The following is a 71855-nucleotide window of genomic DNA, read 5'->3' as shown; positions in this document are numbered from 1 at the left end:
CCAGCTGGTCATACATATCCTTGGGAAGTGGCAGAAGTACACAGGTACAAGCAGAAACACATATGCACACTCGTGCCTGCTGCATCAAGTGGGCTAACAACCCCCTTGGCCAAAGCAAATCACAGGGTTCAGCCCATCATAAAGATGTGGGGAAGTTTCCCTGCCCATTGTGGGTGAGCACTGAGAAGCTACATGGTAAAGGGAGCAGATACTGGGAAGAACACCACATTCCCATTTGTTCTTACCTGTTTCCCAGCTGGTCAGAGGCTCTCATACCTTCGGTGCCTGGCACCAGTTCCCCTGAAGGTCCCTGCCAACCCTCATCCTGCCCTTATTCTGTGCTGCAATTGGCCACTTCTACTCATGCTCATGTCTCCCCTTGCTCCCCTTGCTCCTCATGCTCAGCTCCCCTCTCAGAGCTGCTGACTTCCATGGCCCCCAAATAAGTAGGGTCCCCCATTTCCTTCTTTCACACTGCTCTGAAGTTTTCCTTCCTAACACTTACTTCTGGGGCGAAAGGAAGTAAATTCTAGAATCAGAGGACCTCCACAGGCCTCTAAGGACCTGGGGATTCTCAGGTCTACATTTCTCGCTTTAGTGATGCATAGTCTGAGGCTCTGGGTGGATGGAACTCATGCTTACTTGGCTGGTGAGGAGTGGTCGAGAAAAAAATTTAATTCTGCTAACAAAGGCCGCAGGAGAAAAATGGACAGAGATCCTGACTAGCCAACTCATACAAGAAACACAAGCACTCAATGAGCACATAAAGAAAATAATATTTTACTTGCATTCATAACCAAATAAATAAAAGCAAATCATGTATATGTATATATGTAATTTTACTGGCTATAAATTTTCCGAACACTGAAATAACAAGCACATTTGGAGTTTATATAAAACATTAAATAGTACTGATGAATACTATGAATATTCAACTGGAATAGGACAACTAGAATAGTCCCTCAATGTGTTCCTTTGGTTAGTTTTTTTAGTTTATTTTGGAGGGGGGAGCATGTTAGTTTCAGCTCATCAGCAATATTTATGCCCAATGATCAGTTTGAAAAAAATGGAGCTGAGAGCCGCAGACAGAGACAATCGATCCACAGAAAACAAAGCAGGCAATCCATTGTTGCTAAGAAACGTCATCCTTAAAGGAACAGCAACTTAACTCATGCCCATCTGAAAACTTGGTCCAGATATTCCAAAGAGGAAGGGGAACCTACTCCAGGGTGAACCTGCTCCAGGGTGAACCTAACTCATGCCCATCTTCAAACTTGGTCCAGATATCCTGAAGGGGAAGGGGAACCTGCTTCAGAGTGAAGAAACCAGTTTGAAGTGGTAAGCAGGGACATGGATCCAGGTAGACACAGGCAGGAAAGATTCTGCAGGAAAGGCTTACATGCAGAATAAAATAACAAGAACTGACTTTGGAAACCTGTTGCATAAAATCAGTACAAATTCATAGACTATCTAAAGATAAACCTACCTGTCATCTTTAAGCCATGGCAACTAGAAACACTGCATTTTATAAAGTAACTGTGCAGCTTCGACTAAGACATAATTAAGCAGTAATTATCTGTTAGCCTTGGAGGACAGGGCTGGCTGGACAGATAGGTAATGGCATTATGCAGGGAGTGTAGTGGCTATCGTCATTTTCTTTTTTTTTCTTTTTTCTTTTTTTTTTTTTTTTTGAGACGGAGTCTCGCTCTGTCGCCCAGGCTGGAGTGCAGTGGCACAACCTCGGCTCACTGCAAGCTCCGCCTCCCAGGCTCACATCATTCTCCTGCCTCAGCCTCCCGAGCAGCTGGGACCACAGGCGCCTGCCACCACGCCCGGCTAATTTTTTGTATTTTTTTAGTAGAGACGGGGTTTCACCATGTTAGCCAGGATGGTCTCGATCTCCTGACCTCGTGATCCGCCCACCTTGGCCTCCCAAAATGTTGGGAGTGAGCCAACAAGCCCAAAGTGGCATGAGCCATGGTGCCCAGCCAGCTATCGTCATTTTCATTAGACACCTGGCAGAAGGCAATGGAAACCTTCCACAGAAAGGCTCCTCCTTCCCCCCAGGGAGACGAGGGTGTGAGATGCTGCAGATACAGGGCTTCCAGTTAGAAGCACAAGATTATCTGCCCTGTGGTTTGGTCCACTAAGACAAACTGGAATTTGTGACTCTTTCATATATACGAACTGATGAAGAGTCAGACCTCAAAGCTTGAGCTCTGGACAAGTGTGTAGAAAGAAACCAAGACTTAGCCAAAAGAAATCAGACCTCCTTGCACTGATAGAATGGACCAAAGCAGGATGGACCGCACAGGAGAGAATTGCAGAGCCTAGAGCTGAGGAACACAGGTCAACTGAACTGTGCTCTCAACCACACTGGCCCAGGAAGACCACCACTTCCTCAGGATGGTGGAGCTGCAGAAAGACACGTACGCGGGCTACAGGTCCTTGATGCACCCTTGCGTATGTATAGGCGTGATGAATTCTAGGTGGCTGTCTCATCAGCGTGGCTTCCATTATTCTTAAAAAAGCATTTTCTTACTTTCATAAAGATGTCCAGAATTTTCTTTTTAATTCCTTAGTGGTGTTATCTATATATAGCTGGATTAGATAGACCCTACTTGCTAATGATTATCACCATTTCCTGATGCCCAAATGTGTGAACCTAGAAAATTGCCTATAGGTGCTCTGTAAGTTTTCTGTCGGTAAGGAAGGAAGGAAAGAAGAAGAAGAGGAAGGAAAGAAGGAGAGAAGGAAAGAAGGCAAGGGAAGGGAAGGGAAAGGAAGGGAAGGGAAGGGAATGAAGGATGCAGGAAAAAGAAGGAAGGAAAGAAAGAAAGAGAGAGAGAGAAGGAAGGAAGGAAGGAAACTGCTTAAATTGCTGATTAACTTTCTCTCTCTCTCTCTCTCTCTCTCTCTCTCTGTGTGTGTGTGTGTGTGTGTGTGTGTGTGTGTGTGTGTGTGTTTGGATGTTATTTTTATAAGTGTCACTGGAGTTCCATCCCAACCATTGAACAAATTCATCCTAGGAAACACCTTTATGGCAGAGTAGGTTTGGAGAAGTACAGAAAAACTCTATTATCCTCTTTGTCTATGGAATGCTTTTGCTGTAATAAATTTCCTTCAGAAAAAATATTTCCAAAGGATTTTTGAGTGCTTTTAACTGCTCTTGACATTTGAGTGGATATATCTTTAAGAATCATCACCAAAACACTAACTTTATAAATTTAGAAAGTTAAATTCTCTAATGTGAAATCATGGCTATAGAAACACTGTGTGTGTGTGTGTGTGTCTGTGTGTCTGTGTGTGTGTATGTGTGGTCTGTGGCTTGTGTTTCTAGCCCAGAATATTCCGTGTACTCCACCTCCCCATGGTTTTTGGTCCAAGAAGCAGCCTGCTGCCATGTTCCTGTCTCCTGTCCTCCTACTCCATTCTCATCTCTCTTCCTGGTCTCCCACTGCTCCTTCTCCTGTGGGCTGCACATGTTCAGATCTCCGAGCTTCCATTGTATTTCTTTTGAAAATTCTGTACACCCTGGGCACATCCCTATGTCCAAAACACTCATGACTCTCAAATCTGTATTTTTAACCTCCTGTTTTCCTCCTGTCTCCCAACCGTGGAAGCCAAACATCCACTCCAGCATCCCAGCCTCAAGTCCCTTCCTCTTCAATCCATCCTTTTCTTCAGTGCATCCTCCTCACTGATCTCCATGTACATTTTTAAAGACTGATGTTTTGATTTAACCTGTTGCTTAAAGTCCTCCTCATCACCTAGAATATGGTTTGGCTCTGTGTCCCCACCTAAATCTCATGTTTATTTGTATTCCTCAATGTTGGAGGTGGGGACTATTGGGAGGTGATTGGATCATGGGGGTGAATCCTTCATGAATGGTCTAGCCCCAGCCCTTTGGTGTGCTCTTCTCAGGATGGAGAGTGAGTTCTTGTGAGATCTAGTTGTTTAAAAGTGTGCAGCACCTCCCGTCTCTCTCTTGCTCCTGCTCCAGCCATGTAAGAAGGCTTCCCCTGCATCTTCCACCATGATAAGTTTCCTGAGGCCTCCCCAGAAGCTAGCAGAAGCCAGTATCATGCTTCCTGTATAGCCTGAAGAACTGTGAGCCAATTAAAACTCTTTTCTTTATAAATAACCCAGTCACAGGTATTTCTCTTTTTTTGGAGACGGAGTCTCACTGTGTCACCGAGACTGGAGTGCTGTGGTGCAATCTCAGCTCACTGCAACCTCCACCTCCTGTGTTCAAGCAATTCTCCTGCCTCAGCCTCCCTGGGACTACAGGTGCATGCTGCCACACCTGGCTAATTTTTTGTATTTTAGTTGAGATGAGGTTTCACCGTGTTGCCCAGGCTGGTCTCGAACTCCTAAGCTCAGGCACTCTGCCCACCTCGGCCTCCCAAAGTGCTAGGATTACAGGCGTGAGCCACTGTGCCTGGCCTTCAGGTATTTCTTTATATCAGTGTGAGAATAAACTAATACAACCTACAAGCTGAAGTTCCTACTCCCATCTCTCCTCTTGTCTGCGATGATCTTTCCCAACTCTTCTCTTGCTGCTCCCAGACACTGTCGACTCTTCAGTCAACAGGAATGTGTGTAGGTCCTCCAATTCCAATGTTTTTCATGTCTGTGTGCCTTTACATGTGCTGACCTGGCCCTACTGCCCCTAATCCCTTCCCTTCCTGATTCCCCTCTATATTCCATCTCCTCCTCAGAGCCTCACTCAGCGCAGTCATTTCTGTTTTGGCCAGGCTTCCTCCTCTGTGCCCCTCCTATTAGCATTATTTAAATTTATTTGCTTATGTGTTTGTTCCTCTCCTGGAAGGTGAACCCCTCCATTGACTTCCTCATTAGCATAGTCCCTGGCATGTGGTATCTGCCTAATAAATGTTTACAGAGTGGATGCATGCGTGAATATCTGTGGATTTGGTTTCTTGACCATGGTTTCATGGGGAAAGCAACTGAGGGATATACGAAGTAGGTGCATTCCTAATAATTTAGGTAAGGCCAAAGGTCAATCTAATATAAAACTAAGCCAACCAAGGATACCTGTACTGAGTTGAATAGTTTTCCCCAAAATTAATGTTCTTCTTGGAACCTTGGAATGTGACCTTATTTGGAAATAGGGTGTTGTAAATGTAAGGTTCTATTGGAGTAGGGTGGGTCTTTAACTCAGTATGACCCATGTCATTATAAGAAGAGGAAAAGAGATGCAGAGACAGAGACATGTGGGGTGAACACCATGTGCCAACCAATAGAAGCAGAGATTGGAGCAACACATCTACAAGCCAAGAAATGCCAAGGGTTGCCAGAAACAGCAGAATCTAAGAGAAAGGCATGGAATAGATTCTCCACTGGAGCCTACAGAGAAAGTTTGGCCCTACTAAGAATTTTGACTTCAAACGTCTAGCCTCCAGAGTTGTAAGAGAAAAAATTCCCATTATTTCAAGCCACCCAGCTTGTGGCACTTTGCTTCAGCATTCCTGGGAAACTAATACACCACCTTTGCCTGAGTTCAGTAATCCCTAAGGAGGAGTAAGGGCATAGGATGCTGATGAATTACTGCATCTCTTTGCAAATAGGAAACAGGGTACTACACAAACCAGTTTATCAACGTGAAATGTGATATGCTGACTAACTAAAACTCTCTTCCACCTTTCTACAAATGCCTTCAATATAAGGATGATTATTGAGAACACATCTAACAGAAAAGTCACTGGTGATTGAATGAGAGGCAAAGATTGTGGGCCAAGGTCAGAGTTATTTTCTGTCTTCTCTTTCGATTGATCCCTTGAGCAATTTGGTCCTTCAAACAACCATGAGATTATGAGTGATCTGTGGAGCCACTTTAGCTTCAAATTCAGTGATTCTCAGAAAAGGGATAAGTCAGAGGACCAGAAAATGGCAAGGGGAAGGGGAAGAGCCTTAGGTCAGGGGGCAGCTGGGGGAAGGCAGGGTCTGGGGAGGGAAAGGAAGTGAATCCTGGAGTCTGGGAATGCCAGGCTTCCAGGGATCCAGAGCCCCCTTACCTCACTAGTAAGGAAATGCCCAGGAGAACGACTCCCTGCCCCCGACCAGACTTGGCCCACAATCCCGGCCGCCATGCTGGTTTTGTGTTTGTCTTTCTGAGATGCTGAGTTCTACCATTGCGTTTTCAGCCTGACTCCCTTCAATAGCCTCCCTCCATTATCTCTCCTCTTTCTTTCTAGCTCTTTCTTCATTTTACCACCAGCATTTTCCACCTCAAAAACAAATCCTATGGGGCCATTTCCTTTCTTTGAGGTGTTAGGGCTCACCTCTGTCCACAGAGGCAGCTCACACCCCTGCGTACCTCTCCAGACTCCTGTCCTACCTTTCCCTCCATCTCTACCCAGTCACGCTAAACTTCTAGTTTCCAGAATGCTTTTATAATGACCCCAGGCTTTTACCCTTTTGCAGTTATTTATCCTTTAAAATCTAGATCAAATATATGATATTTCAGTTAGTTGTGTTCACTTGTCCCCACAAAACTCCCTGAATAATGCACTCATTCATGCTTAGGGGCTTTTGAACTATTCTGTCACAAAAATTGTAAAAGTATTAATAAAAGTTTTTGTTTTAAATAATATCATTTGTTTCAATATCAGGAACTCTTATCATTATAATGGCTCTGAAATGCCTAGATTCTGTAATAAAATCTTAGCCCCATTGGGCTTGCAGATTCTTGGGAAGCTGTAATGTAGGGAGTAGGTAATAAAATATCTCAAACCCAGCTTGAAGAAGTAAATGTTGGCACATTTAAATTGTAGACAATGTCCCTTTTTACGATGTGGGATCTTTCACAGTCTTCTCTCAGATTAGCTCTCCCTGCCCCTACCATCACTATGACAATGCACACCCCGTAATGAGCAATGGACACTTTCTCAAGAGAGCTTGCAGGAGTGAGCTTGCCAGTCTAAAAGCAAAGAACGATACGTCATTACAGTGTTAACTTTCAGTTATCTGATTACTAATGATTCTGAGCCTGTCTTTGCACTCTTTGAAGTTTCTTGGGCTTTTTCTCTAACGTGCTTATTCATTATTGTCCTTTGCCCATTTTTTTTTCTACTGGGATGCTATCATTTCCTTATCGTTTTGCAGGAGTTCTGTGTGCTCTAGATAGCAATCTCCTGTTTATCATAGGTACAGCAAGAATCATCTCCTATTCTGTGATTTCTCAATGATTTCGTTTACATTGTTCTTTGATGAATGGAAATTATCAATGCTAATGTAATCAAATTAATCACATTTCACCTTCTGGCTTTGCTTTTGAAGTTTTACTGATTCAACTGGTGATGACAAAATGAGCCACTTTTATATTTGGACAGTTGATTACTTACAGATGGAAAGAAAAAGTGTTTAAGTCAAAGGTGCCGGCATCCCTCAGTCCTTGTCCCATACACCAAAAGGGTGACAAGAAAACAGAAAAGGTCCCATAAATATCTTCTTTTGAGAAGTGTCTGTTCATATCCTTTGCCCACTTTTTGATGGGATTGTTTGTTTTTTTCTTGTAAATTTGTTTGAGTTCATTGTAGATTCTGGATATTAGCCCTTTGTCAGATGAGTAGGTTGCGAAAATTTTCTCCCATTTTGTAGGTTGCCTGTTCACTCTGATGGTAGTTTCTTTTGCTGTGCAGAAGCTCTTTAGTTTAATTAGATCCCATTTGTCAATTTTGTCTTTTGTTGCCATTGCTTTTGGTGTTTTAGACATGAAGTCCTTGCCCATGCCTATGTCCTGAATCATAATGCCTAGGTTTTCTTCTAGGGTTTTTATGGTTTTAGGTCTAACGTTTAAGTCTTTAATCCATCTTGAATTAATTTTTGTATAAGGTGTAAGGAAGGGATCCAGTTTCAGCTTTCTACATATGGCCAGCCAGTTTTCCCAGCACCATTTATTAAATAGGGAATCCTCTCCCCATTGCTTGTTTTTCTCAGGTTTGTCAAAGATCAGATAGTTGTAGATATGCGGCGTTATTTCTGAGGGCTCTGTTCTGTTCCATTGATCTATATCTCTGTTTTGGTACCAGTACCATGCTGTTTTGGTTACTGTAGCCTTGTAGTATAGTTTGAAGTCAGGTAGCGTGATGCCTCCAGCTTTGCTCTTTTGGCTTAGGATTGACTTGGCGATGCGGGCTCTTTTTTGGTTCCATATGAACTTTAAAGTGGTTTTTTCCAATTCTGTGAAGAAAGATGAAAAAAATGCTCATCATCACTGGCCATCAGAGAAATGCAAATCAAAACCACAATGAGATACCATCTCACATCAGTTAGAATGGCAATCGTTAAAAAGTCAGGAAACAACAGCTGCTGGAGAGGATGTGGAGAAATAGGAACACTTTTACACTGTTGGTGGGACTGTAAACTAGTTCAACCATTGTGGAAGTCAGTGTGGCGATTCCTCAGGGATCTAGAACTTGAAATACCATTTGACCCAGCCATCCCATTACTGGGTATATACCCAAAGGACTATAAATCATGCTGCTATAAAGACACATGCACACATATGTTTATTGCGGCACTATTCACAATAGCAAAGACTTGGAACCAATCCAAATGTCCAACAATGATAGACTGGATTAAGAAAATGTGGCACATATACACCATGGAATACTATGCAGCCATAAAAAATGATGAGTTCATGTCCTTTGTAGGGACATGGATGAAATTGGAAATCATCATTCTCAGTAAACTATCGCAAGGACAAAAAACCAAACACCGCATGTTCCCACTCATAGATGAGAATTGAACAATGAGAACACATGGACACAGGAAGGGGAACATCACACTCTGGGGACTGTTGTGGGGTGGGGGGAGGGGGGAGGGATAGCATCAGGAGATATACCTAATGCTAAATGACGAGCTAATGGGTGCAGCACACCAGCATGGCACATGTATACATATGTAACTAACCTGCACATTGTGCACATGTACCCTAAAACTTAAAGTATAATAAAAAAAAAAAAAAAAGAAAACAGAAAAGGTCAATGACTGCAATGAAGTTATGGTATACCTCATTGGTGAGGAGCAAAGCCTAGACCACAGCTGAGTGGTTTATCATCTGCAGTTCTGTAGGAGGCATGGGAGGGGCAGGGGGTGAGACCAGAAGCCCCAGACCTCATTAGGACCCAGAGACCCCAGGAAACCATGAGACACTGTCTCTTGACAGCCTCCCAGGGGAGACAGGGCAGTGGGAGGGCAATGGCCTTATAGCAGCTCCTCACCAGCCTCTCATCCTCTTGTGTTCTGGGAGGAATACAAGGCATTTTGCCAAGACTCAGATTCAGCTGCAGTTCAAGCCTTTGCCTGCGTGGCCAAGTGGCTACGTGCAAGGTTGCCAGTAACGATGTTCCTTGCTCTTCCAGGTTTGCTAGAGTTGCATCTTAACAAAGGCTTTTTCAGCACATTAGAGATAATTGTGTGATTTTCCTCTTTGAATGTATGAATGTGGTGAGTTACACGGATTCATTTTCTGATTTGAAGTGTCCTTGTATCAGAGCAACCCTCTTTATCACAATGAATGAGATGTGCTGTTGGATTTGGGTAGCTGACAATTTATTTGGGCGGTTTTCTCCTACATTCAAATATATAACGGGCCTATGGTTTTCATTTCGGGAGCTATCCTTATCTAATTTTAGAATCAAGATTGTAGATGATTTACACAATGAGCAGTAGCCTATTCCTTCTACTTTCTAAAACAACTTGTGTGAAACAGAAATTAACTATTCTCTGAAAGTTTGTCAGGATTCCCGTGTGAAACCATCTAGATTTGAGTTCTGGGGAAGAGGGAAGGTCTTCACTGACAATTTCAACTTTTTAAATATTACCAGTCTATTCATGTTGTATTTTTTCTTTTTCCAGTTTGGCATTTTAATTTTTTCTGGGATTGACTCCTGCAGCTTTTCACATTAAATGTACACATGCCCACAATAAAAAGCTTATTGTTAGACTGTAGTTACTTATTTTTATTATTTATTTTGGTTATTTACCTCCTCTCCCTCCCTCTCCTTTCTCTTTCACTCTCTCTTTCTCTTTCTGTATCAGCCTTGCCAGCAACTTATTTATTTTTAATAATCATTCCAAAGAACGAGCTTTTGGTTCTATTAATTTCTCTGTTATTTTTCTGTTGTTGTTTCTCTGCTGGATTTCTGCCCTTGTCTGTATTCTACCTTTCTATCTTGTTTATTTGGATTTGCTCTATTGGTCTTTTATTAACGTGTTGAGATTAAAACTTCATCAATTTATTTTTAACGTTCTTATTTTCTGATAAATATAAATTGATGAGTGTCATCTTTGGACACAACTTTAGATATGTCTCAAAATTTTGACATGAAATGTTTTCATTATCATTCAGTTTTAAATATGTCTTAATTTACTATTTACTTCTTAACCCATAGGCTGTTTAGTAATATGTTATTTAGTTTCCAAAGATATGGGATTTAAAAACCAGCCTTTTGATGTTAATTTCTAACTTTGTTGTGTTGTAGTTGGAGAACAGAGTATGTAAATGTTCATCCCTTAGAACTCCCTTTATGCTGGACTGTGTGTAGTTTTCTGATAAGTTTTTCAGATTTAGTTGAAAAGCACATGCAGTTCTTTTGTTTATTTGATACTGAGTTCTATACATATCTAGCATCTCCAGTTTATCAATGGTATTGTGAAAGTCTTTGTATTTCTGCTTATCAGGGTTATTTCTGAAAATGTTGCTTGATTAATCTGTTTCAGGGAAAGATGAGTTAAACTGTCTCATACAGTTGATTTGCCTATTTCTCTGCCATTTCATCAATTTTTGCATCTTAGATTTTGAGGTTGTGTTGTTTGATGCCTATAAGTTTGTGAGAGAGATATACTTTTCATTCTTTTGAACCTGTTACAAACATACAAATGAAAAACATCCTTCTTTGCTCCTTATAATGTTTTTAACTTAAATCCATTTTATCAGATATTGAAGTTTTTACTTCAGCTTTGTTCTGGCTTGTAATGAACTGCTTAATTTTTTATAATTCTTTCATTTTCAAGCATTATGTATCCTTTTCACTTAAGGGTCTTTTGTAGACAACATATTGTTGCAAATACCAAAGGCCAAGCCTTCATGACCCAATCAACTTACGGAGAGATAAGGACTGACTTCAGAGTGGACAGTCCTGAGCTGCCCAGGCAGTGGCATCCTGCCTGTTGCCACCACAACGTTCGTTTTCTCTTCTGGTCAGGAAGAAGCAGCGGAAGGGGCAGTCCCTGGGGTTAAAATTGATCAAATTTGTTGACTTGGAGGAGGGTATGAAGACGGGACTGACCAAGAGAGGCTGGGCAGCTGCCACCTGTTCCAATCAGTCTCCTCAGCACCCACCCAGCAGGAATTTTGCCTTGCCCCATGGTATCCTATCCTTATACAAAATCAGCCAAAGATGGCCTCTGTGTGTTGGCCTCAAGTTTGTTTATTTCTTCACTGCAGGCTGAGACCCGTTAGCTCAAAAACTTGTTGGTGCCAAACTCAGATTTGTACACATCCAATTACTTTAAAAATAGCCCAGGCAAGCAAATTTTTAGCCATGTAGAACCTGCCTGCATGCATATCCTGTGGAACCTCACCAGAACTTGTTCTTTATTGATAGAGTTACAAGGCCATGAGCCTATACTGCTTTTCAGACGAGATCAGGCACGTTCAGGGTGTTATGGCTGTAGACCCATACTGCTTTTCAGAGTTCTCTGACCCAGAGGATCTGCTGTGCTGCTGAGCAGCATCACCTAGACATGGAGGCCCCCTCTTCCGTCCCCCTCTGGGCTAGGAGTCCCTTGCTTCCCTCCCCTTGCAAGTAGTGACTCTGCAAAATCCTGCTGTGAGGGGCATTCTCCACATGCAAAGTTGTCAAAGTATCCCCAGACAAAGCTTGTGTGTGCTACTGCCCCATGTGGTTATATCTTTTTCCTTGGTTAGCCCCTAAATCCCTCGAACCTTTATTCCGGTCAACGCTGGAAGCAATGGCCCAGGCAGTGGTTACAATGTCTGCAGTAAAGTGGCAGATAGTGACTGTGCCAAGGGTATGCTAGCAGGATTTGAGAAGCTGTTCTCTAAGCCATCCTCTTGCTGCTGCCTCTTCCTATCTTCCATGCCAGGCTAAGACTTCCACCTGCCCCAGACGTAGTTTAAGGAAGCATCTGCCCTCCTCCCCAGGGGCTTCTCTTCGTTTCACTGGTAGTGTTAAAAACATGATTTATTTCTTTGCTTGCTCTCTGGCTTTTACCAGTTAAAAGAACATTTTTTTTTCTGTTATCAAAGTAATACTCAGGTTTTTTTTAAAGTAGAGAAACTTTAAAAAGTGGAAGAAAATGCAAATATTTTTATCATCCGAGACATGCACAGTTAACAGTTGGGTGCATTTTCTTCAAATCTTTTTTCTATTCATTTTTTGTTTTAAAGTTATTATGATCATGTGGTACATTCAAAATTGTGCATAATGACATTCAAGTCTATTTTTCCCTGCTTATAAAGAAATTGCAGGCTCATCACAGAAAAGCTGCTTCTTGGTGATGTATTGACTGTTCTCATCAAAAAAATATCCAAAGATTCAGTCCCATCATTATGAGTTTTGAAGATGCAGAATCTCACCACCCTAGTTTCTGGCAGTGAAAATGGCTATTATGTTGTTCTATGCACTCATGCTTTTTTTAGAGTGAAAAGAAACAGTCTTTTTGTTTAGCTGTTCTCATGGCACAACCACATATAGCTTGGGCATTATTAGCAATGATTAGAACAGAATGGTCATTTTTTAAAATAGTCATCAAGACTGACAAGAGAGTCCATGTGAGTTGAGAAAACAAATGGAAGATGTGGAGTTTTTGTATGTTTCCTTAGACCAAGGATCAGAAGTATCCCTTCCCTCACTATGCCTTGGTAAGACCCTGTAATAGCCTTGACAAGACCCTGAGAAGGGGGATGAAGGACCCAAGTTAATGCTTCCACCAGCCAGGAAGAATGACTGTTCCATCAGAAACTGACAAAACTACAGAACACACCTGTGTGCCTGAAAGGAGAGTCACAACCACACAACACACAAGCCACCTGGAATCCTGAGTTTGTGAGACCCCAGAGGGCCTTTGCTTTTTCAGTGATGTGCTGGAGGCAACTTGTACAAGTTTATGAGACCTGATTTTGTGCAAATCTGCCTGGCTCCATGTGCAGTGAATTGGTACCTTGAAATTAGCTATGGTAGTAGTAGTAACACTACAGAAATTGGCAAATACTACAAGTCAGGTGTTTTTTCCCACTCCCAAAGCCAATTGTTAATCATTTATGAGCACAACACTACCTTTGATGTTCCGAGACAACAGAATGTAGGAAAAACAAGTCTCATATGATGCAGGACTGGCAGAGTCCTTTGCTATACTCATGTGAACTGCAACTCCCCAGGTGCAATCCACCACCAAGAAAGAGCCCACCTCCGTGTCTGCTCTGTGGTTTCCTGAATCTGGTAGAAGTGGGAAGAGAGAAGGAGATGGAGGTGGGAGGTTAGGAGTGGAACATGCTCACTGCCTTAAACAGTCACTCCCATGTACTAAAGGAAATGCTGCCAAATTATTTTGTTTGTAAAGAAAGTGGCATTTTCTTTTTTCTTTGCTCTATGTCTGAAATCTATTTTATCAATTCATATCTTAAATATTTTTGATACCTACCAGGTACCAAGCACTGTTCTCTATACCTGGGATGCAGCAATGGACCAGACAGACAAATCCCTGCCTTTACACAGCTTATGTCCCAGGGATAGAAACCGTCAATAAACATACAAATAAAAAAAACCACGAAAACAAAAGGCAGCATAAGTGCTCTGCTAAAAATAAAACCAAGTCAGGTAACTGACAGTGAGTGGAAGGGCAGCTTGGCTCAGTCAGGATGGTGGCCATGGAGATGGAGAGATGGCAACAAGTTGAGAGTAAGTGCCAAAGACACCTGCCACTCCTGTAATCAGAAAAATGTAAAAGTCAGTGTATTAGTCCATTTTCATGCTGCTGATAAAGACATATCTGAGACTGGGTAATTTAGAAAGGAAAGGGGTTTAATTGACTTACAGTTCTACATGACTGGGGAGGCCTCACAATCATGGCGGAAGGCAAGGAGGAGCCAGTCATGTCTTACATGGATGGTGGCAGGCAAAGAGAGAGAACTTGTGCAGGGGAACTCCTTTTTACAGAACCATCAGATCTCATGAGACTTATTCACTATCACGAGAACAGCATGGGAAAGACCCACCCCCATGATTCAATTACCTCCGACTGGGTCCCTCCCATGACATGTGGGAATTGTGGGAGCCACAATTCAAGATGAGACTTGGGTGGGGACACAGCCAAACCATATCAGTCAGCTTAACAAAAATATGTAGAAGAATCATCTACTTAAAATATGGAGCATGAAGAAGTAAGGAGCACTTAGATGAGCTATCAAAAAATAATAGAGATTTGTAAATCTCCTAGAAATATTACTAAAAATACAAAAAAGAGATGCTTTTAGAAAAGCCACATTTATTAATTAATAATATTATACTGTATTCTTATTTATCTTATTATATTATGTTATAAATGCCAACTTATATTATCCAGACAACCTGTGTGTGGCTGAAATTATTTAACCACAACCCATCAGCTCACTCTGGGATCACCCCGTCTGTGTTCCTTTCATGCACTCAGTTCTGGAACTCAGTTTACGCTCCAGATGGCAGTGGTGGCAAAGGTGATGTAGCCCTCTGGGGAGCCTTCCAGACCTCTCTGATCAGGTCATAGCCCTGCCGTGGACATCTGTGGCATTGCGTATCGCTCCTTAGTAGTTAATTTCACATCGTTTGTGTAATGAGATAATTGATGCCTGTCTCCTCCCTCAGTCTGCAAGCCCCATGAGGACAGGACATGTGTTTATGGAGCCTGCCCTTACAATAGGGACTCCACCAAGATATCTTGATTGAATGGCAACTATAGAAATTCTGAAGCCATGTGTATAATTTCAATTTCCTGCCAGGCAGTCTCTTAGATACAATAAATAATGGACTTTTTAAAAAGTTGTGTTAATTTATTGATTGAGCAACTATATACTGAGCATCCACTGTGCACCAGGGACAATGCTAGGGGTATACGGCTGTGACCACCATAGTCACTGTCCCTTTCTCATAGAACAAATAATCATTTTGTCATTGTATACAATTTTCTTTTCGGCAATATCTCAAGTGTCAGTTAATAATATGCCCATGCCTTCATAAACAGAGCATATTTAAAAACTCGTTAGAATTCCTTTGCCCAACTGATTATGAATTTTATGTATGTAACAACATATCTCATTTCCTCCTTCATTGGAAAGGCTAGTCACTGCATGATGTCGCCTCTGCAATTAAAATGAAACAGAAACCTTTGTTTAATTAATGTAATCTTTAATTTGGATCAACTCTTTATTATAACTCTTCCCCCCCAATATGACCATCAAGAGTTTCCTATGGTCCTTGCTTTGCCATATTGGTAAAATCTTATAGAAACCTAGGTGAACCCTGTTGTGTTTATAGTCCAGGAAAATCTATTGAAAAATATCTATATTCCTTTGTAAAAACTATATGCCTGAAATTTACATCCTGCTATTGTGAATTCCTTTGGAAGGTTGATAAACTTCATATTAGCTTAAATCTAAAACTCCCTATTTGTCAAGAACTTTGAAGAATGACTTTCCGTATGACTAGCTAAAAGAAAAACAGAGCACATGTTTCTGTATATTGTTTCTCTGGATATAAATTAGGTTTACGTGAGAGAAGGATATCTAAATTTGTATTCTAAGTAATATAGCAAAGAATTCCAAAGCTGTTGCACAGATTGGAGCAATATCCACAGCCATTTTTATTATCAATACATAAATTCCTTCAGATAAAATGTGTCTCTATTTCTTTTCTCTCTCTTTATCAGTATATCTCCTTTCCATTCCTTCCACTGCCAACCTCTCCCTTTCTCACACCTTCACATAACCACACATGCATGGACACAGGCACAGAAACATGTCACAACTTCAAGGGAAAGGAAGCCATCCTGTGAGCATTGCAATCAACATTTTCCATCTTTGTTTTCTTTGAATGCATTTTTCCAGAGCAAAAGACTCACAGAAATAAAGGACAATAGGTTCCAAATCTGCTTCCAGCTCTACAGTTCCCAATTCTAAAAATGTCCATCAAAGCACATAAATGGGACAAATCTGCATACTTATTAGAAATCAAGAATAGGTTCCTTTTCATGTTGGAAAACAGAGGGTTTCCAGACCTGTGCAGGACTCAGTCTCCCGGTTGTAGCACATGTTCATTTCCGACAGCTGCCATAACTAAGCACCACAAACTGGACTGCTGAAAACATCCAAAATGTATCCTTTCACAGTCTGGAGGCTCCAAGGGAGAATTCATTCTGTGCTTCTCTCCTGGCCTCTGGTGTTGCCGGCAGTCCTTGCTGCTCCTTGGCTTGTAGATGCATCACTCAAATCTCTGCCTCCATCGTCACATGGCATTCTCTCTGTGTGTCTGTCTCCAATTTCCTTCTTCTTGTAAGGACACCAGTCATTGGGTTAGGGCCCATCCTAATCCATTATAACCTCATTTTAACTTGATTATATGTACAAAGACCCTATTTCCAAATAAGATCATATTTATAGACATGTGATTTTTGGGGGGATGCTATACGATGTAGTACCCAACACATGGAATGAGAATTTGAGAGGTGATCCTCATGGTTGCCTCCCAAACATCCAGCCCACCACTGGGGAGGAGCCCTCTGGTTTGGGTGGTACCATTCCCACACACACCTGGTTATTTTTATTAAGACAGTTGATACAGTTTCATCCTCTTTGTCACAGTGATTGATACAGAAATCAATGTGTCATGAATCATTAATTAGTGATTAGTAACACTGATTAGTTTAGGAGTAGATGAATGACTCCAGCTGGTCTCTTAAAAGGGAAGCCAAGACTTGTATTGATGGTCCAGGAGAGAGAAGTCTTTTTCCATCTCAACTGCTAAGGCGCAATGATGCAAAGCATAGTGCTGCGGAAACTGTTCAGCCAACACCGGGGACATCAGCCTGACAGTGAACCTGATGCAAGGAGGGAAAAGTGAAGCATCAGGGAAATGCATCTGGAGCTCTGATCACACCAGGCTGAATTACCTGTATTGCTGGGCTTCGTGGTTACAGGAGGCAAGACTTTTGCCTTTGATTGTTTGTCAGTTTGAGTGGATTTTCTTTTTCTTTCTTTTTTCTTTCTTTCTTTCTTTCCTTTTTCTTTCTTTCTTTCCTTCTCTTTCTCTTTCTTTCTCTCTCTCTCCTTCCTTCCTTGCTCCCCTCCCTCCCTCTCTCCTTTCTTTCTTTTCTTTCTTTCTTTTTTCTTTTCTTTCTTTCTTTCTTTCTTTCTTTCTTTCTTTCTTTCTTTCTTTCTTTCTCTTTCTTTCTTTCTTTCTTTCCTTCTCTCTCTGTTTCTTTCCCTCTCTTTCTTCCTTCCTTTCTTTTTTCTTTCTTTCTTTCCTTTTTTTGGACAGAGTCTTGTTCTGTCACCCAGGCTGGAGTGTGGTGACACAATCTCGGCTCACTGCAACATCCGCCTCCCAGGTTCAAAGGATTCTACTGCCTAAGCCTCCCAAGTAGCTGAGATTACAGGCATGCGCCATCAAGCCTGGCTAACTTTTGTATTTTTAGTGAAGACAGGGTGTTACCCTGTTGGCCAGGCTGATCTTGAAATCCTGACCTCAAGTCATCCATCCTCCTCGGCTCCCCAAAGTGCTGAGATTACAGGCGTGAGCCACCGCACCCAGCTGATTTTATTTATAGATGAAAGCATCCTCTTTGGTAAATTCCTTCTAAGAAAGATGGAATATTCCAGTAGAAAGGAGAAGGGGCCTCCAACAGACATCCATCAACACCCTGGGGATATAGGACTGGAGGGAGGCTGGGATGAGGTCATTAGGAGTCTGCCCTGAACCCACGCTTTGTTGTTTTGTTTTGTTTTGTTTTGTTTTGTTTTGTTTTGTTTTGTTTGAGACAGAGTCTCACTCTGTCTCCCAGGCTGGAGTGCAGTGGCACAATCTCGGCTCACTGCAACCTCCACTTTTCCAGTGAACTCCCTTTTGCTTCTGCCAGCAGCATCAGAGACCATGACAGTACAGGCAAGGATTGAAATCTTATTCACATGCCAGTGGCCACACCAAGCAGATAATTGGTCAAAAAATGAGGAGAACATGGCTTCCTTCAGTAGGAAATCCTTTCAGGCAGAGACCTGGGCATGATCTTTGGGAGATCCCCAAGATTTGATTCCTCTTATCAAAGAGCAATGAGCAAAACCCAGACACATCTGGTGGTGCTAGGCTGCGGAGGTTAAGCTTACTCATTGCACATAGTGAGCACTCAATAAATGCTAGCAATTGTTAGTACTGCATGAGAAATCTCTTCAAGACATATTGTTAAATTAAAACTGCACATTATTGAACAATAAATGCACCATGATTAGTTTTATGAGGAAAAAAATGAAACCCACAATACATTTTGTATGTACAAGCATGCTATAAATTTATAAATTCCCCTAGACCAAGGGCAAGAGGAATACACAGCAAAGTCATAATAGTTGTTATCGCTCGGAAGTGAAGGTGGGATGGGGGCTGGAAAGATGAAGAAAAACTCACATTTTACTACTGTTCTATTTTAATACACACAACTATAATATTTTACAATAAAATATGTACTCGTGTACTTCCTTTGGTAATTAAAAATTATTTTAAAATGCTCAGACTCACTAAGAATAAAAAAATGCATATTGGAAAGACAGAAAGATGTTATTTTTGTCCATCAGAGTGGCTAAAGTTGCAGAGATTTGTAATCTCCAGGGTTGGTAAGCATCTGAAAAAAATGAGCATTCCAATATTCTCTGAGTAATATAATTGTTACACGGTTTTAGGAGGAAATTTGACATTATCTTTCCAAATTTAGATGTGTTTACATTGTAACTCTAAAGTGTCTATTCTGGAAATTTATTCTCCAGAAACCCTCCCCCGTGTACACAAAAGATGGATGTTCAAGGATGTTCATTGTAGCATCTATGATAGTGGAAAGTAAGGAAGAGTCTAAATGTTCTTCAGTAAAGAATGGTTGAGGAAATGTTGGCTCATGTGTAGTGCAGAGCGGTGCTGGGCAGCAGAGCTTCCACAGGTGACAGAAATGCTCCCAGTCTGCTCCGTCCCGTACAGTAGCCACTACCCACAGGTGGCTGCCTAGAACTTGAAATGTGGTCATTGCAATGGAGAAACTGAATTTTAAGCTTTATTTCATTTTAATTATTTTAAATGGAAATAGATCCACCTAGTTAAGGAATACTATATGGGGCAGCGTGGGTCTGCAGACTACAACTCAGCCAATAAAAAGGAGATAGTTATATAAAAACCGACATGCAAAGGGATTTTAAAAATTGTTAAATTTTTAAGAAGCAAGTGCTGAGCCGTTTTATACATCAGGTATGTTTTTTTGTTTTCAAATATTTGTGCAAGTACAAATATATGTAAGTAAATGCATAGAGAATGTTTTGAAATCATACACAGCTGCTAATCTCTGGGAAAAGAGTAGAAATGGGAAGTGTAGGCAAAGGAACTTTTATATTTGACTTTGCATTTTATGACGATGTAATAATGTGCTATTGATTGATTTTTAAAATAATTTTAGAAAAGCAAGAGATAAGCTACATTGAATAAATCACTGTGATGCATATGTAATATTTTGAATGTATTCACACAGTCCCTTTCAAATGCCCCAACTTCTTGACATCTTTCTTGACTCTCCAACCAAATCTACTCTCTCCCTCCTTCAAAATCACAAGCTAGGACTCTCCCCAAGGCCCTTGTCATATTCTGCCTTAGTTGATCTCAAGTCTGTTTCTCCCCCACGAGACTGTCAGTTCCTTGAGGGAAAGACAGTTTCTTCCCTGTCTTATTCATTGCACAATATCCCCTAAGCACATTGCCCTGCATGTAATGGATACTCTACTTACTTATGCATGGAACTGGATTTTGAAAGTCTTTTATGGAATCCAGTAATCATTATTCATTCTCTCCTTTTTAGCAAACATCCTTTTCTTTCCATGATTATAATCAATACCACTTTCCAGGGCAAATGTGTATTCTCTGGCTGATGAGCTCAGCTAGTTAGAATTCTGCGTTCACAAGACCATAATCCTGGTGAATATCTGTCCTCTGTTCCGTGGCCACAAATGGTACCCCTAATTCCAGCCGTTACTAAAATGCCAGTTGTATACAATAATAAATATTAGATAGGAAAGCTGGTGGAATCTGCCTAAAACTGTCATGATTATTCTGGGTAAGGAGATATATTTACATAAACATACTTTATGAGGGTGATCTCTGCTCTCATCTGCCCTTCTCACTGACTGCAGACCTCATAAGGAAAGGAGACATGACTTGTTCATCTTTGTATCTGCTTCAATGCCTTGCATTACTTGGTGCATATGTTTAATAAGGGCTTTTTGAATTGAATTTTACTAAAAATGAATTACCTTGCTGGTAGTTATTGCAATACATGATAGTTATTGCAATACATGACAGTTAGGTGGAAAAGCAGCCAGAAAACCAATGTTTTTACATGCCTTCTATGTTATAGGTCCTACAGTGGGCTTTGAATCCATACTATTTTTAACCTAATAATAGCCTGGTAAATTATTCCATCACTGCTATAAATTTTAAAAATGAGGCAAACAAAGTGTAAGTGCAGGGACACCTAGATAATAAAAGGCTGAATGATATTTAAACTCATTTAGGATCTAAGCTCATAAAAGTTATTGCTATGACATGAAAACACTTGGTTTTGTAAACCCAGATAATCCTAGTCTATAATGAGGCATCTCCATGGCCCGATATACCAAGATTGAGTCCACATAGTGTGTGCAAGTCTTAGAAGCAAGCGCATCAATCACATATGAGGTAACTGGATTTCAATTGTAGTATAATTCAGTTTGGGTTTGTTTAACCATTGCCTGAAATTGTAAGACTATAACATTGAGAGGGTTGGTATCCATAAGATAGAAAAGGCAAGTGTAAGGAGAACAGAACTATCCTTCAACAGACTTTTTTTTTTTTTTTTTTTTTTTTTTTTTTTTTTTTTTCAGAGAGAGTCTTGCTCTGTAGCTCAGGCTGGAGTGAAGTAATGTGGCCATAGCTCACTGCAGCCTTGAAATCCTGAGCTCAAACGATTCCCCTGCCTCAGCCTCCCAAGTACCTGGGACTACTGACGTGCACCACCTCATCTGGCTTGCTCTTTCTTTCTTTCTTCTTTCTTTCTTTCTTGTTTTTCTTTCTTTCTTTCTTTTTGAGACAGGATCTTGCTATGTTGCCCTGGCTGGTCTTGAACTTGTGGCTTCAAGTGATCCTCCCACTTCAGCCTTCCAAGTAGCTCACAAGACTATTTTAATGAAGTGGTATTGAAATATGGATGGCTTCCTTTATAGGATTTAGCAAAACTCAATATGGGAAGGTGAGTTATGTTTTTATTTTCCACTAGTTCCAGTGTGAGAATGTTGCATGATGTATATACAGGGAAGACCTTAAAAACCAAATTAAACATCCAGACCCAGATAACCAACAGCCCATGCCATATCTCCTCCAACTCCTGCAGACATATGGATGTGAAAATCAAACTTGCTATTTTTCCTGAAGAATCTGTTATGGGAGGCAGAATAATGGCACCCAAAGGATGTCCACATCCTAATTCCCAGAACCTGGAACCTGTGAATATGTTATGTTCCATGGCAAAAGGGACTTTGCATATGAGACTAAGTGAAAGATCATGAGATGGAGAGATTATCCTGCATTATTGGGAGGGGAGTGCAATATACTCACAAGGACCCTCATAGGAGGAAAGCAGGAGTCAGAGTAGGAGATGGTGACATGGCTGCGGAAGCAGAGATTAGAATTTTGTAAGGCCATGAGCCAGGGAATGTGGGCAGCCCAGAGGAGATGGAAACAGCAAAGAAATGGATTCTCCCCGAGCGCCTCCAGAAAGAACGCAGCCCTGCTGACCCACTGGAGGCTTCTGACCTCCAGAACTGTAAGAGAATAAATTCGTGTTGCTTTAAGCCACTGAGTTTGTGATAGTTTATTACAGCAGCGGTAGAAAACAAACACATTTGTCATCCTTCTTACAATAGTCAGAAAAGCTGTAGGAAACAAGTAGCTCATTCAAAAAGGGTACTTGAGGACAATTTTATGAGTCATTTTCAAGGTGTGGGCAAAGTTGAAGAAAATCAGCAAGGGACAGCGATGCGCCTTGGCATCAGCCACACTGGGGAGCCATTCAGGCTGGACAGTTCCTGGCGCCCAGAGTGCAGCAGGAGAGCCTGTGGCCGCTGTTTGCCTGCAGCCTGGCACAGAGGCAGCCACGGATAAGTGGCCTCATCTCTCCCTCCTCCTACTCTTTGATCCCCTGCTGGTGCTGCTGCTTGGCCAAACCCAGCCAGAAGCCACAGCATTAGGGGCCCAGTTGAAATAGTCCATAAAGATAAGCCCCGCAGGGCACAGAGTGTAAAGGGAAAGAACAGAGGACATATCTGGTCTTTCCCTATATTTGAGATCGTGCTGAATGGTTCCATCATCACCCAGCCGCTCGTCTGGCAGCCTGGAGTCGGCTTTGCCTCCTCCTTTTCCTCCTGGCTTCAACAGGAAGATTCAGCTCACACAGTGACATAGCTTCACACTGTTTCTCTTATCTCTCTGTGCCCCTATTCAATCACAATGCCTGCACTACCCCCTCTCAGAACTAACCACTGGCATGAATGGACAGTTATCATTCTTCTCACACAGTTCTTTATATCATGACTAGATTATCCCTAAACAATACAGAGCACTATTTTACATGCTTTAAACTTAACATAAAAATGATAAAAGAATAAAAATGATACATTACTGGAGATCTGGACATGATATTCAGTAATTTGTGGATTTTTTTTTTTTTTTTTTGAGACAGAGTCTCGCTCTGTTGCCGTCTGGAATGCAGTGGTGTGATCTCGACTCACTGCAACCTCCGCCTCCCGGGTTCAAGCGATTCTCCTGCCTCAGCCTCTCCAGTAGCTGGGATTACAGGCACATGCTGCCACACACAGCTAATTTTTTTTTTTTCAATTTTTAGTAGAGACCATGTTGGCCAGGATGTTCTCCATCTCCTGACCTCGTGATCTGCCCACCTCGCCCTCCCAAAGTGCTGGAATTGCAGGAGTGAGCCACCTCGCCTGGCCAATTTGTGGAATTTTTGCATACACTTTTGTTTTACGTAATTGCATAAATTATATTTATGAACCCCATCATAAATATATGGACATATATGAACATATTCCTAGGTGGCAGATCTAATTAGTCTATTGTCACTGCTGTATAGAACCTGGCTGTGAATTTTAAGAAGTGATACTTATCATGATGCCCTGAGAGGAAAGTGGCTCAACTTTTCAAAGCGAAAAAAAAAAAAAAAAAAAAAAGCCAAGGTATTTCCAAAACCTGTTGTAACCAGAAGCCAAAGAAAAAAACCAACAAACAGCAGGAGGGTGAGTTGAGTGTCGTGGCCACAAATCTCCATTTATCTCACTTTGCACAACTCAAGAGCGTTCCTAGGTTTTTACTTTTTTCACTAAAGATGTGCTGTAATTCTCCGCTTAAGAAAACTTGCACTTAGCATCACTGCTTGGCAAGTTTATGCGGTGGTGACTTTGAGATACAGAAGCATTATAAAGCAGGACATTTGCTAGTACTGTTGTCAGAATTGGGAGAACTTTCGACAACAGAGCTAAGGCCAGAAAACAATCCTATGAGGAAAATAAGTTGAATTGATAGGCTTCTCTGCTTACGTCACTCAAAAACATAGTGGTTTAAAATGACATATGTGATGCGGTTTTCCCGATTATAAAGCAATAGCATACATTGCAGAATTTTAGAAAACACGTAAAAGTATTTAAAGAAAAATACTCTTCAAAAAACAGCATGATAGAATTCTTTCCAGAATTTTTCTGTAAATACACTTACTTGAGACTGGGGCTCATTCTCTCTGTTACAATTTTGTTTCAATCAGTTCTTTTCATAAGGCATCATGATAAGTATGCCCCATGCCATCAAAACCCAAAAATCTCACCATAATTTCAAATCAATAGGGATTTTTTTTTTGAGATGGAGTCTTGCTCTGTTGCCCAGGCTGGGGTGGAGTAGCATGATCTTGGCTCACTGAAACCTCTGCCTCCTGAGTTCAAGTGATTCTCCTGCCTCAGCCTCCCAAGTAGCTGGGACTACAGTTGTGTGCCACCACGCTCAGCTAATTTTTTGTATTTTTAGTGGAGATGGGTTTTCACCATGTTGGCCAGGTTGGTCTTGACCTCCTGACCTCAGGTGATCCACCTGCCTCGGCCTCCCAAAGTGCTGGGATTACAGTCATGAGCCACGGCACTTGGCCCAATGGGGATTTTTTTAAATGGCTTAATAGGTGGTGGCAGCACAATTTATTAACCAGTAGATAGAAAAGAAAAGGCCGGGAGCAGTGGCTCACGCCTGTAATCCCAGCATTTTGGGAGGCCGAGGCGGGTGGATCACAAGCTCAGGAGATTGAGACCACCCTGGCCAACATGGTGAAACCCCGTCTCTACTAAAAATACAAAAAATTAGCCAGGCATGGTGGCACGTGCTTGTAGTCCCAGCTACTTGGGAGGCTGAGGCAGGAGAATTGCTTGAACCTGGGAGGCAGAGGTTGCAGTGAGCCAATATCATGCCACTGCACTCCAGCCTGAGTGACAGAGCGAGACTCTGTCTCAACAGCAACAACAACAAAAACTGCAATACTACCACTATTTCTCTCCTTACTCTAAAATAAACTCTAGATTATAAAAAATTTAAGTATTAAAAAATGAAACATAAAAGTACTAGAATCCAGCTTTAAATGAATATTAATGATTTTGAAGTGAGGAAGTATTTTCTAAACATGCCACAAGACCAAAACTCATAAAGGTTAAAGTTGGACCATAAAATATTAACTTCTTTGTGAAAAAAATATGAGCCAAGCTGAAAGAAAAATGACAAAAGAGGGATACAGATTTGCTGGCAATGGGTTAATATGCAAAGAATACTTACAGTCAAAATTAGTTAAACGACTTAAGGGGTCTGTTCCCAAAAGGTTAGCTACATGTTCAGTATGACCTGGTTCAGCTTTATCAAAAAAAAGAAAGCGAGCAAGAGAGAGAGAGACAACTAAAGAAATCAAAGAAAGACAAACAAGGAAATGCAAATTTGTGTTTGCTATCAGATTGCCAGATTGTCAATGGTTGGTAATATTGATCGGACCCAGTGTTGATGCGTGTGTTGGAAAATGGGCACAGTCATGGCTGCTCACATTTCACTGGCCAAAGCAAGTCACATGACCACATTGAAGTTTAAGTGGGAGGGAAAGTTCCATTTTATTATGTCCAGTGAGAGGGTCGGTGAGTTCATCAACAGCCCTAATGACTACCGTACTGAGTGCTGGAATACTTAACACGATGTTTTACTTTCACCTTTGTACCTTTCAGTACCATTAATTTAGTTCTACAATTAACACATGCCTTAAAACAAAAAAGTGAGTGGTATGGTTTGGATATGCGACCCTGCTCAAATCTCATGTTGAATTGAAATCCCCAGTATTGAAGGTGGGGCCTGGCGGAAGGTGATTAGATCATGGGGGTGGTTTTCTTAGGAATGGCTTAGCAACATCCCCTTGGTGCTGTCCTTGTCATAGTGAGTGGGTGACTTCTCAAAGGATCTGGTCATTTAAAAGTGCGTGGCACCTCCTGCTCTTTCTCTTGCTCCTTCTTTCACCATGTGATGTGCTGGGTCCCTCTTTGCATTCTGCCGTGATTGGAAGCTTCCTGGGGTCTCCCCAGAAGCTGATCCTGCCATGCTTCCTGTACAGCCTGCAGAACTGAGAGCCAATTAAACCTCTTTTCTTTATAAATTACCCAGTCTCAGATATTTCTTTATAGCAACACAAGAATGGCCTAATGCAGTTAGTAAAATAGCATTATAAAAACAATTTACCAGTTATTTGGGAGGCTGAGACAGGAGAATCGCTTGAACCCAGGAGGTAGAGGTTGCAGCGAGCTGAGATCATGCCATTGCACTCCAGCCTGAGCGACAGAGCGAGACTTCATTGCAAAAATAATAATAAATTAAAATATTTCTATAATAACTCATTGTGTGACCGAATCATAATTTAGTAACCCAGTATCCTATCTTGGGCATTTGACCTTTTCCAAAGGTTTTGCCATTATAAATAACATTATGACAAATATTTTATTGCAAAATAGCTTTACTTGCATTTCATGAAGATAGATTGCTATCAGCGGAATTAGCAGATGAAATGGCATCTGTATTTTCTGACTCTCCTTTTCTTACCTTTCATACAACAAAACATAAATTTCATGAAATAAAATGAAAGACAAGGGGAATAAGGAAACTCTGATATCTGGAAAAAATGCCTTATATTCTTCAGCAATCTGTTGATTTTTTTTTTTATTTTGCAGAGCATCGCAGTTTTACAAACTTTATGGGCAATTTTGCAAGCAGTGGGGAAAGAGACAAATGAGACACAGTTAAGTGCCCTTCATCTTAACCAAGAAATCAGAGCATACATCCGGAAGTCAGGCTACCTGACCCCCTTTTATCAGCTCCTCTACCTTGGAAACACATCCATAACTTTGGGCCCTTGCTTAAACTCCCCAAGCCTCAATTTATTGACTGCAAAAGAGAGATTAAAATGCTCACTACTCAATGATATAAAATAAATACTTTGGAGAGGTCTATTAAGGGCTCTCTGGCAGGAATTGTTCCAGCTTCTTTTTTTTTTTTTTTTTTTTTGGTAATTTAATAATGTTGGTTTCAGAAACTGTTGCCAAGAATGGAGAGGTTTGTGAGTTCCTCTGGACTGAAAAGAAAGAGAATCAATGCATCGATTAGAGCACATTACTGTGTACGTTTCAGTACAACCTCCTTCCTACTTCACACTCCCCTCCAAAGCCCATGGAGCCAACCAGTGCTGGAAAAAAGATTCTGAAAGGGACAAAGATAGATTTAAGATTTGCAAGTTTCCAAATTCATCTTTGAGCAAGGATAGACCTCCCTCTTTCTAAATCACTGGTTTTTACTCAAGGCAATTTGGACTCCCAGGAAACAGTTTTGGTTGTCACAACATGGGATGTAATGGAGGGCATGACACTAGCATCTCTTGGTGGAGACCACAGCTGCTGCTAAGTGTTCTATGATGCCCGGAACCATCCTCCCCCACACACCATGCCCAGAATCATCCAGTCCAAATTGTCGATAGTGTCGTGTTTGAGAAATCCTGTTCTACATTGATGTATTCTAAAATTTGATTCCGTTTTTCTCTATTTAGCAATCTATTTTATCTCCAAATTTATACATCCATACTAATAACTTTATAGTTTTGTTTAGATGTCAAGGTTGACCAAGGTTTTTCTTCTTTTTTTAAATTTTATGTTTTATATGTATGTATTTTTTGAGACAGAGTCTCATTCTATCGCCTAGGCTGGAGGGTAGTGGCGTGATCTCGGCTCACTGCAACCTCCACCTCATGGGTTCAAGTGATTCTCCTGCCTAAGCCCCCTGAGTAGCTGGGATTATAGGCATGCACTACCATGCCCAGCTAATTTTTGTATTTTTAGTAGAGATGGGGTTTCACCATGTTGGCCAGGCTGGTCTTGAACTCCTGACCTCAGGTGATCCACTCCCCTTGGCCTCCCAAAGTGCTGGGATTACAGGCATGAGCCACCACGCCTGGACCATAGTTTTTATTCTAATTTCTAATTGGTTCTAGCACTTAAGGCCTTTACCGGCACCGGCATTTTAAACAAAATTTTAGAAGTAAAACAAAAACCAGGTGAAAAAATTTTTAAGTGATGCTTTGATTAATGAAAGGAATTATCTTGTAGTTACAACCTATTTAGAAAACAATATCCATGGAAATTTTGCTTATACAAAACCGTAGAATTTGAACAAAGCTATCCCCAGATGAAAATTCTATTTTAAAAGCTTTTATTATGTGGCAAAAAAGAGAGAAAAATATCAATAAGCCAAGGATTTCTCTTCAGATTTAAAAAAGGAGGAAAAAGAAAAAATAGCAAAATCCCGAAGGAAAAAATAACGATGACAAAATCAGAAATTATTAATTACAAAAATTAAATAAAATTGTTAAATACATCCAAATTAATTATTCAAAAAGGCAATGATGATATGCAAGTTTCCCAAACTGAGAGTATCATAAGACAACCTCAGATGCTTGGTAAAATTAAAGTTCCAGGTCTTCCTACCACCCCAAATTAAAATCCAGAACATTTGGGGAGAGGCCCTGAAATCCGTATTCTTAGCCAACACTCCAGGTGATACTTAAAAATGGATATCCTTAGGAAACTCTGAATGTAGTCACTCTTTAGCAAGGCTAATTAAGAAAACAGGAGAGAAAGTCCAAATATGGAGCTTTACACATGCAAGGTGATTCAGAACTGCATTTATGGAACAGATTTTTAAAGTATGAGAGAATAAAATGTCATCTATTACCGGAAAACCCTTCTACGCCTGCTCTGAGCTTTGCTGCCGTTTACATTCTGATAATGGATATACTGAATCTCCTAAATTTGTTCTTCTTGTCACTTATTATCTCTACATGCCTGTCACTTGTTTATCTCTTCAGTTTTGCTTTCTTCATTAATCTCGGCAGACTTTTCCTCTGAGAATTTCAGGGCATCTCATCTAACCTTCTCTGCCTCCGCTGACTTTTCTTCTTTTAATTCACTAGTTGTACTTTTTAACAGAAGACCCTTTTTTTCTGCTCTCGTGTCATTCTCTACTCACAGATACAGTATCCATTGAAAACAGATTGAGAGCACTCCAAAGCTCTCTTCCTGCTTCCCGGAATAAGCCTATGTCACGCCCAGGAATTAGGGAGTTATGATACGGATGGTATTTGCTCTGAGTTCCTAGCCCAGTTTCTCCCAGAGCCATCATCACGGGGCTTTTCAGATGTCCTGTTGCTTTTCTTAGCTTGCTTAGCATGCAGAGGGGTTCTGATCTGTATCCAGGGAGCACCGGCGGTGAAGGTGGCTTCTGTAAGAGACGGGGCGAGATTGTGTAGGATCCTGCTGAAAGTGTCTCAACCCAGATTTACCATGCTTTTCACTTTGGCAGGTCAGAAGTTGCATTCTCTGCAAAAGACTTCATAGCTGTACTGAGGCAGGCTGGGTCACTGGCCACTTCTCTAGCGGCCGTGGAGCCTCTGGTTAGCAGCCGGTGGTGGCAGAGCCCACAGTGTCAGCGCGCCCCTGCCTGTACCTGGAGACGCTGGGATGAGGGCCTCCGTGGACCCCCTGCTCCTGCTGCCGGATCCAGGACCCTTACTGGGAGGGAGAGTGGCTCCTCCTCCCTGGCATGTCATCGGGGGCCCACATCACAACATCTCCAAGGACAGGCAGGGGCACCGTAAGGCTGTGGGCGCCGCTACCCCTGGCTGCTAACCAGGGGCCCCACAACGGCTGGAGAAGTGTCCGGTGACCCAGCCTTCCTCGGCACAGCCATGAAGCCCTGAGCAGAGAACGTGACCTTGCCTCTTATCTCTGTAGCATGGACCACAAGGTACAGATGGAGGTTGCGATTGCCTCCCCAGGTAGAGGGGGACACACACACCTCAACATGTCCCCATTCCTTTCTCTCCCTCTAATTTCCCTTACATGAAACATTTTGCAAAACTCCCTTGAAGTTCCTGGCGTGCTGTTGAAATGCACCCTCCCGGGTCTCCAGCGCTCACGTATGTTCTTCTCTTTTGGGTTACTTTCTGGATTTGACATTGGGATGGGGGAGGCATGTTAGAGGCATATGCTCCCTTCGCTATTTTAACCGAAAAGCCTATAGTGTTCTACTGAAAGGGAGTTTTCTTTTTCTTGCTGAAAGTGGAACCAGACAAGATAGACACGGCACAAACGAGTATCTAAGGTGAGAAACAGCAGATGGCAAGGAAGCCAGCTTCCAAAGGTCTTGTGGCGCCACCGCAAGGGACGGCAGAAGGAGCCCAGGACAACTCAGCCCTATCCCCTTTAAGATGGCGACCTCCCTTCTCTCCACTCCTCCAGGCGACTGCCCGCCTTTCTGAGAACAGCGCAGTGGGAGGACCACCTTTCCACAATTTGAGTCTTTAAAGCAGAAGCCTCCCTACTACGATTTCACTTTGCACGGTCGAGGTCTCATTTTCACAGGAAACTCATTTCACAGAGGCTTTCCTTTCAACCCACATCCAGTTGTTGGAAACAAAGATGTACATGTCACCTAAAAAAAAAAAAAAAAAAAAAAGGCTGGGCGCGTGGCTCACGCCTGTAATCCCAGCACTTCCGGAGGCCGAGGCGGGCGGATCACCAGGTCAGGAGATGGAGACCATCCTGGCTAACACGGTGAAACCCTGTCTCTACTAAAAATACCAAAAAATTAGCCAGGCACGGTGGCTCACGCCTGTAATCCCAGCACTTTGGGAGGCCGAGGAGGGCAGATCACCAGGTCAGGAGATGGAGACCATCCTGGCTAACACGGTGAAACCCCGTCTCTACTAAAAAATACAACAACAAAAAAAAGTTAGCCAGGCGTGGTGGCGGGTGCCTGTAGTCCCAGGTACTTGGGAGGCTGAGGCAGGAGAATGGCGTGAACCCGGGAGGGGGAGCTTGCAGTGAGCCGAGATCGCGCCACTGCCCCTCTAGCCTGGGCGACAGACCGAGACTCCGTTTCAAAAAAAAAAAAAAAAAAAAAAACAGAAAATAGTTCAAACAAAGGGACAGTAGAAAATGAAAATCTCTACCATTTGTCAAAGGGCCCATTAAGCTCATTATTTTCTGAAAAGCAATCTTTCGGCCGCCTTTTGTCAGTTCCAAGTTTAGAACTGCACATTCAGGTTGTGAACGTGGAAATTAAGCTAAGAGGGGCTTGACTGATGCTATTTTTAAGGCAGTCCACGTGTTCTCATGGGATGGGAGGAGAGACGCAAATATTCATTAGGAAAGGAGCACCTCATTGGCTGTAAGCTCCACTTCTGCTGCCTCTAGCATTGGCACAGCTTGGAACCATCCCACAGCCCTTCCAGCCCCAGAACACCTCAGTGTCCCATGGCTGGCTTCCTACTGTGGCTGCAGCTAGTTCTGAACACCTGGCAGGGCTTCCCTGGCCTTACTACCTACAGTTCCAAGGGTCCCTGTTCAATCCTCCCCTCTTCATTCTTCAGCTTTTCCAAGGTTTCCACTTTCATGACAGAGAAAAACGAAAAGTGAGCTCATTGTAACCCACAGGGCTGGGGATTCATGATCCCCTTGACTGGGCAAGCAAATCACTTTTGTTGGTTTTTCTAACCTGTTGGCCTCTGATACAAACAGCCCCTCTAGCAGTAGAGCTGGTGTTTGCAAGTGGGACCTTGGAGCTGGAGCTTCTGGCTTTGAACACCTGCCCCACAGTTTCCTGGTTGTATGACCCTAGAAAAGATAATTGGCTTCTCTAAGCCCCAGGATGATCAACATACTTACCCCAAGAGAGTAATTGTGAGGATCAGAAAATATTATTCATGGAATGCTGCCTAGAATGAATACTGTCCTCCAAAAATGCATGTGCACCTGAAATCTGTGAAGGTGACCTTATTCGGAAATAAGATATTTGCAGCTGTAATCAAGTTAAGATGAGGTCACATTGGATTAGGGTAAGAAGAGGGAAATTAGGACACAGAGGCACACAGAGGGAAGATGGCTATATGGTAACAGAGACACAGAGTGGAATGACCCTATCATAAGTAGCTATTACTTAGGACCAAGTGAAAGAATGTCAAGAATTGCTGGCAACTACCAGAAGCTGGAAAGAGGCCAGGAAGCGTATTTTCTTAGAGTCCTCAGAAGGAGCACAGCCCTACTTCCAGCCTCCAGAGCTGTGAGACAATGTCTGTCTCACCACCATGTTTGTGGAATTTGTTACAAAAGCCTTAGCAAACTAATTGTAGATCCTTTAATATAGTACCTGATGCATAGTAAGTGAACAATCAATATATAGGTGTTTTTTATTAGCCTATCAATGTGTCTAGACATAGTAGGTGTTCAATAAATGTTTACGGAATAAAATATGTAATGTTAATACATCTCTTTGAAGTGTATTTTAAAATATATTTCTGCGGGGAAAAGAAAGAGAGATCAGATTGTTACTGTGTCTGTGTAGAAAGAAGTAGACATAAGAGACTCCATTTTGCTCTGTACTAAGAGAAATTATTCTGCCTTGAGATGCTGTTAATCTATAACCTTACCCCCAACCCTATGCTCCCTGAAAACATGTGCTGTGTCAACTCAGGGTTAAATGGATTAAGGGCTGTGCAGGGTGTGCTTTGTTAAACAAATGCTTGAAGGCAGCATGCTTGTTAAGAGTCATCACCACTCCCTAATCTCAAGTACCCAGGGACACAAACACTGCGGAAGGCCGCAGGGACTTTTGCCTAGGAAAGCCAGGTATTGTCCAAGGTTTCTCCCCATGTGATAGTCTGAAATATGGCCTCGTGGGAAGGGAAAGACCTGACCGTCCCCCAGCCCCACACCTGTAAAGGGTCTGTACTGAGGAGGATTCGTATAAGAGGAAGGAATGCCTCTTTGCAGTTGAGACAAGAGGAAGGCATCTGTCTCCTGCCCGTCCCTGGGCAATGGAATGTCTCGGTATAAATCCCAACTGTATGTTCCATCTGCTGAGATAGGGAAAAACCTCCTTAGGGCTGGAGGTGGAACATGCGAGCAGCAATACTGCTCTTTAAGGCATTGAGATATTTATGTGTATGCATATCTAAAGCACAGCACTTAATTCTTTACCTTGTTCATGATGCAGAGACCTTTGTTCATGTGTTTATTTGCTGACCTTCTCTCCACTATTATCCTATGACCCTGCCACATCCCCCTCTCCGAGAAACACCCAAGAATGATCAATAAATACTAAGGGAACTCAGAGGCCGGTGGGATCCTCCATATGCTGAATGCTGGTCCCCTGGGCCCCCTTATTTCTTTCTCTATACTTTGTCTCTGCGTCTTTTTCTTTTCCAAGTCTCTCATTCCACCTAACGAGAAACACCCACAGGTGTGGAGGGGCAACCCACCCCTTCATATTTCTAAATAAGTCTTTATGCAGAAAAATGTATAATATGATGATATTTAGTGTTAACAATTTTTAAACAATTTTAAACCTAAGATAAGCACAATAAGTAAATTATGGTATCTCCATATGGCAGAATTATATATATTTTGCAATAATTAAAAAGCATTTGTGGCCAGGCATGGTGGCTCAAACCTGTAATCCCAGCACTTAGGGAAGCCAAGGCGGGTGGATCATGAGGTCAGGAGTTTGAGACCAGCCTGGTCAACATGGTGAAATCCCGTCTCTACTAAAAATACAAAAAATAGCCAGGCGTAGTGGTGTGTGCCTGTAATCCCAGCTACTCGGGAGGTTGAGACAGGAGAATTGCTTGAACCCGGGAGGCGGAGGTTGGGGTGACCTGAAATTGCGTGACTGTACTCCAGCCTGGATGACAGAGCAAGACTCCATCTTGAAAAAAAAAAGTGTAAGGATTTTAATATTATTAAATATTTTGACACAAAATATATTATTTCAATATAGAATTTTTTAGTATCATAGAAAATAAGTTACGGTGAAGTTAAATGAAATAATAATATAAACCTATTAGGTTAATCTATATTAAAATATGCATAAAAAGTTTGGAGTAGTTACCTATAAGTCATTATAAGTGATTCTTTTTCTTTTTTGTGTGCTCATTTTCATATACATTTGCCATAGTGAGTGTGTTTTACATTGATAATAAACAGAAATTTTACCTTTAAAAAAAACCAATTCAGGTAGCAAAGTATACATGTAATGTAACAGCATATACCTTCCCATCCTTCCTTACATTGTGCCATGGATTTTATAAACCAGAGTGATTTGTGCGTGTGTGTCTAAAAACAGCATTTGCAAAACGAATTACTTTGGACCAAGTTTGTATCTACAGCATGAAGAGTAATCATTTGTTGGCTTGAAATGGCATTCTATTTTGCAGAGAGCTATGTTCCTGTGAGATATTGACTGAGGCCCTGTCTCAGCTTGAAAATATAAAATGTGTGAAATCAATCAATCAATAAGTACTGTTTTAATGATCATGATGTGCCTGTGATTGTACTAGGCACTGGAGGTTGAAAAGAAATTTAACCAGAGAGTTTTAGAGTTCCAAGAAGCATCAATGATCACTCATTTCAACCTTCTACCCAGAAAATGAATGTTCTGTATTATAAAGCTAGTTGGGCATTGTGATAAAGCATAACTTTGGTGGACTCCAATGATGTATTCACGTTTTATGTGGTTCTCTCACTTTGAATTTGCTCTGGCCCAGTGACCCTGCTTCAACCAACAGAATGTTGCAGAAGTGAAGCTACGCCAGTTCTGGGCTTAAACGTCAATCAGGCCTAGCAACTTCTCTTCTGTCTGGATGAAGGTAGACACAGCATAAGAACTACCTGTGACCATGATGCTCTGAGAAGCCAGCCTAACTATGTGCAGAGGCCACATGGAGGAAAACTGAGGCCTCCAGCCCACAGCCCCAGCTGAATTTCTAGATGCAATCAGCACTAACCTGCCAGCTATGAGTGAGGCCATCTTTGAAGTGGATCCCTCAGCCCCACTCAAGCCACCCAGATGATGCCATATGAACTGCCCCTGCCGAGCCCTGCCCAGATTGCAGAATCATGAGAAAATAAATTAAAAAGGCTTTGTTTAAGTCAGTAAGTTTAGGGTTAATTTTTTTGGACAGCAACAGATAACCAAAGCAGAATTCTAGTCTCAGCTTAAACACTTTTAGGAACAGAAGACTCCATGCCTCGTAAAGTAATCCATTCTGTTTCTTAATAGCAATAGTTATTAGAACATTGTTCTCTATATTTAACAAAAATCTGCCTTCCCATCACTCACAACCTGTCTCTATGGTAAAGTCAGTCTGTGTGCCTGCCACATGGCAGCTCTTCCAGTTTTTTTCAAAGAGTCATGGTCTTTATTCACCACACCTCCAGTTCCCATTGCACCCTGCACACCCAGGGTGCACATGAACAAGTCTTTTCTTTCTAGACATAAATATCTCCAACTCCTTCATGTCCCGATTCTTTCCCTAAACAGCTCAAACTCTTATTAGTAAACCAGATGCTACCTAGAAACACATGTGGGACCCCCATCACTGTGTAATAAAGTGATACCATCTAAAAGTGTTCCAGAGCCAAGTCGAGCAATCTTCTATACACATCCAGTTTGTCTTGTGGGTGGCGTGTATGTGTGCACATACATAAGGTTATTTTTGTTCTTGTTCTAAAATATTTCTGAGAGCATGGGAAATGGAATTACTCTGGTAGAACCACAAATTGAATAACTAGACCAGAATAAGTTATGGGCCTTGCATCTATCTGAGAGAGAATGGGTGGAATGTTCAATGTGGTCTCCCACAGCTGCAGAATGTGAGCCTTTCAATGTTTTCTTTGCCTTTCAATCCATGGCTGCTCGGAAATATTTTTCTCAGATATTTACTGACTAGGCCGAGCAAGGGGGTTGGGTTGATTGGAGGCAAGTATGGAAGCAAGGAGAAGAGCTAGTGGCTTGCTACAAGGAAGGCTGAGCGAGGCTGAGAACCGGAATAACAGGCACAGGAAAGGGGAGGGCCTGGGTGTCCCCATCCAGCCCTGGGGCATCCACAGAAACAGGGCCGGTGATGGTGCCTCCTGGAGGGGAAGACAAGTGGGGATGGGGAGGGGGGGCTTGGGGGGTGGGGGGTGGGCGGGACACTGTGAGCAATGGAAGCTGAAATCTAACACAGGAACAGAAAAGCAAATGCCACATGTTCTCACTTATAAGTGCAAGCTAAGTACTGAGTACATGTGAACACAGAGAAGAGAACAACAGACACCGGGGCCTACTGGAGGGTGGAGGGTGGGCGGAGGGTGAGGACTGATCAACTGCCTGTTGGGTACTACGCTTATCACCTGGGTAATGAAATAATCTGTACACCAAGCTCCTGCTACACGAAATTTACCCATATAACAAACCTGCACATGTACCCCTAAAAACAACAAAAAGGAAAAAAAAAAGAAAGGGAACCCGAGGGATGGATGCAGCCTTGGCTGCTTCCCTATGATCTCCATGGACCCTCGGCTGCTCGCCCATGATCTCCATGGACCTCTGAGTCACCTACTTTTATCCATCAGTGCAGAGTTGGCAATGCGATTTTAAAGCCTCGCCCCCAGGCTTTTCTCAGCTCCTGGCTTTTAGGTTCCAGTTCAGCGGACCCCAAGAGTAGTCACAAGAGCAAAACAGCTGAAAAAAGAGGTGAGATAAATCTCAAAGGGGAACTGAACTTTCTTCCTCCCCCTTATATTCAATCTGTGCCTGACAGCCATCCCTTGAGACCTGGCACTGGCCTCAGAGGAAGCAGGAAACCACGTGCCAGCCATCACCCCAGTGCCCTCACGGTGCAGTCACGGCGCAGCGGCTCGTTTACCCCAGTACCAGACTCTCAGCTGAGTGCCGTTAGCCCAGTTGACAGATGAGGAGGCAAAGACTCTGAAGGGCTACATGACTTGCTCATAGTGGCAGAGCCAGTATTCAAAATCAAGCCTTTCTTTGCGCTGCACCACTGGGCTGCTCTGATGGGACAACTGCCCCTGCTGTGTGTTTCAGAAGCTAAAGGTTTTGCCCAAGGCCTGCAAGGGGTGGTCTTTCCCTCAAGTAATCAAAGCCCCAGTAGGCCTTCAAGGTGCCTTGTCTCTTTTGTGATTTAGTCACCTACATGGAGAAACTCACAAATCCTCCCCCAGGACACGGCCAAGGTCATAAGAAGGTCACCATATAGAGAGCCTCAGTGTCTTGGCATTGGTGACCCAGGTCTGGCTCACAGCTGAGTTCATCCCTAGGTGGGACCGGTGCCCACGAGACCGAAGCCTTTGCCTCCGTGGCTTCCAGTTGGATTTGGTGTTGCCCGGGCTAGTCTCCTTCAGTCTTCTCCCCCTTATTCCTGAGGCTCCAGGGCTCCCGAGTGGGTCTCCAGGTAAGGTAATCACTGTGATCCTTTGTTGTAAATGAAATAGGAGAAGAAATGGGCTCCATCAAGCAGCAGCTAGCCATTGTGGCATGCATTATTTATGCGAAAGATACGAACATTTCTGCCTCTAATCCTAATGAGATGAGTTCGAGGGAGAACCCTGGGATTCATAAATTTGTCTACGGAGCAGAATTCATAATAAAGCCAAATGTGAGTGCAGAGTCAGGCATTTCTTTTGTGTGTGCGGTTGTCATTTGAGAGACAAAAAGCTTAAGATGTCAGGGAAAAAGAAAGAGAAACTATTTAGAGATGAACAGATGCAAATGTAAATAGTTACTGGAAGATAAATGGAAATGCCAAACCCATAATGCATAGAAGGTTTCAGGGGGAAAATTACAGCTCAGATCCAAAGAGGATCAGATAAGATAGACGATATTGCATGTAATTGTATTTTACTCTAATCCTCACTGGGAAAGAGACAGAGAAAGCTTGACTTCATGTCTCCCTCCCCGGGTCTTCAGTTTCCCTCCAGCAATACTCAATCTGGAGTTACTCCTATGATGTTGATCTCCAAATTACTGTCCACTTTTCAGTCGTCCCATGAGCCTGGCCATCATGGCCCTCACCTGGACAGGTGTAGCCAGTCCTCTGGAGCTCAGCTGTTTACCCCCATCTGTTCCCGGGCTTCCAGGACCACCTGGCTGGACATGTATTATGTTCTACCTCTCTGGACTGCCTGTCTGCTTCACATTGAGCCAGGTTTACATATCTGCTTTAACTCTCTCCCCCGACAAGCAGACATATATGTGTGCACATGCCCATCCACACAACACCCAGACGCACACAACATCCATATACACACACACAACATACACACACCACACACATACACACACACACACACACACACACACACACCATCTTTTTTGGTACACTCTGGAATGGTAGCCTGATCCAGATATCTGATTTCTCCCTTTGCCTGCTTATGACCCTGGAATCTGGTATGAGCCACCCTGCCTTGCAGGTTTGCAGAAATTCTTCAACCCCTCGGGCTGTCTCACTGTGCAACTGTAAACATGTTCCTGTCTACAACTGGTGATGTAGAAAGGTTGAAGTCAAGCTCATTCTGAATAGTAGAGACATAAATCTAGAGTATTTTGAGCAGTCTGAAGAGAGACTCCTACCCAAAGACAACTCACCTAATGCTTGTCCTGGGGCCTGAAATTGCAGCATGAATAAATCACAACATTGACATTGTAATTGAAGAGTAAATCTGTGTGTGCATAAGATAAAATACGTAAAAGGGATGGTAGGGCCTTCAGCAATGTGCTCCTAGATGGTTCATCAGGGCTCTGTTGTGGCCTCCTCACTCAGTGGCTCTCCAGACCTGTTTGTTGTGGAGGGCTCCGGCAGCACATTGGTGGGAGGGGCAGGACCGGGTCGCTTCCTCATAGATGTGAGTGCATTGGTTACTCACCAGACTAGGGACTGGGAGGGCAGACTAGGGACTGGGAGGGCAATGTGCTTTTTCCTCTAAGGAGAGTTTGAAAACTCTAGATACTGGATGAGTTCAATTCGTTTCTCTCAAGGAAACAATGGCACAGTATCTAGAATATGCAGTGGCAGGAGTTAGCTTTTACTACACACACTCAGGTCATTTGTCAAGACATTCATGGGGCTCCAGAGAACACCTGGTGGCTCTCAGTAGTGTGATCAGAGTGGGGGCGCCATCCCTGTCACAACAAGAGACAAGACCGAGAATGGGATTTGGAGTCAGCAAGAACCGAGTTCAATTCACTTAGTGGTGTACAGTCTTGAACTAGTAACTTAACCTCCTGACACTCGGTTTTCTTGTCTGTAAAGTGAGGCTGATAACAGGGCCCATCTCAGTCATTCAGCCAATGAACCCAGTGAACAGAGTGCAGTCATCAGCACGGCACACAGTAAATGGGGCCACACCTTTCATCAGCAAACGTGCTCAGTCACTAAGTGTTCTGAATCATTCACAATAGCAGCTTTCTCCAAATCAATCATCTTAGGAAACCGATGAGTCCAAGGCATTAATAATATTACTAATGACAAGTCATAGACAAACACCTTGGAGAGGCTTCAGGCTCTGGGGAACGAAACAGCAGGAGGAGCACAGGCTGAGGGAGGAGGGGGTCCCCAGGGGGTTACCGACACCCTGGCACCCTGTCTCAAGCTGAGTGGTTTTCACTCCAGTCAGGGGGGATGAGAGTGGTCCTTCATATTTATTTTAAGATATTTATTCTATGGGAATTGTATTTACACTCTTTAACAGAGGACTTTCCGACCACATTTTGGAACTCCAAGGCAAATAGCCTAACTTAGAAATGTTCCGGGTGCCTGGCTTTGAATACTGATCTGCCTCTTCCTAGCTCTCTGCATTTGGCAAGAAACTGGGCCACCTCAGCACCCCATCTGTGGAAAGAGAATACCTGTCATTCCCGCCACATAGGGCCTTGTGCGAGCTGGACAAGTTCACCCCAGCAGAGTGCCTACGACAGCACCTAATGTTCAGTGAGTGCTCCATAACAGCGGCTATCATTATGATTGCTGTATTGTATTTGTTCAGACAATATTTTGGTGCATCAGGTGCTGGGCTCAGTGCTAGGGTGGTCCCCACCCTCTGCCTCCAGGGGGCTTGCACTCTTCCAGGCCAGTGCCTCCACTTCTGCTCTGGGCCTTGTCCCCACTCAGGCTACTCAACGACACTCGGGGATTCTCTCCCCTTTGCGTGCTGCATCATCCACTTTTCTCTGTCTATGAGATTACTCCCATCTGCACAAAAACACGCTATCGTGTCCTCCGTATTCATAAAAACTCCTTTGACCCACATTCTCCTCCAGCAACTAACCCATTTTGCCACTTCTGTTTGTAACATATTTCCTCAAATAATTGTCTTCATTCAAGGTTTCCCCTTCTTTCTGGAACCCTCTCCATTTAGGCTTTTACCCCCATCCTCTCTGTGGAGCTGCTCTCTTGAGGTCACCAGGGACCCTCATATTGCTAAAACCAACAATCCATCCCTTAGCCATCTTCCCTAATCTGCCAGCAGTTTTTGACCTAGTAATCACTTCCTCCTTCCTGGTGCACTTTCTGCCCTCATCCTCCAGACGCCAGGCTGCTCCCAGTTCCCTCCTGCCTCAGTAGAGCACTTCCTCGGTCACCTCAATGGTTCCGTTCAAATCCCCAACCTCTTCATTTTGGAACAGCTGAGTCCCCTCTCCTCTCTATCCACATTCACTGCCTAGAGATGTCATTCAGCCTCATGGCTTGAGGCATCCTCTGTGCTGACAGCTCCCTAATCTGTAATTCTAAACTGTTCCTCTTCCTTTAACTCCAGTCCCCTATCCAACTGCCTACTCAACGCTTTCATTCAGACGTGTAGTTAACATCTGATATGGCTTGGATATTTGCGCCCTCAAATATCACTTTGAAATGTGATCTCCAATGTTGGAGGGGGCCTGGAGGCATTTAAATCATGGGAATGGATCTCTCATGAATGGCTTGGTCCTCTCCTTGAGGTAATGAGTGAGTTCTCACTCTATGAGTTTGGACGCATTGGCTCATGCCTGTAATCCCAGCACTTTGGGAGGCCAAGGCAGGTGGACCACCTGAGGTCAGGAGTTCGAAACCTGCCTGGCCAACATGGTGAAACACAGTCTCTACTAAAAATACAAAAATTAGCTGGGTGTGGTGGCAGGCCCCTGTAATCCCAGCTACTCTGGAGACTGAGGCATGAGAATTGCTTGAACCCAGGAGGTGGAGCTTGCAGTGAGCCAAGATCATGCCACTGCACTCCAGCCTGGGCAACAGAGCAAGACTCCATCTCAAAAATAAAAAATAGGCCGGGCATGGTGGCTTATGCTTGTAATCCCAGCACTTTGGGAGGCTGAGGTGGGCAGATCACAAGGTCAGGAGATTGAGACCATCCTGGGTAACACGGTGAAACTCCGTCTCTACTAAAAATACAAAAAATTAGCCAGGTGTGGTGGTGGGCACCTGTAGTCCCAGCTATTCGGGAGGCTGAGGCAGGAGAATGGTGTGAACCCGGGAGGCGGAGCTTGCAGTGAGCGGAGACTGCACCACTGCACTCCAGCCTGGGCGACAGGGCGAGACGCCATCTCAAAAAATAATAATAAAATAAAAAATAAAAGAGTGTGGCACTGTTCCCCCCACTCCCACCATATGATATGCTCCTCCTGCTTCGCATTCTGCCATGAGTAAAAACTCCCTGAGACCTCATCAGAAACCAAGCAGATGCTGGCACCATGCTTCCTATAATATAGCCTGCATAACCATGAGACAATTAGACCTCTTTTCTTTATACATTATCCAGCCTCAGGTATTTCTTTATAGCAATGCAAAAATTGATCAACACGACCTCTTAAGTTTAACATGTCCAAAGCCAGACTCTAATGTTCCCCCACCTCAGTTTATTCCCCTTGATGGCTTTCCCGATTTTAATAAATGGCAACTTCATCTTTCTAATTGCTCAGGCTAAAGAGTTTGAATCATCTCTGAGTCTTCTTTTTCTCGTATTCCACATCTCATGCACCAGCAAATCCCATTGGCTACACCCTCAAAAGATATCCAAACATGTCTGAGTTCCAACTGTTTATCCCATTTTCACCACCACCACCCTGATCCAAGCCACCCCACCTCTGGCCTGGAGTATTGCAATAAAAGCCTCTGAGCTGTTCCTCTTGCTTCCACCCTTCCTTCCCTGTAGGTGAACCTTTTAAAACATCATCACCCCACTACATTTGGAGTGGTCTGTTCTGCAGCTATGGGTAACTGTAACACACATCTTTATATTCTTAAATAAATTTGGTTCAGGCCCCCACTCAGTAAGGCTCACTAAGGCTGTTAGGATATTCTATTTCAGCCATGCTTTGCGGGGCGGGGTTTTCATCATCCTTGGGATGTAGAACAAGAACTTGAAATAATTTTTTGTCCTAATTACTTTGTGAGTCATCCATCTTCAGCAGGAAGTCCTCTTTTCAGGCAAACCCTGGGGCTCATCATTCACAAATGTTTATTGAACCAGGCTCTGTTCAGACCCAGAGAACACAGCAGGGAACCAACCAGACCAAGTCCCTGACTGCCGGTAGCTTACCTTTTAGTGAAGCAGCCCCACAGTAAATAAATCAACAACACTGACTAAGTTTGAAACCTTCTTGTTTAGTGGGGTGGGTTTGCTGATAAATCTATTACTTGACCACACATCCTCTCATTGTGCAAACCATGGGAATTCTTCGATATGCAAAGAATTCACAAAGGCAAACCAACAAGATAGGATCATCCAACTCTTATAAACTGAGGCACGTGTGTGTGCCTTGACTTACTTTTCCTGTGTAGTGAAGCTTTGTTCTCACTTTGGGATTGGTCTTTGTTTCCTCTGACACCTGCATTAGAAGTTTGTCTGATCCTCTACCTCTCTGACAATTGGTTACAATCTGAAAACAATCAGGACTGGAAATGCAGGAAGACTTGGTATAATCTAAAGACCTATCATTAATGTGTACCTTTCTTTTTTTTGGTTAATTTCAGGCTTTAATTGCCTATATAATTATCATTTTTAATGTACTTGCAATCAAAGACACGAACAATAAAATTTAGGTCAACCATAGATTAAATTGTGGAAGAAATGAAATTTTCTAAATTTGGTCCTGTCTCTCTCTCTCTCTCTCTCTCTCTCTCTCCTTTCACCTTTGTCCCAAGTATCTGCATTTCCTCCATTCATTCCTCCCGTTCCTCCTATAGGGTTAGATGAACTCAGGGGAATCACACAGCCTGTGGTTCCCCTGAGTTCCTCCTACCCCCATATTTCTGAGATCTCCACTTCCATTCATACCATCCAAGCACCTCATAGGACACTTTCCAATTTAACAGGGAAAACAGCCCCTAGACTGTCAGTCATGGAGGGGCCTTCAGGGATGACTTGGTCCAGCCCCCTCATTTTGAAACTGAAGAGTCTGAGGACTAGAGAGATGGGGTGATTTGCCCAAGGTCAGCAGAATCTTGAAGCTGGAGTGAAACCTTAGGGAGGGGATGGGGGAGGGGCTTTTCATACACCTCTGACAGCCCGGGAGAATTATGTTTTAGCAAAGAGGCCTCAAATCACACCCTGTAGGCAGTTCTAATCAAACTGCAAACTCTAAATATAATTAGTGTGAGTGTATTTTGGAAATCCTTTTTACTTAGCTATATCTTCAATTATTAAGAATCTTTTGTTGGGGCTTGTATTTATTTTCCTTAAATCTAAAATGGTTATTTCTCAAGGGCAGAAATTTGATGATTTTTCTCTTTAACTTTTCTCTTTCAACTCTTTCTGCGCTGCTTAAATTCTAAAAAATAAGCAGACATGATTTTTACAGAAACAAAAAGGAATTTTTTTAAAAAAAATTGAATATTTTAATGATATATCTCACTTTAATTACACAGGTAATTACAGGTTTGCAGACCTGATCTTACAAAATTGGGTTAAAAACTAAATATGTGATCGAGACCATCCTGGCTAACACGGTGAAACCCCGTCTCTACTAAAAATACAAAAAAATTAGCCGGGCGTGATGGCGGGCGCCTGTAGTCCCAGCTACTCGGGAGGCTGAGGCAGGAGAATGGCGTGAACCCGGGAGGCGGAGCTTGCAGTGAGCCGAGATTGCTCCACTGCACTCCCGCCTGGGCCACAGAGCGAGACTCCGTCTCAAAAAAAAAAAAAAAAAACTAAATATGTAAGATGATAAAAGAGTAGTTTTTTTTTTTTTAATCTTAATGTAAACAGCCCTTGAAGCAATGTGAAAAGTCTACAGATATATTTTGGCCTGAGCACACCTTAGAGTAGTTGGTTCTTGAATCACTCTGGACTGACAAAAAGCCCTTTCAGAGAGCAGCGCAGGTCTGCTGGGGATTGATCTATCATTGAACTATAATTTTTAAGGACTTCTAGATTCATCTAGAAAGATGCACAGAAACTGTTTGGAATTAGAGGAAAGAATCCAGGTAATTCCCAAGAGTAAAGCAATGAAATTAATTAAGAGAAGGCCATTGCTGGAAAATAAAGATTTAATAGAAATTCCCCTAGTAATTGTTGTTAAATGCTCAATATAAGACCTAGTACATAGTCAGCACTCCGTAAACTTTGGCAAACATTGTTTTTATTATATACTCCTGTCAACCCAAAGAAAGAAACTGAGCCAAAATTAATAGAATTTATTTGGGCCAACAGCTTCCCAGCAGACACTTCTAAGTTGCTCTGGGGAGCACTCCCTTTGACCTTTGTTACAAGCAAGGTTTTAAAGGCAGAAGGGGGACAGGGAGTGGGCTGATAGAAAGTTATTGTCAAATTCTTATTGGTTTACAGAAATAACATTGATTAGTGATTGGCTGTACATTGGTGAACTATAGGGTGTATGGCACTTTATGGCTACTTGGCGTCAGTTAGTCTAGAGCCCACATAGCAGGTGGCTTCAAGAGGTAATTATTTAGCTCAAGAAGGAGTGAGACGTGACTGCTGTCACACGCTATCACATTTCATTGCCCCTCTGGGCCTGGTAATTAAGGGGGGCTCACATTCCTCAGATAAAAAGTTTCTTTTCTTTCTCACTCCTGAGGACTATAACTCCCAAAGTGCTCTGAGCCTTGTCTATCCTGCCTCCCTGACTATCCTCATCACCTTTCTCCTGTGCTGCTTATGAGCAGAGATGAGAACTGGTGGGGAAGGGAAATGCAGCCCCAAGGAGAAGAGGTGGCTGACCCACACAATTCTCTTGCTGATACAGACCCCAGGTGCCTAAGTTAGAAGACAGAGTGATTTTGAAGAAGAAAAAGAAAGAGGAGGGGAAGAAAAAGAAAGAGGAGGGGGAGGAGGGAGAAAAGGTCATCCCAATTTTGTTTAGGGAAAGACTCGGAATAGCATTGGTTGAATCACCCAACTGATGTTTATTTGTTTACTTGTTTGATTCTACCCAGCTTTGTTTTCTGTTGTGATTGGTGTTAATTCCTCCCAGGTCATGGCATTAAGACTTTTGTTGGTTGTTACCACTTCATGTTGCAATGAGTTTTACTATTTTCCTATTTTCTTAGCTGTGTTAGTGAGAAATTAGAAGAGACACTGTATTATTTTAAACTGGAGATCTGATAACATTTCTGAGCGATTCTTTGAGCTGTTTAGATTTCGATCTAGAAAGACATCAAGTGTTGCATCGAAAGGTCCTACACAGTTGATTAAAATACATATAGTACATTATTTCTCGTGCCTTAAAATTATCTGAAGCTTGCAATGCATGTTCAGGAAAAGGATGAAATGACTGTGATTCAACAGTAACCAAGTAAAAACTTTTCAGGTAATAATATTCTATTTTAAGAACAATCTGAGAGCTGATAATACATATTGCAATTTTAATGAGTTAAAAATTATTGTATCATATATGAAGTGAACCATATGCAACTGTCATTTTTGTGAGTCAGAAAAAGAGTTGTATATTGACAATTTCATATGGTCCATCCTAGGAGTTGGATTTTTTACCAAACATTTATTGAACACCTACTATATATAGGACTCTGCTGTGGGGCTCATAAAATTGAGGAAGACATTGCCCTCGCTCTCCAAAGAGGTGTGGACAACATCCTTGAGGAAGCTGCAGGGCAAGGTGGCTGTCCCGAGAGAAAACTCACCAGAGAATCGTTTGAGCTACTCGTAGAGGTGATAGTGACAGGTGGACAAGTGAGATGCAGAGGCATGTGGACATGCATTATTGAAGCTCAAGGACCCTACAAAAGGTGCTGAAGATAACAGGTACCCTACTTCACAGAGAACAGCCATGACTGCCACGGGAAGCAATTGCTGGCAGTTGTGTGCTCCGTATGGCAAAGTCACTGGATAACAGCTGCTGACCAAACTGTGATTGGTGGGGCAGCTGGGAGGATTCACCGTCAATTGGCAGCAGGTGGGCTCCACAGCCCACATCATAACCTGGCTCTGGTGGAGGGTGGTGACATCAAGGAGTGCTGCAAAGGCCACCATCATTGGCCATGGCCAAAGGAACCAGCACTGGAAAAAGGGAGAATATCCTCCTGGGAAGATGGGGCTCCACTCGCCCCACAGCAGTCCACCCCAGGCTTCCAGAGGAAGCAAGAAAATGATGTTCTTTCATTATAATCCTTCACTCTGAAAAAAAGATAAACAATTTTTCAAAAAAAAAAAAAAAACCTACTGAGTTTGAAAACCCAAAATCTTAGGGTGAAGGCTCAGATCAGCCATGGAGTTTCATCTTTAGCAACCTTAGGATTCCCAGTGGAGACTATGGCCACTGTACAATGTATACATCCAATGGCTGTAGGAGCTTCCATCTGATATAAACCTGCTCAAAGGAAAGACAGGCATTTGAAATTGCTTGAATTTTCTCAGTGAGTATGTGCACTTTAATTTACCCTTAATTGTTTTGTGTTTGGCAAAAGGAAGCCATTAAGGAGAGTCAACAAACATCAAATCTTTTAAAATGTTTACCTGCCTGGGCAACATATGGAGACCCTGTCTCTACAAAAAGATTTTAAAAGTTAGCTGGGTGTGGAGGTACATGCCTGTAGTCCTAGTTATTTGAGAGGCTGAGGTGGGAGCATTGCCTGAGCCCAGAGGTTAAGGCTGCAGTGAGCAGTGATCGTGCCACTGCACTCCAGCCTGAGTGACAGAATGAGATTCTGTCTCAAAAAAAAAATACTAAACAAAACAAAAACACCTTTAAAAATGTTTAAATATCAAAGCAAGGATGAGTAAAATGAATTGTAATACAATTAGGCATAAAACAAGATTAATTAAATACAATTTACATAAATATATGGTAATCTAAGCTAACTAAAAGGGAAGAGGAGATTCTCTTTATTCAGCCATAAAATTATCAATGAAGATTCATGAGCATCTGTTGAGATGTTCAATATTAAGCCAGATACACAAATTGAAAATATTATATCTTGTAGTTACAGGGAGGAGGATTCCAAACTGAGATGTTGAAAATCCTGAGATAATACAATCATTACTTTCTTACTAAAGAAAATGAGTAATATGGCTTGGCTGTGCCCCCACCTAAATCTCATCTTGAATTGTAGCTCCCATAATTCCCACATGTTGTGGGTGGGACCCAGTGGGAGATAATTGAATCATGGGGACAGTTTCCCCCATACTGTTCTCATGGCAGTGAATAATTCTCACAAGATCTGATTTTTTTTTTAAGGGGAAAAACCTTTCGCTTGGCTCTCATTCTCTTCTCTTGTCTGCCACCATATGAGACATGTCTTTTGCCTTCTTCCATGATTGTGAAGCCTCGCCAGCCACATGGAACTGTGAATCCATTAAACCTCTTTCTTCTGTAAATTGCCCAGTCTCAGGTATGTCTTTATCAGCAGCATGAAAACGGACTAATACAGTAAATTGGTACCAGTAGAGTGTACTGCTGATGAAAAGATACCTGAAAATGTGGAAGAGACCTTGTAACTGGGTAACAGGCAGAGGTTGGAACAGTTTGGAGTGCTCAGAAGAAGACAGGAAAATGTGGGAAACTTTGGAACTCCCTAGAGACTTGTTGAATGGTTTTGACCAAACTGCTAATAATGATATGGACAATGAAATCCAGGCTGAGGTGGTTTCAGAGGGAGATGAGGAACTTGTTGGGAACTGGAACAAAGGTGACTCTTGTTATGTTTTAGCAAAGAGACTGGCAGCCTTTTGTCCCTGCCCTAGAGATTTGTGGAACTTTGAACTCAAGAGAGATGATTTAGGGTATCAGACAGAATAAATTTCTAAGCAGCAAAGCATTCAAGAGGTGACTTGGGTGCTGATAAAGGCATTCAGTTTTAAAAGAGAAACAGAGCATAAAAGTTTGGAAAATTTGCAGCCTGACAGTGTGATGAAAAGAAACACCCATTTTCTGAGGAGAAATTCAAGCCAGCTGCAGAAATTTGCATAAATAACAAGGAGCCAACTGTTAATCACCAAGACAATGGGGAAAATGTCTCCAGGGCATGCCAGAGACCTTTGTGGCAGCCTTCCCATCACAGGCCCTGAGGCCTAGGAGGAAAAAATAGTTTCCTGAGCCACGCCCAGGTCCCTCTGCTGTGTGCAGTCTAGGGATTTGGTGCCCTATGTTTCAGCGGCTCCAGCCATGACTAAAAGGGGCCAAAGTACAGCTTGGGCCATGGCTTCAGAGGGTCCAAGCCCCAAGCCTTGGCAACTTCCACATGGTGTGGAGCTTGTGAGTGCACAGGAGTCAAAAATTAGGGTTTGGGAACCTCCGCCTAGATTTCAGAGGATGTATGGAAATGCTTGGATCTCCAGAGAGAAGTTTGCTGCAGGGGTGGGGCCCTCATGGAGAACCTCTACTAGGGCAGTGTGGAAGGGAAATATGGGGTTGGAGTCCCCACACATCTACTGGGGCACTGCCTAGTGGAGCTATGAGAAGAGGGCCACCATCCTCCAGACCCCAGAATGGTAGATCCACTGACAGCTTGCACCATGAGCCTGGAAAAGCTGCTGACACTCAAAACCAGCTTGTGAAAGCAGGCAGGAGGGAGGCTGTACCCTACAAAGCCACAGGGGCAGAGCTGCCCAAGACCATGGGAACCCACCCCTTGCATCAGCATGACCTGCTTGTGAGACATGGAGTCAAAGGAGATCATTTTGGAATTTGAAGATTTGACTGCCCCGCTGGATTTCAGAATTGCATGGGGCCTGTAGCCCCTTTGTTTTGGCCAATTTCTCTCATTTGGAATGGCTGTATTTACCCAATGTCTGTACCCCCATTATATCTGGGAAGTAACTAACTTGCTTTTGATTTTACAGGCTAAATAGGCAGAAGGGACTTGCCTTGTCTCAGATGAGACTTTGGACTGTGGACATTTCAGTTAATGCTGAAATGAGTTAAGACTTTGGGGGACTGTTGGGAAGGCATAATTATGTGAAGACATGAGATTTGGGAGGGTCTAGGGGCAGAATAATATGGTTTGGCTGTGTCCCCACCCAAATCTCATCTTGAATTGTAGCTCCCATAATCCCCTTGTGTTGTAGGAAAGAACTAGTGGAAGATAATTGAATCCAGGGGGCAGTTCCCCCTTACTGTTCTCATGGTAGTGAATAAGTCTCACAAGATCTGATGGTTTTTTAAGAGGAAACTCCTTTCACTTGGCTCTCATTCTCTTCTCTTGTTGTCACCATGTGAGACATTCCTTTTGCCTTCCACCATGATTGTGAGGCCTCCCAAGCCACATGAAACTGTAAGTCCATTAAACCTCTTTGTTTTGTAAATTGCTCAGTCTCAGGTATGTCTCTATCAGCAGCATGAAAATGGACCAATATAATGAGATTTTTCAAATATGTGGAAATGTAATCAGTTCATGGATAGCTGCCATGAAGTCCCTTTTATAATCCAGGGGTAAGGTAAGAGGACTGTTTTGCAGGTAATATTAGTATATCTCTCAAATGTAATCAAGGAAACCAGTGTACTTCTAAAATTCACCAAAAAAAAAAAAAAGAGGCTTCACTGAAATTGACCATGGAAGAATTGATCATTGATGAATACATATAGACAGATAGATAGATGTAGATATAGACACATATATAGACACACATAATACACACACACACACACACACACACACAGATATATATATCTGTGTGTGTGTGTGTGTATATATATACATATATCCATGTATGTGATGCAAAAATAAAGTCATAATTGAATCTGTTAGAAAATTTTTGCCACAAAGTAACATGATTCAGATGAGAGGCATAAAAATGAATGGGTAGAAGAAATCCTGTTTCTGATGGCCACTAATAGTCTGGTCTCAAACTGACTCAACCGAGGAACAAAGGCTCGTTAAACTCATCATAACAGGCAAAACTGTATGTCCTATACCAAAATCTACAAAGTAGGCATTCAACAAACATTTGCTATTATTAACAAACGTTAGCTATTATTAACAAACGTTAGCTATTATTAACGAATGTTAGCTATTATTAACGAACGTTAGCTGTTATTAACAATTATGTTTTAAAAGCGCTCATCAGCTCCTGTCGTGCAGCTTATGCTCACTGACATCTACTTGGTGACTCCATTTCTTAGGTTCTTTGCCATCTGGAGGGAATACAGCCATGGACATGCTAGTGGTTAGAAAGGTTAATGCCAATATTTCCAGTCCCTTTCCTTCCAGGCACTGTTTTTCCCTGCTCCCTGGAGATTTGATGTGGCTGCATGCTTTGTTTTGGCCCATGAGCTGTGAGTGGAGGTGGCTGTGTTACTTCAGGGGAGAATGTAAGTAGCAGCGGGAGACCCTCCAGCATGCCCTCTCTCCCTCTGTCATCAATCATAACAACATGGTTGATGTGGAGGTGCAACACCAAGCCATTGCTTGGAGGACAGCTGCCCCAGCCTGCTGTGGCCTTTGCATCAATGAGAACGAAAGCTTTGTTGCTTTGAGCCCCTGAGTTAGAGCTATCATGGTGGCATAGCCAGGCCTATCCTGATCGATACAAACTCTAACAGTAACCAAATTTTAACTCGGATTGTAATTCGATCTCTTCTAAGTGTAGTTAATATAAATAGGTTTCCCAAGGCCTTATAAATTTTTGGAGCAGTTGAGAACATGAAATGTCTAAATCTTCCAAGCCAAAAAAGAGGTCCTGAAACTGCAGAGACCCTGCTGGGGTACAAATTGCAGGAAGAATCAGCCTTGTCTTGTCAACATTCCCCAAATGGAGGATCAGGACGGGGCTGCGGACCTCAGCTCAGGAAAAGTTCTTCACCACAAATAGAGGGAACCAAACATTCCCTCTGTCCAGAGCAACTATGCACAATGCAAAGCAGTGTCAATCCAGCCCCAGGCTGCGTGCTCTGGGCAGAACTTGACCTCAAATCAGAAAACGGTTAAAGTCTCCATCATCCATGATAGCTGTGACATAGCCCACAAAGTACCATAAACTCAGTGTGTGTGTGTGTGTGTGTGTGTGTGTGTGTGTACGATCCTGTGCACTAATTTTTATGCAGCCTGAAGTCTGAAAACCACAGGAAGGAAACATGGGAACTTTTATATGCACATGTCTGGTTCTTAACTCATTTTGTCCCTAGGAAATAATCACATCTCCAGCAGTAGACCTGGGCTCTTTGAAAAGCTGTAGCAAAGGACTGTGCCACCTCTTCTCATCCCTCCATGTCAGTATTGCCTGCAGTGGTCTCAGGACTACCTTTCCCTCCTGGGCTTCTGATAACTGCTGTCATAAACCCAAGAGTGGAGCTGTATGTTACATGGAGATAAGAATCTAAGTCCATTCATAACTGACATGCACAGATATAACTGCAGGACAACTGTTGGGTTATTTGCCAATCTCTCACTCTGTACTGTCTTAGTCCATTTTCTGTTGCTGTAATAATATCATAGACTAAGCAATATGTAAAGAGCAGAAGTTCATTTGGCTCAGTTTTGGAGGCTGGGAAGTCCAAGAGCATGGCTCCAGAATCTGGTAAGGCCCTCTCTGCTGTGTCATAACATGATTGAGGGCATTGCATGGTGAGAGGGCAAGAGCATTCCAGCTCAGGCCTCTCTCTTCTTATAAAGCCACCAGTCCCACCATGTGGATCACACCCTGATACCCTTATCGAATCCTAATTACTTGCCAAAGGTGTCAACTTCAAATACCATCTACATATGAATTTATGGATTAAGTTCCCAACACATGAAATTTGAGGGATGTATTCAAAGCACAGCATGTACCATGGCCCTGAATGAGAAGAGGAGTATTTGGCCTTATTTTTGGCCTGAATTTTCTTCCTTCTTGGAGTTGATCCTGTCAGCCCCATAAATCTGTTTCTGTGCAATGTGTTGGCCCACAGATGATGCTCATCTATCTTAGCCCATGACACACAGTTTCTTCTTTTATTAGAATATACTAATTGCAAAAAGACTTTGCCTGAAATCTCTTTCAACAGCCCCAAGGCTTTACCTGCGTTCTTAATGAGGTAGGACTTTCCTTCAACTACAATAAACTCTGTATATTGGGGATGCTGAGAAGGTCTAACTGACGTAGCAGAAAAGAATACTGTCCTAAATAAACCACTGGAAGGCCCTCTGTGCAGAAATGATTCTGGCTCCTCTGAGCCATTGAAAAGAGGCTGTTTTCCACTGCAAGTGAAGTTCATGACCAGTGCATTCTGCCAGACCAAAGCCAGACAAGGTCTGCCACCTATCTGCTTTGGAAATCAGCCTCAAGGTGTAAGAAAATGTTTTTCTGTTTTTGGCCAGCTAGTCCATTTCCATTTTAAATTTCTCCACTCCTGCAAAACAGCATGGAAGCCCCAAATGAGCATGTTGAGGAAGGAAAGGAGACTTGTCCCTGACTTGTACCCAGTATGCTGGAGCTCAGACTCAGCAGGGAGCAGGCTTTTCTTTATTTCCCTTCATTTTATATTGTTTTCACTTCTCAGGATGCCACCCTGGGACCCCAGGGAAGTCATACAGCTTGGACAGCAAAGAGAGAACAGCTCCTCAAGTTGTGGGGAGAATTGGATGAGACTGCACTGTATTGGGAGTTTGAGTAAAGGCTCTAACGTAGTCTACTGCTTGTTTGAAGAAAAGGAGATACTCAGAAGGTAAGAGAATGCCACTACTAAATGTCCTTGAGTAGGAGTCAGCTCTTCTCCTCCCATGTCTTGTCCTCCCAACGCTACATACCTGGGAAGGAATCCCAGAAACTTGGACAAGTGAGGTTCAGAGTTGGCCTCAGCACAGCTAGGTCAGCTCCTGCCTCCTCAGAAGGACGGGAGGAAACGCATTCAGATCTCTTTCCTCTGTGAACTTGCCCTTGTGAGGGGTCAGCTGTGGAATAAGCTCCCTTGGGGTAGAGTCTTCATGGCTGAGAACCTCCTGAAGAGGCTACTCTGAAACCTAGAGGGAGAGAAAGAGGAAGACCCTGGAACTGCATTGGGAGTAAATTATAGAACTATGAAACACCATCATCACGTAACTCAAGGAAGATGGGCTTGAGTTCAGTGCTGGGGAAGCCATGGGGCTAATTTTCAGATTAAGTTTATCTAAAAATTGCTTAGTTTAATGATTAATCTGACAGCTGAGATGCACTTCAGCTTCCAGAGAGAGAATAAACAGCCTTATTCTAAACAAATATTCCTCACACTTGATTGTCCAGACTTGATCATGAAGGGCAGACTCCACCCTCTTGCTGATCACTCTATAATTAAACTTTCTGTGCCCATCAGGGCAGAAACACTGTGAAAAGCATTTTGAAGAGTAAGATGATTCTAACCTGACTTGTCTGAAAAGCGATGTCAGGAGTTATGACTTCCTGTGCCTTTGATCTCCTTATCTGAGTCTATTATCTAAGGGTGCCAATTAACATTTACAGTTTGTGGTTAGATGCCTTGGAAATGCTTCACTGAGTGTCTCCAGGAGCCCATGTCAATTATTTACTGGTCTTAATAAGTTTCTCTTCAGCATTTTGGTCCTTAGGGGTCAATGCCAACTCGGAGCCCCTGGGTCTGGATTACACCACTTGTTCCCACAGAACTAAACTTGGAAGAAGGAATCATGAATGCTTTGACAGTCATTCCCTAAGACCTGTGCTTCACCTAGTTTGTTTGATAAATGAACCTGCAGCACAATTCCCTCATGCCTTCCCCAGGCATGGGTGAAAATTGTTCCCCGTTTATTCATGGCAGTAGCTCCACAAGCATTCTCACTGGTGAGGCACTGCATCCTCTAGTCACAGTCAGCCCCCAGCAGGACGGAGTCCGAGCTCCTGCAGGATTTGTTTTTTTTTTTTAGATGGAGTCTCACTCTGTCACCCAGGCTGGGGTGCAGTGGCGCCATCTCAGCTCACTGCAACCTCTGTCTCCGGGGTTCAAGCAATTCTCCTGCCTCAGCCTCCCAAGTAGCTGGGATTACAGGCATGCACCACTACACCCAGCTAATTTTTTTGTATTTTTAGTAGAGACAGGGGTTTCACCATGCTGGCCAGGCTGGTCTTGAACTCCTGACCTCGTGATCTGCCCTCCTCAGCCTCCCAAAGTGCTGGGATTACAGGTGTGAGCCACTGTACTTGGCCTAGGAAAATTTTTAAAGACATGCCAGAGCATGAAAAAGCAGCTTTATAAATAACAATTATGCTGCTTGATATTTTATAAGTGCATTCTCTCCTATGATTCCTTTCTTCCCCCAGTGGTTCTATGAAACAATCAGTACAGCCCTTAGAGACCCATTGAGGAAACTCACTGCTCATTCTCCCTGGTAAAGGTGAAGATAAATGACCCCATGTGAGCCCAGGCTAACATTTGGGGCCATCTGGTGGCTCCATCCCACAGGCAGCATGATCCTTACTCTTCCTTCAACATTGACTTTCTGGATGACCTTTGCTGACCTTGGGGCAGCACACACTCGTGAATGTTAGAAAGTCTCCCTCGGTGTCTGTGAATATGATTAATGTCTGCAGCACTCTCTGAACACACACAGCTTCCTGTTAATGAGAAGCAGAAATGGGAGACAGGATGTGGTCTTCCCTATCCTGAGTCAAATTCCGGGCCCTAGTCATTTGGCCCGTTCCTGCTACTCTCTTGTCAGAGACCAGGACATGGAAAACACATTGATAGTTTCATTTTATAAGTTCAGCACAGGGCCTAGCACAGCACTTTGCAGTTTAGTAGCAAATAATTCTATGTTTACTGAATGAATCCAGTGTATAAATTTTTAAAATTGATGGCCTGGTAAATAGTTAGACCTTTATTTATTTATTTATTTATTTATTTATTTATTTATTTATTTTTTGAGATGAATCTCACTCTGTCGGCCAGGCTAGAGTGCAGTGGCGTGATCTGGGCTCACTGCAACCTCTGCCTCCCGGGTTCAAGCGATTCTCCTGCCTCAGCCTCCTGAGTAGCTGAAATTACAGGTGTGCACCACCATGCCCAGCTAGTTTTTGTATTTTTAGTAAAGACAGGGTTTCACCATGTTGGTCAGGCTGGTCTTGAACTCCTGACCTCATGATCCACCTGCCTCAGCCTCCCAAAGATCTGGGATTATAGGCGTGAGCCACCATGCCCAGCCAATAGTTAGACCTCTTAAGAAGAAAGTTAAATAAGAATTGTTATAACATGTTTTATTGATTCTATATGTTTTTGAGTTTCAGTCAACAGTGGGTTTGACAGGAGAAGATGGAGCTCCTGCTAGTAAATGCAGTAGAACCCTTGCTATCATTGGCTTAACCATTCTGAATTTCCACAGACTGCCAAGACACTTTCTCATTCCATTCTCCTCCATGCAGAAAATCAACCTAATCTACTGTCACCAGGACCACACTGTAACTGCCCAGCAAGTTCTCTTCCCCACTGCCCAGATGGAACCAATTTATCAAGACAGGGGAATTGGACTACAGAAATAGTTTAATTCACATAGAGCCAGCTAAATGGGAGACCAGAGTTTTATTATTACTCAAATCAGCCTCCCCCAGAATTTGGAGGGTAGGGTTTTTCAAAAATAGTTCGGCGGGCATGGGGCTGAGGAATAGGTGCTACTGATTAGTTGGGCATGCAATCATAGGGGTGTGGAAAATGGTCCTCATGCACTAAGTCCACTTCTGGGTGAGGACCACAGTACCAGTTAAGTCAAGAGTCATGGATCCAAGTGGTGCCATCCAACCCTCAAAAGTGCAAAACCTGAAAAGACATCTCAAAAGACCAATCTTGGGTTATACAATAGTAATGTAATTTACAGGAGTAATAGGGAAAGTTGTAAATCTTATGACCTCTGGAATAATGGCTAGTAATTGTTTAACTATGCCTACATCTTAGTGGAATTCAGGCCCCTCTCATTCTCCCAACCTAGTGACTTTTCATTAGTGTTACAGAGGCAGTTGAGTTTTAGGAAGGACTACTGTCATTTGAACTATAAATTACTCCCAAAGTTAGCTTGGCCCATGCTTAGGAATGACCAAGGGCAGTTTGGAGGTTAAAGGCAAGATGGAGTTGGTCAGATCAGATTTCTTTCAGTGTCATAATTTTCTCAATGTTATAATTTTTGCAATGGCAGTTTCAATACTATGATTTTTGTGAGTCCTTTTGCCTTTGTGGGTCCCTCTCATAATAATAGATTTTTGTAGACCCTGATATGGGCTAAATTGTGTTTCCCAAAATTTCATATGTTGAAGCCCTAATCTCCAGTACTTCAGAATGTGACTGCATTTGGTGATAGGGTCTTTAAAGAGGGGACTGAGTTAAAAAGAGGCCATTCAGGAGAGTCACTTAAACCCGGGAGGCAAAGGTTGTGATAAGCCAAGATCGCGCCATTGCACTCCAGCCCGGGCAAGAAGCACGAAACTCCATCTCAGAAAAAAAAAAAAAAGAGGTCATTAGGGTGAACCCTGATTCAAAGACTGGTGTCTTTATAAAAAGAGGAAATTTTGATACAAAAAGATACACAAAGGGTACATGTGCACAGAGGATGACTTTGGGAAGAAGCAGCAAGTGAACACCATCTATAAGTCACGGAGAGATGTCCCAGGGAGTCAACCGTCCTGACACCTGGGTCTTGAACTTCCAGCCTCCAGAATCCTGAGAAAATACATTTCTGCTGTTTAAGCCACCTAGTCTGTGGTCTTTTGTTCTGGTAGCCCCAGCAAACTAATGTAGTTTCTAACATTTATCATTTATTTTTGATGAGAGAAAAAAATTGAAACATTTTTCACCCTAAAAGTTCATTTTTTTCTTCTGGTTTTAGAAGAAATTGAAACATTTTTGTGGGCTCCTAAAAGTATCATGGCCTTTCAGCCATGAGCCTCCTGTCCTGATGGAAAAGTTGGCCCCGATGATCATAGGACCACAGAGAATGACTGAACAGTTTTATGATGAAACTCATTTTCCATCCCTATATTCCTCACGAGTCTCTTTAAACACCAGCTCACATTTTATTATGGCCTAAAGCTAGACCACTGAAATAAAAGAGCTTGGCCATTTTACAACCCAGCCTCCTTAGAGAATCTTTGAGGAGTGAGATAATTTAGAAATGCTTTGATAAACACCAATTTAAAAATCAGCCACATAAGTCTCAGATAACTGTTCGTAGTCTGAACAATGTCACCTCCAGGTGTCTGTGCCCCAGCAGTGGGTCATCATGCAAGCCCTTCATTAAACTCACTTATGCATTTGAAATCAAAATAGGAAATCAGAGGTGGAAATGATTAGCAAGAGGTCACAAATAGTGCTTTATCTTGCATGGAACAATTACATAAATTTTATGTGAAACTTTGCTGAGACAGAGGGTTTATTAATTGGATCAAGAATCTACTTGAGCTCTTGCTTTTACCACGACAATGGCTCCTGTTTGACAGGGCCTGGGCAAAATTGGGCCCAAGCAAGAGAAATTCCGTGGTGGGATATGGGTTCTTCCAGGATGCGGAGGGGTGGGCGAGAGCATGTCACAGGGAGGAGAGAGTGCCTACAAGGAAACAGGGACATGGACAGGGCTAAGTAAGGAGTACGAGAAGGGGAGTCAGGACTCAAAGGCAGAAAAGTGCTCAGGGAGGGCTTTTGATGCCACCAAGTAAAGGAGCATGAACTTTATCCTTGGGGCAAACTAGAGCCATTAAAGGATCTTAAGGAGGAGGAAAAGAGAATTAGTTTACATCTGGGAAAGAATATTCTGGGACAGGGTAGAGAATAGACTTAATGTGGTGAATGAGAATAGAACAGAGAGCTTATCCGGAGGCCTGTTAAGATGGGCCTTGGAGGGAGATGATGGAAGCTATGGCAATCGGTTGGTGATGGTTTTGAGTTTTATTCTTTCTGTCTCTCTTTGTGTACAGCTCACCTGATACAAGTTTAGCTCAAATGCCTGTTTAGATAATGCACAGTCAGACTAAGCCAGAACCCAGGTAAAGGGCTTCTTTAGCTCTTCAGAAGATGTTAATGCCAACAGACCCAGCAAGCCCCTTCTTCCTTTTTGAAGAAAACAAATTGGCCAAACTGAGATGTTGGGACAGGGGAATGTAAAGACGTATAGGAGTTGGAAAACCCCTGCAATTTTTGGATGTTTTTATGGTGTGAGTGGCCTGTGACCACGTGCCTGAGACCTAGTCTGGCATCACACAAATGCCCAGGCTGCATGGATCACAGCAAAGAGGTACTTTTTGTTTTTTTTCCTGGAAGTGAAATAAAGGTGTAACTGTGGAGAGGCTAGGAAAATAAACAAGAGTATTATTGTAACCCACCCAGCTCCTAGAACATGGCAGGAGCATTCTCCAAGCTGATAGGCACTACAAAGCACTCCAACTTTCCTAAACATTCCAAAAAGGCATTTATTTGTCTTAGTCAGCTAGGCTGCCCTAACAAAATACCACAGAGACTAGGTGGCCTAAACAACAGAAGTTTATCTTCTCACAGCTCTGGAGGCTGTAAGTCCAAGATCAAGGCGTTGGCAGTGTTGGTGTCTGGTGAGGGCTCTCCTCTTAGACTGCAGACGGCCGCCTTCTCACCATGTGCCCACATGCCCTCATGACATTTTCTTTGTGCACAGGCAGAAGAGAAGGAGAGGGAGCTTTCTGGTGTCTCTTACAAGGACATTAATCCCATTGGATCAGGACCCCAACCTTATGACCTCATTTAACCTTAATTACTCCCTTATTCGAAATACAGTCACATTGGGGGTTAGGGCTTCAATATATGAGTTTGAGGGGGATACCACTGAGTCATAACGATGTCTCTATGTGTCACATCTCACAACTATAGTCCATCCAAGCCATCCTGTAGGTCAGGAATTGTCAGTGCTAGACAAGCCAAGTTTCTAAAATCTCTTCTTCCCTGCAATGAAAACTTCAAGGCTCATGCAGGCTATGGGGGCCACATTATACCTGCTCTATCCCCCACTTATCATGTGAATTCAGGGCTGATCTTCACAGATCCCAGTTCCCAGGAGGTCCTGATGTTTCCCAGAACATAACATGTGAACCTGTGTAAAGTGGGCTGACTAATGGCTCCCCAAAGACGTTTACATCCTGATCTCTAAAGCTTGTGAATGTGCTACCTTACGTGGCAAACAAGGAACTTTGTTCATAGTGATTAAGGATCTTGAGATGAAGAAATTAACGTGTGTTATTGGGGTGGGCTCATGTGATCACAAAGTCCTTATAAGAGAGAGGTGGGAAGGTCAGAGTCAGAAGAGGAGATGTGAAAATCAGACACAGAGGTGAGGGGCAGGAGGGAATTTGAAGATGCAATGGTACTGGCTTTGAAGATGCAGGAAGGGCTCTTCTGCCTAAGAATGCAAGTGGCCTCTGGAAGCTGGAAAGGCAGGGAAGTGGATTCTCCTCTAGAGCCTCCTGAAGGAATATAGCACTGATATCCTATTTTAGACTTTTGCCCTTCATGACTATAATATAATAAACGTTGTTGTCTTAATTCACAGAATTTGTGATAATTTCTTATAGAAGCAATAGGAAACTAACACACTGTGTAGGAAATTGCATTTCATCTATTCCTGGGCTGTAGAGCTGTCCTTTCTGGTGGTGTGATCCTTCTGCTCGAGGGACTCCACATCCAGCCAGCCCATGAGTAAACTGCCATACTCATAACTTCTTCATCTTCGACAGGAAATTGAGTAGTTCATTGGGAGAGACTGTATCTGGGGATGCTAGCTCAATGCAATTTTTAAACCACAAGTACATTACTACTGCAGTTTGATAGATTTTTAATAATATTCAAAACAAGAATAGTTGCCATGGCAAAATATCATAAATATCACTTAAGCAACTCTCAGAGATGCTGTTGCCTAAATAATTAATTGCAGTATTGCTGTTTTTGCTGCCCTTAGGTAAACACTGGCTGTATGTGATCTTTTATAAGATGGTTGAATCTACATAATGGATCACAGTTGTATTTACTTTTGGTCCTTTTAAGCTTCCAAGGAAATGCATGTAGCTTTAAGTAAGCTCTATATTCTTAATTTGATCAAGTAATTGATGTTGCCCCAGAGTGACAGGTGAGAACTTAAAAGAGATGACCATTTTCAGCTCTATACATAGACGAATGTTCTATGAATGACAGCTGGGGAATGAGAACCATAGAGAGAACCATTATGTGAATTACACAGGATGGTGTGATATACTGGTGAGATCTTTCCTTGTCCTGCAAGAGTTACTGGATGATGCAGCATCTTCCCTGAAGATGGACACTCCTACAAATGGCCACCACTCCCCAGCACTACTGTCAGAGAAGACCTGATTCTCAGCAAGGGCGGGACTCCCTGTGTCCCATGGAAAAGAGAAGCCAAACTGGTTAGAGGCTTTGGACATTGAGAGAAGCTCTAGAAGAGCAAAGGCTGATTGCTTTTTGTGCAGCCGACACTGAGTTTAAAGAACCAAAATCCATACATTCCCCCTCATCTCTCCATGGGACCTCCACTTAAACGTCCTTTCCTTTAAGATCCAGGATACCATCGCTAAGTCAGAGAATGGTGACTTCCTATACTCCAAATTCAAGGAAGGGAAGAACAGATTGTTCTTTGGTGGTAGCAACAAGTAACCGCCATGATCAGTTTTAAAGCCATTCCAATCAATCAACAGCATCTTCACATCAGTAGCTGCACCTCTAAAAACCAGCCAATCAGTAACAGTTAAATCCCAGTAGCCACAATTTCACAGCTACAGGACAACTCACCTTGCCTCCAAAAGTCCTCCAATCCCTGAAGATCATAGTTCTCAAACCCTATATAAGTCAGCAGTTTGTTTCTTTAGAGACTCACGTGTCCAACTGCATAGACCTCCCTTGCTTACAGGGCAATATACTCAACTTTTGGTTCCAGATACCAAGTAATACCCTCTTTCTTCGACAGTAGTGGTTGTTTCTTGTTTGAAAGTAGCCGAGCCACTCACCCCACAGAAAAAGTCCACTGACTTTTCTGTGCTAATACATTTTTAATAACCAGTTCTCTGGGTAGAAGACAACAATCCTGGTGTACAGCTCTTGCCAATTCCTGTGGTGTAAATACTCCCAGCAGGACATATTTCAAACTACCAAGGAAACATCAATCTGCTCACAAAATTCCTAAAAATCTAATCATCAGCTCCTATGAGCTGGTCCAAGCTGGCTCCCGCATACCACTGACTAAGGGAGAGAGTGCCAGGGTAGAAAAGACCCATTGTTATCCCGGGTAGAGTGGCCTTAATTGGCCAGAGCTCCCATGCCCACACACTGTTCCCACATAAGAGCCCGAGCAGGATGCCTGCTGCAAAAGGAAATGCATGGCTGCTTTGTGCGGACAGAAAATCCACCTCGGTCACAAGAACAGCACCTTGTCGCCACCGAGGGGGGATTGCCATGGAAGGGAGCAATGGTTCCCCTCAACCCAAAGGGGATAGTCAATTGCCACATAGAGAAGGGGATAGATTTTCCTCTTTCCTTCTTTAATGCCCCAGCCTCAGGCCAGGAAGAAGGAGGCCAGACACAGCACCCTTCATTCCACACCATGACAGCCACAAGCGTGGCCAGCCCAGAGAGCTTTAGATCAAATATGAGACTGAAACTTTTAAATTGAACAAGATTGAATTGTAACAAAATGAGACTCTGCTTTAGTAACTGGACATGCCTAGAAGGTTGTGGAGTCCACCCGAGATTGTGGGAAGGGAGCTTGCTGTCTGGTGGAAAAGGCAGATGGGGCTTGACAGAGCCCAGATACAATCAGATCCTGTACATGAAGGAGTGAGGCCCCTGTCACAGCACTGCCCTGGGAGAGGCCTGAAAAGATGAGTCTTTGAAACACCTTCCCAGTAACTGCCAGACCCCTGCCTCTCCGTCTAACTCCATCCTCAGCTTCACCCTGCTTTACCATGGCCTCTTAGATACCGCCCCGGCCCCAATCCGGTGCAAGTTTAGGCTGGTGTACGTTTTGGTGCCATGCAAAGCCCTGCTTCACGCCATTGCCCAGGGATTCAGGATGCTGGCAGCTATGCCACCTTCACCATGTGGCTTCCAAAGTCAAGGTCTTCTTGGACATTAACCTCCAGCCGGCAGACGGCCAAAGAATATAGAGGTTGGGACATGGGGAGTGTCAGCAGGTCAAGCCTGGAGATGGTCTACATTAGCTCTGCCCAGAAGCCATTGACAAGGTGCAGCTATGACCACACCTACCTGCAAGCGAGGCTGGGAAATGTGACCTGGCTGGGGCTCAGGGAGAGGAGGAAATGGCGGGACACTCAGTTGGGAGTTTCTGCCTCAGCTGCTCCCCTTCAGAAGTCATTGCTCCTGACATTAACAGTTTTTACTTCCAACTGTTTCTTTCTTATGCACATTTCTGTATTTTTCATGGAATCATTGACTGCTTTATAAAACTGCTTATTTCACAAGGCGTCTTATGAACATCTTTCTTAGTCAACCGATACTTCCGAATTTTAATGACTGCCTCAGCCTCCCAAAGTGCTGAGATTACAGGCGTGAGCCACCGTGCCCAGCTGAAAAATGTTTTAGATAAAATAGGCCATTGGGTGTACATGCCATCCTGTAGTTAATTAATCAGGCTAACATGTGACAGGACCTCACTTTTTCCTTAATTTTCCCCTTTTTTAATTGAACGTCTCATTTATTTTCATTTTTTTTTAAGTAATTCACATGCTTGATGTTTTGAGGCATATCCTGACCACTCTGGTTGTTAAAAACACAAGCATGGAGCTTAGTGTATTTGAGGTTGGGGGAAGGAGTTGGGGACAGCCACACATCAAATAATCACATATATTAGTATATAATTACTAATTAAGATGTTACGATGAAGGAAGGACGGTGGTGCTGGAGGGCATTTCAGAAGGTCTTGACTGAATGACGGAGGGATCGGGAAGGCATGGCCACAAAAGGCTTCCCTAAGAAAGTGACATTTTAGCTAAAATCTGAGAATAGTTCCAAGCCCTTCTAATCACTGTAGTTTTCACACTATCTTGCCAGTAGTTTAAAATTCGATGCTTTAAAACTTAATTTGAAAGAGACGATATTTTGTATCCAAATAACACCAACAGCAAAAGACATGAATTTAATTTCTACTTGCAAGCCAGAGTCTCCCGGCACAGGAGGCTGCCCATGCCGCCTCATGCCTGCCATCCCTGGAGAGGACCAGATAGATGGTGCAGAGCCCCACTGTGCCAACCAGGGACCTTTGGGACAAGGAGCCAGGCTGAACCCAGAACGTCCCAGCTGGGGGCCAAGTGCTTCTGGGTGGAGTGATTTTGCCATTGTGCTGGCGCCAGAGGGCTGTGAAGACTTACGTTCACATGCCCCTTTGAGGGGGTTTTACCAGAATTAAAGGGCTTTCATGGCTTGACCTAATTGTCCTGGGCTGTGGAATTCTTTTTGGTTCCTAGTCAGTGTTCTCACCAAGACCCAACTAGTATAACAAACTTGCTATCGTTGCAGGAAAAAGAACCCATCTCAATGAAATGAGTCACTGGTTGGAAATGTAACCTGCAGGCATTGGAGGCTGTTCTAATTTCTCAAAGAACAAAGGCAGGCAATTTGACAGCTTTTGTTGACTGTCATAGAAATTTCCTGTGAGAGGGAGTCAGTTGCTTCATCTCAAGGAGGTCTGAAGAGGTAATAAGTTGTTTTTTTTGTTTTTTTTTTTTTCAATTGAACAAAATTTATCTAAAACATTTTTCAGCTGGGCACGGTGGCTCACGCCTGTAATCTCAGCACTTTGGGAGGCTGAGGCAGGCGGATCACCTGAGATCAGGAGTTCAAGACCAGCCTGGCCAACATGGGGAAAATCCATCTCTACTAAAAAAAACAAAAATTAGCCGGGCTTTGTGGCGTGCACCTGTAATCCCAGCTACTTGGGAGGCTGAGACAGGAGAATTGTTTGAACCCTGGAGGTGGGGTTGCAGTGAGCCGAGATTGCGCCACTGCACTCCGGCCTAGGTGGCAGAGTGAAACTGTCTCAAAAAATAGCATAATCCCATCTCTGTCACCTACTTGTTGAATGTGTTGATGAAAAGAGTCAAGTTCTGTAAAATCTTTGAAGAGATTTATTCTGAGCCAAATATGAGTGACCAATGGCCCATGACACAGCCCTCAGGAGATCCTGAGAACATGTGCCCAACGTGATCAGGGACAGTTTAGTTTTATACATTTTAGGTAGACATAGGCATCAATCAAATTCATGTAAGATGAACATTGGTTCTGTCCGGAAAGGTGGGTCAACTGGAAGCTGCAGGGCTTGGAGTGGAGGAGGATTCCAGATCATCAGCAGATTCAAAGATTTTCTGACTGGCAATTGGTTGAAAGAGTTAAGTTATTGTCAGAGGACTTAGGAATGTCTGGGTTAAGATAAAGGGTTGTGAAGACCAAGATTTAATCATGCATGTGAAACCTCCAGGTGGCAGGCTTCAGAGAGAATACACTGTAAATGTTCTATCAGTAATTCCAAAAGGGAGGAGGGCATAATGAGGCATGTCTGACCTCTGACCCCTGCCTCCCATCATGGCCTGAACTAGTTTTTCAGGTTAGCTTTGGAATGTCCTTGCAGAGAGGAGGGGTCCATTTAGATGGTTGAAGGGCTCAGAATTTTTCTTTCTTTTCTTTTTTGGTCTACAAATGACTTTGAACAAACTTTGTAATTTCCTTGTGCCTCAGTTTCCTCATCTATAGAATGACAATGATGGTAGTACCCAGCCCATTGTGCTTGTGTGAGGATTAAATACATTGATCTGTGGAAAGTGCTCAAAATGGTGCTTGGCCAGTGGTAAGAGTGACATGGGTGTTATTAGAGGCATCCTGAAAACCATCCTGGGGGCTGCAGGGTAGGCCTGGGCAGCAGGCTTAGAGCACAGCCCCTTCTCGGCCTTCAAGAGCTCTTCCTCCCTGAGGCCCGTGGGGCAGGGTCCAGCGGCCACAGAGACCCGTTCCGTGGTCCCTGGCTGCACTGCACACAACACTCCCACCACTGCTGACCTCCTGGTCTCTCTCACGGGCTGTGCCCCACATCCTCGGCTGCGGTCACTGCACATGAATGTAAAACCTGCTGCACAGGAAGGGTTGAAGGAGGGTGTGATCCTTGGGTGAAGTTCTAATCCCCACCGCCAGCCTCACTGGTCTCCCACAGACAATCAAGATGACAATGGCCACTTCCCAGGGTGGCGGCCAGGGTTGGAGGAGCCAATCCCAGGTCCCAGGTCCGAGGCGGTTGTTGGGCCTTATTGATGCCTGATCGCCATCTAGTGCCCGATAAGAGTCACTGAATCTCTCCCATTACAAACAGCTGGTAACGGTGAATGCAAGACTGGAAGATTCCACTGAAGTCGTTTAGGCTTGGGGCCACCCATTTTAGGAATCCCTTCTAAAGAATCCCCGATCCAGTTTCTGTTTAGAGTTTGATACCGGACTCTGTTGCATTTTTTAAAAACTCTAGGTGTGAAAATCCTATTCCTCAGCTGGAGTCTTATTCCTTACATTTTAACATGCAGTTTTACCCCAAAGGTCCCCAAAATGAATAGCAATAGAGAGGAGAAAGTGTCAAAGTGGGGGAGGCCTGACTCTTGTTGTATACTTGGCTGATATGCGATCACTGTTTCTAAGCATTCAATTCCTTTTCATTTCTTTCTGTCAATTAAGCAGCGCCTGCATTTCAGCTAAGATCCGGGAATAGAAAGGTAACAAAAAATGCACAGACTTTGCTCTCACCAGGCTGAGGCAAGGCCAGCTAAGAGAAAGCTACAGTCAACTGGATGGGACGTGAGGAGAATGAGACCCACGTCCTCAGTCCCCACTGCACCCAGCAATCACCAGGGATCACCCAGGAACCTTTAAACTGATGGCCAGGCTGCCTCCCAGATGCTCACATCTGACTCTGCAGGCCAGGCATTGACCTTTGAAGCCCCCTGTCATGCAGGTGCCCCATGGAGGGTGGGATTAACCGCCATCCAAAATTGGTTAGGCTGCCCAGACTGGTCCCTTCCATTGTTAGGTTGTGAAAAGGGTCACATAATGTGACTTTCTTGGGAGATCAAGTTGGGCTCCATACAGTCCAGGGGGCTTGAGAAAATAAAGTAGGTGCAATGGCAGTAGCATTGGTTCTTACTGTGGTTAAAAGTGAGCCAGCCAGGTTGAGGGTTCCTGCACAGAGGCCAGGATTTGAACTCCCCACGGGCACTCAGGCACCCAGGGAGAAGGCATCAATGTTCTCATCAACTTGCCTGGATGTGGTTCCAGCGGGAGGGAAAGATAACGGATTGAAAGCCATCAGTGGTCAAACATAAAAAATGGAGTCTTTCTCTTTGTTATCTTCCCCCAGGTCATCGCAGACAAGCCTGAGAACCACCCGATCAGATAGTCCATGTTTCCCCAGCCACCGAGGAGAAGAATTACCCTAGGGAACTTACTCAGCACTGATTCCCATGCCTCAACCCACAACCACTGATGAGCATTTCCAAGGATGAGGCTGGTCATGTGAGCATCTGTCCAAGGGGTTCTTATCATCTGGCAGGTTTGAGGAGTGCCGGGCTTGATTCTGGCTGCAGGAATGCACAGGTCACTTCCACTGAGAGCCCCTTTACAGGTGACAAGGGTTTTTCACACACCATGTGACTGACCTTCACACTGTGAGGCAGAAAGGGGAATGTTCGCCCTCATTTTCAGATGGGGAGCCAGGAGCTCAGGGACATCAGAGGAACTCCGGAAACAACAGTGCTGGGAGCCTTGAGGCTCAGCTTCTGGGTCATGCTCCCCATCAGACCTGGCGGGTTTTGCAGTCACTCCTCCACACTTACTTTTTCCTTCACTGTGCATATTGGGTCCTGCAAGAACAATCCCAAGAGAACAGGCCCCGGTCTGGAACAAGGAATCGGCCATCAAGATGGCCGGGGCTCACTGCCGGGATACAAGTGTCTCAGCTGCACGTAACCCAGGAGGGGCGGTGCTGCCCAGCTGGTCTCCTCTTCTCTAAAGGCAACACAAGCAAAAGGCTTTCTTGGTGCAGACTCTAGTCCTCTGGGTCTAGACTCCTGGGGGCACCCAGAAGGATTCCCTTTGGCCTTCTGAGCTCATAACTCCCACCACGTGTGCCATGTTTCTGTGTTTTGGGTCTCACCATTTTCAAGCCGATAGTGGCAAAGACTCTCTGCTTGACTGAACACTAGTCAGCCTTCTAAAACCTCTAGGCCCATCTGAGCACTTTCTTGTAAAACCCAGTTTGAGCAGAGAACCCACTAAATCAGTTGGCAAAAATGCTACACCTTCAATACCTGATCGCCCTTGATATCTAATCAGGTTTCTCATCCTCCACCCCCCCGGGTGCTGTCTGATCACCCTGGCCTGTTTTCAGCTAGAATCCTGGTAGGTTGGTTTAGCCAGAATCCCTTTTAACCCTGAGGATTTCCCTTAGTGGTTTCCATCCACTGCCCCCACCGTGCTCCTTGGCTGTAAATTCCCACTTGCATATGTCATGTTCAGAGTTGAACCTAATCTCTCCCCATCTGCAAAACCCCATTGCCGTGGTCCCAATGCCTATCTTGAGGGCTCCTTATGTGCTTTCACAAGTGTCATTGAATAATTTTTTCTTTAACAATAGATGTAACTGCAAAAAAGTTGCAGAATCTCCTATCATAGTGGAGCAAAAGAAAGAAGTGAACACTCCCAATGAGCCTCCCAGCCCCACTGTCCTCCTTGTGGTCCCCAACGAGTCATGTGAGGGATCAGTTGGATTTGGAGAGCTTGTAATTCAGCCACTCTTCAGGGAGAGTGCATCAGACACTAAATCAATTACTTCGACACATGCTCTTGTAGAGCACAAACATCTCTGACAGGACCACACTTGCTCAGCCCAGGAAACAAGCTACATGTTTCTAGGGAGTGTGTTAATCCAGCTGGTTGGTAGGAATGTGAGTTTCTCCAAACCTACCGCATGGCCTTGGGCTCTGTAGGGAGGCAGGAGTGAGTAATGGCAGTGAGGGAGCTGATCGTAAAATAAGACCCATGGCACACTTCATATCTGGAAGGAATTAAAAATCCAGCTGGGTTGGCATAGTCACTTTTGAAAACAGTTTGGCAGTTCATTAAAAAGTTATGTACATACTTGTGATATAACCCAGTAATTTCGCTCCTAGGTATCTATCCAAGAGAAATGAAAACATACATCCACAAAAAGGTTTCAACATGGATGTTCATAGCAATGTCATTCATAGGAGCCAAAAAGCAGAAATAACACAAATGTAGATATACTGATGAATGGATAAACAAAATGGGGTACATCCCTACGATGGAAATTGCTCAACAATTAAAAAGGAACAAACTACTAATACATGCAACAACGTGCTAAAACATTGTGTTAAGGGAAAGAAGCCAGACAGGCCAGACTACATGTTGTATTATTTCATTTCAGTGAAATTCTAGAAAAGGCAAAACTATGGCAGCAGAAAGCCATAGATCCATGGTTGCCTGGATGGGGATGGGAGTGGAGATTGACTGCAATTTTGAGAGGTGATGGAAGTCTTCTAACAGTGGGTTGTGATGATGGTTACACAACTGTAACCATTTACATTTCCTAAAAGTCATTGAACTGTAGATTTTAAAAAGTTATGTAAGTTATACCTTAATGAAGCTGTTCTAAAAATCTAATTGAGTAAAGTGTAATACAACTCACCCAGCAATTAGCAACACCATGGATGTCTTTGGTTTTTAAAGTATTGCTTGATTTTGAACCTCACCTTTGTATTCTCCAGGGCAGATTACACGTGTCCAGGAGCTTCACGACTGTGTCCAGAAGCTTCACGACTATGTGTGGAATCACGAATGAATGAGTGTGCCGGCCCGCATGCTTACGTGGTGCCAGGCACCATTCTAAACACACACATGTTATCACCTCATTTAATCCCCAAGGTAAACCTAGGAGGATGGCATTTGATTATTATTATACCCCAGTTGAAGAAACTGGGGACAGAGAAGTTGCTTAGCTTGTCCCAAAGTATTTCACACTTTGAATTGGTAATCCCCACTACTTCAGAATGTGACTGTGAAGACAGGGCCTCTAAAGAGGTACTTAAGTTAAAAGAAGTTGTTAGAGTGGACCCCAAAACCAATATGACTGGGGTCCTTATAAGAAGAGATGAGGACACAGACACACACACAGGTTCTCTGGAAAAAACCCACACAAAACCTTTTGTGGTTAATAAACCACCCCTATTGTAAAATGCTTCAGCAACTGTTCCTTTTCCATCCTTGCCTCAACAGAAGTCTGGCCACGCTCTGAAGGAGGTGCTCCCCAGTAGTTTTCTAGTGTGTCTGGCCATTCTCCTACACCCCCGAATCTCTCCTCTTCCTGCTGCCTTGAGCCTGTTACTCCTCCCTCTTTGTAGCCAGTTGCCTACCAGACATGTCCACTTGGCATCACAGCTTGATATAGACAAACTTCACCATGATCCTCATCTCAATGAATGACTCATCATCAAGCCAGTTGTCAAATACAGAACCCATATATGGGGTCTTCATTCTGTCGCTCAGACTGGAGTGCAGCAGTGCAATCATAGCTCACTGCAGCCTCAAACTCATGGGCTCAAGAGATTCTCTCACCTCAGCCTCCTGTAGCCCATTCTTGATCCCTCTCTCCCCCTTACATGTAATCAATTGCCAATCCCATTGGTTCTACTCCCCAGCTGTCTCCAGAATCTTCTCCCAGTCTCTAGTCATCCCTAGAATCACTGCCCTAGTTCAGGGCCCTGTTGCCTTTCTCCCAGTTAGCTAAAACAATTCTGTATTTTCTGTCCCTGCCTCCCACTTCCCTCACAATCTATTCTCCACACTGGAGCCAAGGACTTCTAAAATGCAAATCTGAGATGTCATTTCTCTGCTTAAAACATTTTAATCACTCCCCATTGCCCAGAGTAATATTCAAAATCTTTACCACAGCTTATAAGGTCATTCATAATGGAACAGGGATAAAATAAAATCTGCTGGGTAAGTATTTACATTCCTTCTCTCCTGTGAGCCCTCCCACTGCCCTCCACACACATGAGTACCCTCTAATGAAGGAGAGTACTGTGATCTGAGCTTTAATTTTTCCTTGCTCAGGGCAGTGAGTGAGCTGCCCAGCTGGAAGAAGCCCGGAATGCCTAGACTGATTTGCTTCAAAACGAACAAAAGCAAGTTGCTAAAGAACTCACAGACCTGGCTCCCAGTCCCCGAAGTGAAACTAGGTTTGGACCTCTTAGCCACCTAGTAACTGCAGAAGCCTTGCCACAGGGAGCCATTGGTCCAGGGGCAGTGCCCAGAGAGAGGCAATGTTCCAATGGAACCTATTACCACAAGTATCAAAAACAAATCAAAGCCACTGCCTGGAGAGCTTGCATAATTATTTCAGATGTGAAAGAAGGCATACGTGTGGAGCTTAAAGTTTTAAAAGACATATTTCCTTGAAAAGTATATCTATATACTCATCTTATTATTATACTCATCTCTTGGAAATAATAAAAATAGCTAAAATTTCTCAAGTATTTATTATGTGATGTGCATTTTACAAACCGTCTATCTTTAATCTTCTTACCCTTATTACATCCATTTTGCTGGTAGAGAAACTGTGACTTTGAGAGATTTAGTAACAGTTGTACATAGCTAGTAAGTGGCAGAGCCAGGAAACAAACCTAGACTTCCCTGGTACTGAAGCCCAGGCAGGTGATTGTTGCGCTAGAGCATCTGACAGTTCTGTTGAGACAAGGTGGATGTCTCAGGTCAGGTCAGATTCCCTGGAAGCACAGCCCAAGTCAGGGATTCAGGTCAACATGATCTATAGGGAGGGGTCTCTTTCGGAGACACCTGTAAGGGAGGGAGGAAGCAGGAAAGGGGAGAGAAAGGAGGAAAACAAGAAGGTGGCCTCAGGTAAAGTCTAACCTTGGCTTAACCCATGGAGCAGGTGTGTGGTGGTGGTAGGGTGTTTGGTACATAAAATGCGCCTTAGAATTATACCACCTGGAGGCAAGGGAAATGGGCTTTTATACTCCCTATATCAGCCAGCACTCATATAGATGAAGGATGAGTACCCCAAGAGGTAAAAAGAATCTAGCAAATTCTACTACTCCAAAAATACATGAATAATTAAGCAAGCAAGCAGTGAAGTTTCTCAAAATCTCTAAATCTAAGTTGGGATAAAAATGTCATTCTTTCCTGCCCATTAGAACACACCTGAAATCTCTTAGATTTCCCTAACTCATGAGGCCATAATCACAAAAAATGTGGCCAATGGCAGGCAGAAGTCTAATATGGCCCAGGATCCCTGCCCACAGTGTTCATGCCCTGAGTCTCCCTGTACCCTTTGGGTGCTGGCAGGACCACCACTTCTTCTCATCAATAGAATATGGCAGAATTGATGAAATAGGGACTGTTACTTCCTTGATTAGATTACATTATTTCAGACTCTACCTTATTCTGTGGCTTCTCCTCCTCTTTCCAACCTTTGAATACTGCATTCCTAAGGTTTGGGTCATGGTCCTTTCTCTTTTTAAAAATGATATTTTTCTTGGGCTTTTCTTGTATTTCTATTCCACCTATTTTTCTCTTCCTAGGTGATTTTTAAATGTTCTCATGGATTTAAATACCATTTTTATGCTGAAACACACCAGATTTATA

At 43.2% G+C, this 71855-nt stretch overlaps 1 long non-coding RNA gene across 1 annotated transcript in view, besides 5 other annotated features; it reads right to left on the bottom strand.

Annotated features, from left to right (window-relative positions):
- LOC105373932 (uncharacterized) overlaps positions 1-766 on the bottom strand; it is a 2079-nt gene extending 1313 nt beyond the window's left edge. The window contains exon 1 of the long non-coding RNA XR_001739236.1: positions 246-766. This is a non-coding gene — a long non-coding RNA (uncharacterized LOC105373932). The remainder of the gene's footprint in view (positions 1-245) is intronic.
- Positions 29495-29997: an enhancer, noted in NCBI's record as "H3K4me1 hESC enhancer chr2:235079950-235080452 (GRCh37/hg19 assembly coordinates)". NCBI's record gives its function as "activates a minimal SCP1, AML or CMV promoter by ChIP-STARR-seq in primed H9 embryonic stem cells {active_cell/tissue: H9 hESC(primed)}" and the evidence as "EXISTENCE:reporter gene assay evidence [ECO:0000049][PMID:30033119]".
- Positions 32191-32690: an enhancer, noted in NCBI's record as "OCT4-NANOG-H3K27ac hESC enhancer chr2:235077257-235077756 (GRCh37/hg19 assembly coordinates)". NCBI's record gives its function as "activates a minimal SCP1, AML or CMV promoter by ChIP-STARR-seq in naive H9 embryonic stem cells {active_cell/tissue: H9 hESC(naive)}" and the evidence as "EXISTENCE:reporter gene assay evidence [ECO:0000049][PMID:30033119]".
- Positions 36615-37814: an enhancer, noted in NCBI's record as "BRD4-independent group 4 enhancer chr2:235072133-235073332 (GRCh37/hg19 assembly coordinates)". NCBI's record gives its function as "activates an origin of replication core promoter dependent on BRD2, P300/CBP, MED14 and CDK7 cofactors, and independent of BRD4, by STARR-seq in HCT116 cells {active_cell/tissue: HCT116}" and the evidence as "EXISTENCE:reporter gene assay evidence [ECO:0000049][PMID:35650434]".
- Positions 36619-37119: an enhancer, noted in NCBI's record as "H3K4me1 hESC enhancer chr2:235072828-235073328 (GRCh37/hg19 assembly coordinates)". NCBI's record gives its function as "activates a minimal SCP1, AML or CMV promoter by ChIP-STARR-seq in primed H9 embryonic stem cells {active_cell/tissue: H9 hESC(primed)}" and the evidence as "EXISTENCE:reporter gene assay evidence [ECO:0000049][PMID:30033119]".
- Positions 43659-43831: a silencer, noted in NCBI's record as "fragment chr2:235066116-235066288 (GRCh37/hg19 assembly coordinates)". NCBI's record gives its function as "represses an EF-1alpha promoter that drives an FKBP-Casp9 reporter gene in an ReSE screen in K562 erythroleukemia cells {active_cell/tissue: K562}" and the evidence as "EXISTENCE:reporter gene assay evidence [ECO:0000049][PMID:32094911]".

The sequence above is a fragment of the Homo sapiens genome, chromosome 2 (assembly GCF_000001405.40).
Source record: "Homo sapiens chromosome 2, GRCh38.p14 Primary Assembly".
Lineage (NCBI taxonomy): Eukaryota > Metazoa > Chordata > Mammalia > Primates > Hominidae > Homo > Homo sapiens.
Note: the sequence above shows the minus strand (reverse complement) of the source record. Positions and strands in the feature narration are given on the sequence as shown.